The following is a 72089-nucleotide window of genomic DNA, read 5'->3' on the forward strand; positions in this document are numbered from 1 at the left end:
AAATAAGGTTAACATTTAATGTATTATCAATGAAAATTTTTAATTTCACAAATAGGTTGTAAATTCTATCACATGTTTCATTAAAAAAATATTATTTTACTTCACCTTAAAGAGTTATGTGCCAAAACCTTGTATGTTGGCTTGATGATCAAGAGTGTTCGTTGCCCCAAGTGTGACTTAGGTTAGAGTTGTGCCAGTTGCGTTGTTGTTAGAAAAAAAGAGGCATGTGCCATCCATTTAACTCTATCTTGGGATATCATAATCATATCAATTTAATTTTTTAGGGATAAATCTCAAAGTCATACATGGACTTTGATTTGGTATAATTATACACATATAAAATTTTATTTTTGATTCAATCATACACGTTCAAAGAAATTAATACATCAATTTATTTTTGTAGTGGATAAGTATAATTATTTGTTTATGTAATATATAAACATAAAATGATGTTTTATCAATAATTGTGTTAATAATTTGTGAGAATTGAATAAAATTAAAATTCCTTGTATAAAATTACACATTACGGTAAAGTTCATGTATAATTTTAAAATTTAACCCATTTTTCTATTAACTTAGCCATTAGCTTGAGCATTAAATGTTCGCTCAAATATAATAGGGAACATACTTAAAACACATGTGTACCTATTTGTTAAAAAAAGAAAAGAAATAGTCCTCTTAAATTTTATAATGTTGTATTTTTAATATGTTAGAACAAGTTATTAATGTGATGAGTACGCAAGTATATACAATTTAATTCATGTCAGATTTGAATTAAAATTTAAAGCCTAAATTAACATTTAAAAAATGAAATGATTTTTTTAATAAAATACTAAAATTTCATTAAAACATTTTAAAATTTAAATAATAATTTGAAAATGTTGTGGGGGTTGTGTCTCTTTGGGTTTGTTTTCAATATATGTGTGTTGATGATGCAATGAATAAAGAAATCAAAAGTTAACGCAGAAATTTCAATTTTGGATGGCGCTGCAATTATATTATTAAGAGTAGTAGCAATTTATTTATTATTAACATATATTTGTTTACTGTAAGTGGGGTTCATCATTTTTATTTATATATTGCTAACAATCTCATTTAATAATAGTAGCATTTCATGTCTCTTTCAAATATATATTTAGTCGATTGAGTTTTAGCTCAATTGGTATAATTATTATTGTTAATATAGGACGATATGGATTCGAGTACTGAAACGCATTATCCTCCTATTTATGAGTTGGAGAAGGGCTATAGGTAATTTTAGTCATTGTGTAAAAAAAATGATATGATTAGAACCTGTAATAACATTGTTCAATATAGATATACATATATTTATTAGGAAACGGTTGAAGCTTTTTATTTGTTTATTATTAGGGTTAAATATAAAATTTATACATAAACTTCGATTTAATGTACAATTTGATATATGAATTTTGATTTGGTGCAATTATCTACATGCATGAAACGTGAATTGTGGTTCATTTATATACATGAAACTTTGATTTTGATTCAATTATACACATTAAAGAAATGAATACATATATTTATTTTCACATTGGGTTAATAAAATTTTTTGTATATGCAAAATATCAAAGTAAAATGGTGATAATTCAATAATATTGTTAGCAATTTGAAAATTTTGAATTAATGAAATTAAAAATTACACAAAATCGAAGTTCATTTATAATATTGCATTAGCATATAATTGATTAAAATTGCGAATTAAAATTAATGAACATAAAAATTGGAATTTTAATTTTTGTTTTTTAAAAAATTGAACTTATAATTTTATCAATAATTACCTTTAAAAATTATCATTACAAGTATTAAATTAAATAAACAACTTAAAAATTAACTTGTCTCCACACAATTATATATATTTATATTTTTAAATTTTTTTAACTTCTTGAATTTTTGAGGATTTTTGTCCCATTATTTTAAAATTTTAAATTAATTCCCAAAATATATAATGTTTGTGATTATTTTTGAAATATGTGAGTTATTTAGGTCGGATGTTGAGATTATTGTAAAATTTAAAACACAATCATTTTTGAGCTCATTTGAGATTAGGGAGGGAAAAGAAAAGAGATCGATTGACAAATATGACTTCCAACCACAACATCAATGGTGGTGAAGTATGTTTTATTATTTTTTATTTTTAGGGATAAATATTAAAATTATTCATAAACAATGTGTGATTCAATATATGAACTTTGATTTTGTGTAATTTTATAAATGAAATTTTGATTATAGTTTAAATGTATATATGAAATTTTGATTTTAACAAAATTGAATACATTTATAGAAAAAAAGAGATTAATCATCTGTTATATTAAAAAGTATAATTATTTATGCATAAATGAAAACGCAAATGTTGGTATTTTAAAGATGTCACTACCACTGAGTAATAATTAAATAAAAAAGTTACTAATTTTATATTAAATACTTAGTTAAGGGACAGTCTTTCTTTATTAAAATTTCTGCAGTTTCCAATGTTTTTTTTTTCTGGATGATGATGAATAGCAGCACAATGATGCTATGAATAAAGAACAACAAGGTGGGCAGAATTTTCATTTGAATTTATTATATTATATTTAATTACAATTTTTTTATACAAATACTTATAATTATCCATAAAACCTCTCTAATTCTTAAATAGAAAGATAAATATATTTTAATACGCTTAAATCTATATCTTACTGCATAAGCAATAATATAAATATCAATCGAATTAAGACTCAATCGATTTTAATCACAATTTTTTCTCTTTTCATATATAATTTTTTTTCTCAATCGAGTTATTACACTTTTAAGCATTTGCAAAGAATGTTACAATCTACAAGGTGCACCATTCCCCCACAAAAATATTCCTCACCCAAGTACAAAAATATCAATATCTCAAACCGATAACATCATAATTTCAAACCACTAGACCCCCAAAAACCCCCTCTCTTATTCTGCCCTCTAAAAGAAAAAATATGCAAACAACCAACACATAAACCACATATAACCAAGAGTCCTTAAGGCCTAAACAGCAAACCAACTCTTCAGAAGAAACAACACAACATTACTCAAATTAAAATCACCACCATGCCTTAAACATACCAGGCCTTTTTATTCCTACAACCGCTAGAGCATAAGCCATCTCGTTTCCGTGCTTTTCGGCTTTCGAGAAGGAAACATTACCTACTTGAACCATCCTGTTTTCAATTTCCTTGAAGATAGGATGCAGCAACCACAGTCTCAATCCTTTGTTCTCAAACCAACAAAACACCTCATTTGATCCAATCTCAATGATTAGAGAGCTTTTATGATGTCCCTTCCAGTAAACATAAGAAAATACATTCGCTCGAATTAAACATGTTTCCTAGTATCCTACAATGGGTGATGATTTGGGGTTTACTAAACCAGATATAATAAACCCTAAGAACAAACAATTAATGCAATAACCATATAAAATGTCGTTGGTTTGGATACCCCTTTGATGTTATGTCTTCGTTTTGGTGTTTGTTTTGGGGGTTGTGTCTCTTTGGGTTAGTTTTCAATATATGTGTGTTGATGATGCAATGAATATATAAAGAAATCAAAAGTTGTGCAGAAATTTCAATTTTGGATGACGCTGCAATTATATTATTAAGAGTAATAGCATTTTATTTATTATTAACATATATTTGTATTTCAATTTTGGATGACGCTGCAATTATATTATTAAGAGTAATAGCATTTTATTTATTATTAACATATATTTGTTTATTGTATATGTGTGTTGATGATGCAATGAATAAAGAAATCAAAAGTTGTTCAGAATTTTCAATTTTGGATGGCGCTGCAATTATATTATTAAGAGTATAGTAGCATTTTATGTTTCTTTTAGATGTGCATATATTTATTAGGAAAGGGTTGAAGTTTTTTATTTGTTTATTTTTAGGGTTAAATATCAAATTTATACCTTAGTTTTGGTTTAATTGTACAATTTGATACATGAATTTTGATTTTGTGCAATTATCTACATGAAACTTGAATTCTGATTCATATATATATAAAACTTTGATTTTTATACAATTGTACACATTAAAGAAATGAATACATATATTTATTTTCACATTGGATTAATATAATTTTTTGTGTATGAAAAATATCAAAGTAAAATGGTACTAATTCAATAATATTGTTTGTAATTTGAAAAAAATTGAATTAATAAAATTAAAATTTGTACAAAATTAAAATTCATGTATAATATTACATATTGGACCAAAGTTTATGTCATCTCTTATTATCATAGGTGATACATGGATTTAATGGAGCTCATATGCTCATATATAAAATTGCGAATTAAAATTAATGAATATAAAAATTGAGATTTTAATTTTTGTTTTTTTTAAAATTAAACTTATAATTATATCAATAGTTACCATTAAAATTTATTATTAAAAATATCAAATTAAATAAATAACTTAAAATTGAACTTGCCTACACACATTTATATTTTTAAAACTTTTTGAATTTTTGAGGATTTTTGTCTCCGTTATTTTAAAATTTTAAATTAATTCCCAAAATATGTATTATGTATTTATGATTGTCAACTTGAAACATGGATGCGGTTCAAATCGCCTACCCACGACCCGATTGGGCCCTATCAGTGGGATGCATGCATGTCTCGTAGTGGGAATTAGCCAGAAGAGCTTGCAAGGATGGTTCACAGTCCCAGTTCGCATATACCATATAGTTCGCGTGTGGAGGCTATGAAATGCAACGAGCATACCATAATAGTACACATGTCCAACATGTATGGATTTTACTAAGAACCTCAATTCTATTAACATTAACAATATGTATAAATACTCAATTGACTCCTTCAATGAGACACAAGGGAAAGTTCCTCGATAATATGCAATGCTTGTGATTATTTTTGAAATATGTGTCCAATGTTGAGATTAATGTAAAATTTTGAACACAATAATTTCCGTGCCCTTTTCAGATTATGGAGGGAAAAGAAAAGAGATTGACAAATATGACTTCCTACCTCAACACCAATGATGTTGAAGTTTGTTTTATTATTTTTATTTTTTAGGGATAGATGTCAAAATTATTCATGAATATTGATGTAATGTGTAATTTGATACATGAACTTTGATTAAGTGTAATTATATAAATGAAACTTTAATTATTATTCAAATGTATATATAAAACTGTAATTTTAACGCAATCGTACATTTTTATAGAGGAAAATATTCCTTGTATCTTTCATACAAGTTAGACTATGAAATTGAATTTCCTTTGTTGCTCCTACTAATACATTTGTTTATCACCTTTCCTAATATATGACAAATTTTTGCAGTAACCCATCAAGAAAGTATATGCAGAAAAAGAGGAGGTAAAAATTTATCTAATTGTTTTACACTTTTAAATCAATCATAATAATCTCACAATTTTTGCATTGTACTTCGATGAAATCCTCTTGAAATTGCAGCTTATACCAAATACTAAAATAGTTATCCATATCACTCTTTTCTTTTCTTCTATTTTTCTGATAAAAGGAGATTGCATGAAGTATATTATTTATCATCAAAAATATTCCAACAAAACAAAAAAAAAATGGTAATATATGTCGTAAGTTTACTTCTAATTTCCAATTGATCTGATATAAAGGGAAGGGTGTACTTCAAGAGTGATGATATATGTACAAACTGGATAGTAGCTTATACGGTACCTATGCTATTAACAGATTCTTGGAGGCAGAATCGAGCGTGCAATGTCCTCGCCAAGTAAATTCAATAGGGGTTGGAGGCTAAAGGTTGATACATAAAAGAAGGGGAGGGGCGCTTCCAACAAAACCCCAAATTTAGCCTCTTGAGTTGTTTAAAAAAGTAAATTCACCATACTTTTTTGTTAGATTTTGGCTCTCTTCTTCAGCAGAATGTAGCGTACAGTACAAGAAGCAGGGAACATCCTTTCTACCATGAGTATTTTTTTCATGTAACTTAAAGGGTTCTTTTGTCCGTTATTTTTCCCTGTAAATGTTGTAACAGGTGCAGAAGAGGAGGAAATATGATATAAAAAATGTCTTGGAGGGCATTGATCTTATCGAAAAGAAGTTCAAAAACAGAATACGGTGGAAGTAATTACTGATGATGTTAATCATTTTTCAAGAATTTGATGTCTTAATTTGGTTTGTCATTCTGGTTAACCTTTGAAAAATGTGAGACTTATTTGAGGATTAATCAAATTTACTAGGGGTGTTGGTGCTTCAAAGCCAGGAGAAACAGCTGGCGATGTCTCTGTAATACAGGTTCGTGAAAGTAATGTCAATTTTCATTTCATTGACATCCAGCCAACAAATTTTCTTGATATGGTTCATTAGGATGTGTTCTGTTTCTTTATTTTTGGTAATGACATTCAAGAGAATTTTCAATCACTCCTGATTGATTGATTTGTGCTGCTTATTTCTCATGCTCATATTGATTGATTTGTGCTGCTTATTTCTCATACCTATGAGCTTAATTTCTATTCTTTAATGCAGGAGAAAATTGAGAACCTTTCCATGGAAGAGAGGAGAATAGATGATCAAATAAGGTTGTGCATGGCTTATTCTCTTGTTAAAGTAGCAATTGTTACTATCTTGAATCTGTTTAGGAATGCTGATGCTTCTGAAATATTGCAGAGAAATGCAGGAAAGGTTGAGGGATTTGAGTGAGAATGACAACAATCAGAAGTATGATTTTCTTGTCTGCCTTGCACTGTGATCCAATTAATGGAAGTTTAACTACTAATTGTTTGCAAAAAAATTATACGTTTACATATCTTCACACCGTTTCAGGTTGCTTTTTGTGACTGAAGAAGACATCAAGGGTACACCTTGTTTTCAGGTTCGTTTATTTCATGCTTCTAAATTAACACTTCTGCAATGATATTCTGCATTTGATACTGATCTTCAAGACACCTTGGTTTTGGCAGAATGAAACCCTGATAGCAATTAAAGCTCCACATGGAACAACTCTCGAAGTACCTGATCCTGATGAAGTAAGACGGCATAGAGAATTTTAATGAGTTACTACCATTTTCCACTTTCATGATTTAAATGCATTGTTGCATTGCTCCTATATATTACAGGATGTTGATTACCGACAAAGGAGATACGGCGCCATATTCCTTAGAAGCACAATGGGTCCGATTTTTGTTTACCTAGTCAGGTGTTCTTTGGAATAAGTTTAATTGATGATAAGACGATAGGTTGTTTTAATGTCTTTCTTTTCCATTGTTGCTTCCTCAGCCAATTTGAGGAGAAATTTGAAGAGATGAATGGTGTTGAACAACCTCTGAGTGTCCCACTTGCTTCAAGTTCTGGCTCTAATGAAAACCAAGTTCAGTTGGTCAATACAGTGAGCATCCGAAAGGAGATTGAACCACAGGCACAGCAAACTCATCAGATCTGCTCTCATATAAATGCTTCACAATAGTCAGTTGGGAGAATGATGAGAATTGTTCCGTCGGATATGGACGTAAGTGCCATTTTTTTGGACCAGTTATTACACTAGCCAAGCTTTACAAACGTCAAATATATGGACAGTGGTTCATGTCAAAGATTATTTATGAATTTAGGTAATCTGGAATAATTCATTTGAAGCCTTGGTTACCCCTCTTTAGGAGGGTAAGGTCCAAGATTCAAACACCTTCTCCCCCTAGGACTTCATCTTGCACCAAAATTGATAATTTTGTCTATTAACTTTTTTTGCCCTGGTTTTCAGAATGATGAGGATTATTGGCTTTTATCAGATGCCGATGTTAGCATTATGGATATGTGGAAGATGTATCCTTCTATAAATTTTAGCTAATCTATCTGCTTAACCCCCCAAAGGCAGGAAAAAAGCACACAAACTTATTTATACATTTAGAGGTACAACAGGTGAATGTGTAATCCTTAACTCCTAGAATAACAGGTGTTGAAGGGAGCAGAGTAGATATGCTTCATTCAGAATTTGGAATGGCTGAGGTCGTAACTGTACCCCAAGGCCAGAAACCCTACCTTCTACAATGACCGAAGTGACATCTTCTGATTTTAAATCAACTCGATCGGCAAGATTATTTTTCCTGACCAAATTCTGCAGAACAAATGCCAGCTAAGGTTATTCCAATTTTCTTGAGGGTTGAGCGATTTTTCCTATCCCATGGCTTTAGTTATAGTCTGTAATGCCCAATTATTGCCCAGGCCATTTGAATAAATAAAGCCAGATATCAAAAAACCAAATATAGTCCAAATTACAAAAAATTTAAACCCAACATATCAACCCAATTCCAAACCCGATTACAAACCCAAATTCAAGACACACCAAGACCTAATCTAAATCCCTAGCCCAATTATAGAGGCCCAATGCCTAGCCTAACCAAGGCTGAAACCCTAGTAGGCAACTATCTGCCTCAGCCGCTGCACGAAGAAACTGGGCCCTTCCGTGCACGTGTGCCAGCAGTCACCGCCCCTCCACATGAGCCACATGCGTCCTCCCTCCAGGCTGGTCGTACCTGCAATAGAAATCAACCAAGGTAGCAAAATGGACTAAAAAACATGAATAGAAAAATAACAAACTGTTTTTCGATTTTTTTATTTATTATTACATTTTAGGCTATATAAAAGCCAAATAGAAATTTGTAAAGAAAGAAAATGACGACTTGACGAGTATTGAATGAAAAAAAATCAGAAATCAATAGAAATCACAATGTTTTGGAAGGTGATTTGGGTTTTTTCTTCTTTCGTTTTAGTTTCTTTTTTGTTTCTTTGATTCTTGTATTGATGCTTTTTACTGATTGAGACAAGAAACACAAATAAAAGGTGTGGGTTTACCTTTACGGTGACGCGTTGGACTCCTGTTCACTCCGTCGCAATCAGAGCTCGAATGGAGGGACTGAGAATGGCGAACAACCGAGCGACTAGAGGCTTGGTTGATTTGTTTTAAAATAGCTAAAGGGCATGTGTTAGGCGGGGGGTTTAGTTTAATGATGATTATTGAAACGGTGCAGTTTAGACCCTATTTCAATGGTTCTAAAACAGTGCCGTATTGGCACTGACCCGATGACCCGACCCAGACGCAGCCAGATCCACGCGTTTTAGGTCTTGATGGGTTATGTTCACCATTGATCCCTCCGTTTTAATTCACTGTTTCAATTTCGTCATTTTTTCTTTTTAAATTTTCCCCATGTTACTTTTAATTTGTTGCATTTGAGTCCGCACCAAAACGCTGCATTTTAATGGGGCGGGAAATATATCCGTCTTACCCCTCATGTAATTCGCGCGTTACATTCTGGTCCATTACAGAACGGAGTGTTTAGATGGCCTAAGAATATTTGCTCATTTGCCCCCTTATTTGCGCGCGTTTTTTTGATTAAATCCAAATCTTTATTTTTTTTAAATTTGTTTCCTTCAGATTTTAGCCCGAATTCAATCTTGTCCTCATTCTTTTTTTATTTTATGTTTCGTTTTTGTCCTCAAATTTTGTTTAGTTTTCAACATGATCCAATAAAAAATTTATTTATTTATTTATTTTATTTATTATTTTATTACTCTTCAGGTTTTTTAATTTTAAACATTAATAGTATTTTAATTTCATTATTAATATTGTTCAAATTTTTCATATACTTTTATTTTAAGTTTTCCATATATTATCATTTCATTTCCTAATCTATTTATATATTTGTATGTTAATCTAGGATATTTTGTACACATCTTTATGTTTTTATTTTATAACATATTCTTAAAATCTATTTTTTATACTTCTAACTCTAAATATCTGTATAATAATATTCTCATAAATTCATTTCATATATATATAGTTTACATTAAATTATTTTTTATTATATATATACTTTATTATTTTAGTACTCTATTTTACTTTTACTTGCTTCAACTTTTACATATATATATTATTTATATATTATTATTGTGTATATTATTTTGTTTTCTATTTTTAAGTTGTTTCAAATCTTCACATTAATTATTTTTTTAATTTTATATACACGTGTAATTTTGTGTATATACATTAATAATTTCAAATTTCTTGTTTCTCATGCTACTCGTTTTTAGCTATTTTAAATTTGTTATATTTTATTTGTGATAGGCTTTTAGGTCATAACTTTCAAATGTTGGTGTTAATATTTACATGTGATGTGAGATTATTATTGTGTACATTATATTGCTTGTTTGTATTGATTGATTATTTGCATTCATTTGTATGTATTTTGGCTTACGACTTATCATTTCGCGTTACATTATCATTCCATCATTTTTAAAAAGGGGATTACATTTAATTTAAGCATTAAAATCGTTTTATTCATAAGATAACGCAATACTCGACATTTGGGATCTTCAAGAAGATTGAGCCCTAATGTATTGGGTTTCAATTTTCCCCGTTGAATCTAAATAATCGAGAATATTCTTTAATCAAAACAAATAAATAAAAAGCTCATTTTCGGGAATTCGATACGTTGTGTCCTAACGCATTGGATATGACATGTTGTTTTCTCGAGATGAGGATTTTTTTTAAAAAATAATAAAGGCAATATTCAATGTTTGGAATTTTGAAAAATTGTGCCCTAACGTATTGGGCTTCGATTTTTCATCTGACTTAAACAATTGAATATCCTTTTTAAAGTTCACTGCATGAGTTTTAAAAATCAAAAGACAAGCTCATTTTGAGGATGCAAAACATCACATCCTAACTCATTGGATGTGACATTCTATCTCCTAAAATAAGGGGATCTTAGCACACATTTTGATTTATACAAGTTTTTTTTAATAAAAAGATCATATTTTTAATATTTTCGAGTTTTTGATATTCAACATTAAGACACTAATTAATCAATTCGGTACTAATTTTGGGCGTTACGAGGGTGCTAATCCTTCCTCGTACGTAACTGACTCCCGAACCCTTTTTTTCTGAAACTCGTAGACCAAAATCATTTTTAAAGTGATCCGATCACACCTCGATAAAATATCAGTGACGACTCCAATTTTCATTTTTTTAAGTCGACAACTAAATTTTTGTTTTCAAAAAGTGGTTTCGACAGTATCGGCATCAGAATTCTAGTCTATCTAATCTGGTTATATATGCACATTAACAACATCCTTTTCTTTATCTGAGTTGCTTAATTAGTCATTAGTGTTTTACAAATCAAAATTGAAAAAGCAGCCTTACTAAATGTGGATGTGTAGAATTAGTGCATCTTGATGATAATCATTGGATCAATCTTATTGTTTGTACGAAATCGGTCCATTGTATATTTGAGGTTGTGACCAATGGCATCTATAAATAATCATATGACTATAGGAATCCAGTTATTTTTCTACTTCTATTGCTTCCTTCATGTTTTTTCACTTTTTGGTTGAAATTTATCTCCAACTTATTTACAGTTGAGATTTTCATGTTTTGGTTTTGCTAATGTTAGCATAATTTGGTTTAATTATTGGTTCGCCAATCTTGGGCTATTGAGTAAGCCGAATTTAAATACCTTAATATCCAACTTAGAGTGGTTTGCAAGTCTACATTAAGGGTTTTTTCTTTTTTGAACTACTATTGAAAATACTAATTGAAATCCGAACTTAAGACAAATAGATTTTTAGGTTTAGTCAAGGTTGTTTGAATTGGACCAGGATCCTAGTTCGGAGAAGGGCATTGAATCAATTTAGGTTTAGACATAAATGTGTTTTTCCTGAGTTGGTACATATTATGCAACAAGGAAAATAAAGAACACAATTAAGATGTTTATGCAGTTCGGAACTCGTCCTACGTCTGCGGGGCTTTGCCTAAAGATGAATCCACTATGAACTTCATAGTACAAAAGAAATTATTTAAGCTTAACCCCTCAAACACTTGATGCAATCTCACTTTTGTACAATTAAAGTAAATTCTCTCCCAACTCATTTTAGCTATGCAAGTGAAAATACACATTCAACATTCAGATGGTTTTCCTACTATGAGTCAAGCTCTTAATAAGCTCCATGGAAAGTGGAATAATAAATTTTCAAATGCAATATGTCAGGCAATTGTCCTGCTTGAACAACGACTCTTCCAAAAGCATCAATGAACCTGAAAATTATAAATGCCAACATAGAATATGTTACAAATCCCATTATTATCAGCCTTATATTTGCACATATAAGTGTTTAGTATAATGCTGTTGATATATAAATAATGAAACATTTTATCAACTTCAACCTCACCACCAAATATTCTGAAGCATCTTCCTTTTTTTTTTCTGTTTAGACCTTCAATAACAAATTTAGCTGGAATTCCAAACAGCTAAAAGAGTGCCCTGCATCAATGAATATTATGAATTTGAATACCTCCAAAAGCCTGTCAATAGCACATGTACCATCTAAGATAGTAATCAGTTGGCATATATTAAGAGAAAACATAAATATATATAAAGATATGATAGGTAAGTGCTTAAATGAAGAAAGCAGAGCATATAGTACAACCATTTTGAACGCTTCATAGGCCTCTCTCTCCACATCAATGATTTTTTAGAGTTAAATTATTAGAAGCAATTGTCAAGTTATTATTATGATTTAAAAGTAAAAAGCAAATAGATAAATTAGCACCTCTTTTTATGCATATAAAATGATTGAAGTTGACTAATGCCTTTCTTCAATGTCTTACTGCACAAATCAGCAAAAATATTATGAAAGATGATAAGTAAAAAGTAGGATTAAAACAAAGGGATTTTAACAAGGAAATTAACAGTATCCAACCAATGAAAAATGGCAGCAGACCCCTGACTTGGAGATTCAATATACCGCTCTTATTTTTCTTCAAAAAAAGATAAGGTCATCAAAATAAATAAATAACAAAGACAGACCAACCTGTTACAACCAAATGTCGGGGATGTGAGCAATCTTATGCCAATCAGCGCCAATGTCCTTCCGACATCTTTCCTCCAACTGAGGAATTCCTTGTATTTGTAAATACTCCAAACTGGTTAGGCAACGCATCTCGCCCGGAAGAGATGTTAAATTGGGCAAATTAACGAGATAAAGCCGTTGCAGATTTGTTAGATGTTGAAGCCACTCCGGAAGATGCCGACACTTTGGAATATTTTGCAGCCATAGAGAGCGTAGGCTTGTATGATCTTGGAATATTTGGATGCCAGCTGCAGATAACTCCAGCTCCTTGCAGTTGTCTACTAAAAAGTCTTCAAGGAAAGTGAGATGTTGGAATACAGGAAAGAGTGACCTCAATCCATTGCAGTTATAAACTTGTAACGTTTTCAATTGAACAAGATGTTGAAGCCAAATGGGGAGAGACACCAGCTTTGGAATATTATCAATCTCCAAATAAGAGAGATTCTTAAGGGGTTCCCATTGCATGCCCTCTAAATCAACCTCCTTGCAATCTCTTATTTTTAATCGTTTGAGGCTGGTGAGATGTTGCAGGCACTCATCTAGCGTGTGAGTGTCCAACCCCTCAATATTTTGTACATCGAAAGATTTCAATTTGGAGAGTGAAAGAGAAGAGGTTGAAGTTGATGGGGCCTTAGCATTGATGTTCATCTTGATAGTCTGCTTTAACGGCCTTGAACTGGTATTCCTCAACTCTAGCTTATCATCGAGTGATGGATACAGTGGCATTAAAGTCAAAGGGCAATTTCTAATTTCTAAAGAGGAAAGACAAGGAAATGCCATGGTTGATGTTCCCATAACTGTTGTATCGTCCTCGTTGGAATCATCAATGATTGGTTTTGTCGTCCTCCACCAACTCTTCATATTCGGACAGTACCAGAGCGAAAGATGCTCAAGTGATGGGAAGAATGATTGTGGTTCTCCTTGACTTCCTTTTGGGCTATTATCATCCATGTACTCCAGCTCAGTTAAATTAGAAATCACCAGCTCTTTAAGACAAGGAAATTGAGCAAAGGACGGTAAATATTTGAAATTACCACCACTTATTAAAATTGTGACGAGATTTGTGAGCAAAGGAAGCCAACTTGGAAACTCAGCATCACCCCTCCATCCTTGAATCCAGAGCTCCTTGAGATTAGAATGGGGCTGGAGGTATTCAAGTGACTTCTCATCATCATGGTTACCACCACCCCATTGTAAAAGCAACGATCTCAAATGTCGCTTCTCTTTAAAATTAGCAGCCTTAAACTTCTCTTTTGCATTTTTTACGAATCCCAAATTTGTTATTTGTAGATGTCCCCTTAAGTTGTTAAGCAGTCTCAATTCACTTAGATCTGCACCGCCATGGGACCCATCTTTATCCACTACAAACATCCTTAACGTCTCAAGTGAAGTCAGCTTCCCTATTCCACGTGGCATATGAGTTAAATCCAAACAACCTTCACACCCAATATGGGTAAGATTCACCAATTTTTCAATCTTCTTTGGCAATTCTTGAAGCCTGTAACACGCATCAAGTTTCAGCGCTAGCAAATTCTGAATCTTGCAAATACTCTTTGGGAGAATCTTAAGACCGGGATTATAAGAAAGATCAAGGTACCTCAAATGTTTCAACTTACAAATGGAGGGTGAAATCTTTTGAATATGCATAGAATTCAATTTCAATACACGCAAGCATCTACAATTTGCAATTATCAAATCCCAAGTTTCATAGCTGAAATCTTGATAGAAAATGTTGTCTTTAAAAAATAACAAGGTTCGCAACTTCTTTCCCTTAAACAAAGGAATTAATGAAGGTTTAATTGATATGTGGCGACATTTTTCACCAACATCACTTGCAATTTTATTTGAATCTACAATACTACTCTCCATCCCTGCTACTGATTCAGCTAGATCATGCATTAAATCATGCATTTTACATGTTAGCCCTTCCCATGAATCTCTTTCTCCTACTTCTTGGAAGAAACTTCTTACAACTAAATCTTTAAAATACCCAAACCCGATCTCCTCCAGAGATTGACTTTGATTCAATTGCTTTATGAAACCCTGTGCAATCCAAAATTGAACAAGCGCTTGTACTTCAATTTCGTAATCTTTTGGATACAATTGGCAATAAGCAAAGCAATGCTTCAAATGAGACGGGAGATGATCATAACTCAATTTCAGTATAGCTAGAAGTTCTCCTTCAATTTGTGAAATTTTAGCAAGTTCATTTTCTTTGAAAGAATGCCACTCATTTGCAGTTTTCTTCAAAGATAATGTACCAGCTATCGTCCTTATGGCTAAGGGAACGCCACCACACCTTTTCAAAATCTGTTTCCCTACTTCCACAAAGGCTGAATTTGTTGAGTCTGCATATCCTTGCTCAAATGCTATCTTTTTGAACAAAGACCAAGCATCATCATCAGACAAGCCTTTCAATTTCAAAACATGGGATTGACATTTATTAGTTATCTCCGCTACCCTTAGAGATCGAGTCGTTACTATTATCCTACTCCCTTTAGCCCCACCCATCAATAACTTCTTTAGCCTAGAGCACTTTTCTGGGTCCTCATTCCAAATATCATCCAAAACAAGCAAATATTTTTTCCCATCAATTTTATCTCGAAGCTGTTTTTGCAATTGATCCATTTCAAGATTTTGATCAGGTGCTTGATTAGTCACAGATTTGATAATGTTTGCTACAATAACTTTCACATCAAAATCATCTGAAACACACGCAAACATCGTTAAGTCAAAATGATTTTTGACCATTTCATGGTTATAGACAAGTTGGGCCAAAGCAGTCTTCCCTAACCCTCCAAACCCCACAATTGGAATGACATAAACATTCTCTTCACTTTGAAACTCCAACACGAGTTTTAGAAGAGCTGCTTTATCATCATCCCTCCCTATTATGTCATCTTCACGCTCAAAAGAGTGCGTTTGCTGCCTCCTTTTAGTCATGAAAGAGGTTTCCGCGGGGCGATCACGCGGAATGAAGCCAAAAGTGTTGGCCTCACTTTCAATTGAAGCTAACCTCGCCTTAATGGCCCTCATTTTCCGACCCATTTTGAGACCATAAGCAAATTGGTTTGAGGTTGAGAAGAAAAGGCATACCTCTTTCGTCAGCTTGTTCCCACCCGATAGATCTTTCCGCAAAGATTCAGTAGAGAAATCATCGAGCAAGTCGTCGGCATCATAAAGTACATCTTTCAGCTCTTCAAGCCAAACTTTGACGAGATTGTCGGTCACCGATTTCTCTTCTGCGTCAAGAAGCACAGCTTTGATTTGACAGACAGTGCGTTTGAGGTCGTGGATGTCATGTTTGAGATTCCACCACAGCCCAACTTGAGAGAGAGCACGAGAGCTCAACTTAATAATGAGCTCTGCGGCAATGTCGAAAGCAATTGCTTCGGCCATTGTTGGTTCAAACTGAAATCAAGGCAAAAAGTATTTGATTCGTGAAAGAGGAGGACTAAAATGAGAATGATTCCAACAAGATGAAACACAGATGTGGATCCATACACGCGGAGACTGAAGTATATTTATAGATGTTAAAGTCATGTTGATTGGTGGAAAATTGTCCCTCCATGTTTACTGTTTTGACACAAATTTCTGAATGGAGACAGAGTTGGGATGATGACACGTGGGGTGCTCTGCACAATGTGGAGCCGTACAAATAATTGAAATTAATGAAAAAGCTATGAAAGAAAAGATAAAAAGGAGACAAATCCCATGGAATCCAAGGTGTTTTGATTGAAGTCTTTCTAAACCTTCTTCCCACTTCGTGTAATTAATGAGTCTGAATACTTGGCTCCAACTTAAACTCAATATTTTATTTTGAGTTTAACTTCGGTTGAATATATAAAATAAAAATTCAATAAAACTCATTCGCCATTAGAATCAAATATTATTAAATTTAAATCTGATTAAATCAATAATTTAAACATAATTTAATAATTATTGAATCAAATTCAATTAACTTGCAAATGATGATCATGTCCATCTTTCTCACCCACTTACATAGCTTTAATTTTGTTTTTTTAAGGTAACTTGGTGTCTACAATTATATATTACGACAATGGTTACCATCGATTCTTTAGTATACTCTTATTATTAATGTTTTTTATATTAATGGGTGTTAATTATATTTGCTATTAATTTTTTTATATAATATTAAGAGTGGGGATGGAGGTAATATTGTTTGAATTCATGTCAAACAGGTATTAACAAGAGTTTTAACTACCGTTCATTGCAAGTCAAGATATATTTGTTATTAATAGTAGTAGCTTTTTGTTTTTTTTAAATATACATATATTTATTAAGAAACGATCGAAGCTTTTGATTTGTTTATTATTAGGGAAAAATTTAAATTTATACATGAATTTTAGTTCAATGAGTAATTTGATACATAAATTTTGATGTGGTATAATTTCCACATGAAACTTGTATTGTGGGTTATATATATATGCATGAAATTTCAATTCTGATTCAATTGTACACATGTAAAAAAATGCATACATATATATATATTTTATATTGGATTAATATAATTAATTTGTCTACGCAATACATCAAAGTAAAATGTAAGAGGTTGATTTGGCATATCCCAAAACATTTTGTTATAGCTTGGATGGTCATTCTTGACAAGTTGCCTATCACTGGCGAAGCTTAATAAAGACTCCTAAAATGGTAAATTTTTAATTTAATCTTTTTATAATTTATAAAATTTTAAATTAATAATGATAAAATTATAATTTAGTCCTCTAAAAATTATAAAAATTTAATTTAACTCTTAAAAGTTTATAAAGATATACCACTATAAAAATATATAATTTAATTTCGAGTAAAATTGTTTTTATCTCGGCTACTATTGCCTACATGGGAATGTATTTAATTGGAATTGAAGGAAAAATCATTACTTATACCATCATGAAGATTGCTTCCACTGCTCATATCTATTTAATTATTTTAATACACATAAATTTGTTTATTGTGAGTTGGATGATTTTGTTTTGTTTATTTAAGATATTTTATTTTTAAATATATTCTTAATTATTTATTTTACATATACATGTATTTTAACTTAATATATTTAATTGTAACACCCCTTACCTGAGACCGTTGCCGGAGTCGAGCTCGAGGTATTACTTTACTTGTTTTACTAGTTTGAGGCATGAAAATTTGCTTTTGAAATTAATTTCACTATTACAATAAAACTGTCCACTCGCGCAGCAGTCACTAAATCACTTATAACTCAAGCTACGAAACTCGAACAATAAATCCGTAAAATTTTCCTGAAACTATACTCATATGTATTCTTACCATAAATTTTTCAGAATTTTTGGTTCAGCCAATTAGTACATTTTATTAGTTAAATTCTCCCATGTTTCACCACTCAACTGTCCTGACCTCTTGTCACTAAAAATAAGATTTCTCATTGTAGGATTTTCATATGAAATCTATACATATAAACTACAACTCAAAACCATTTTTTTAAAATAGACTCAATAAGAAATCTATACATATAAACTACAACTCAAAACCATTTTTTTTAAAATTTTTAATGATTTTCTAAACTTAGATCAGGGGACTCCAAAAACAGTTCTGACCCTATTGCACTAAAATTTACATATCTTAAAATATAAAATTTATTTTGCCACACCGTTATTTTTCTATGAAAGTACACTCAATAAGCTTTAATTTTATATATCATTCACCCTCTAATTCATTTTATACTATCCTAGGTCATTTTTCAAAGTCATGTCACTATTGCTGTTTGAAATTTGTTTCTTTGCAAATTTTACTCTTTCATGATTTTTATGCATGATTTATCACCTAGACATTTATGACAACAAACACCTTCATACTTAGCCATTTTAACAACCATTCATCATCAAATACTTACATATCATTCTATAACAAAATCATAAATACAAACATTCAAAATAACTAAGTCAATATACATGCCATAATCCAAACATGGTTCATCATAAAATACCGAGTCGTTGTGGTTAATAGTGTGGACGATCTCCGACGTCTTTAGGATCCTCGACTTTGGTTTTTAATGCTATATAAAAAGGAAATAAACAGAGTAAGCATAATGCTTAGTAAGTTTACAAGTAAATAAATAACAACATTAATCATAAATAATAATAACCAAGTAACATAATCTTTAATTTCCTTTTTATTTGATCTCTTACTCATCCACTTACTTGTTTACTTAGACAACTCATAATTAAGACTTAATTTTCTCTTGCTGAAATGTTGATTCTCAATGGGTAACAAAATATACTCTTAACTCTTATAACCCTCTTGAACTTGCCATTTACGCTTTTAATTGATCTTTCATGAATATAAGATATTTACTAGCCCATTGAGCCACATTGGAATAATAAGGATACTTGGGTCTCTTTTGATAATAACATGCCAAAGCCATGTCCTAGACATGGTCTTACATGAGATGTTCTCATATCGGTGCCCATACCATGTCCCAGACATGGTCTTACGGGGGACCTCTCATATCAGTGCCAACGCCATGTCCCAGACATGGTCTTACATGGGACCTCTCATAATCTCAAAGATGCCAATGTCATGTCCCAGATATGGTCTTACATGGGATCTCTTTACCCAAATGTCATTACATTTGTATCCGATACATTCCTAATGTTTCAACGGGACTTTTTAATACTAATTCTCTATCGTCTCTTTCTCGAGTCAACATCAAATAATTTCATAAAATAAATATACAATTTCTTGAAAATAGCAGCATTAATAATAATTATTGAAATATTGTATTTATTTACCATAACTTACCTCGTACCAAATATAGCCAAATTCACCAACTTAGCCTTCAACTTTATTCTTTCCTTTGTCTAACCTCGAGTTTCGTTCTTCTTGATCTAAAATAGAAAATTTAACTCATTTAATACTCACATTTATCAAAACAGCCCTCGACTCTAACTTTGGAAAAATTATGATTTTGCCCCTAAACTATTACATAATTACATTTTTATCCCAAGGCTCGGAAATTAAACTTTATCCCTTATTCTTACGTTTTATGACATGCTGAACATTTTTCCCTTCTATGGCAACATCAAATTCTCACTCTAACATGTACTTATGAACATTAGGTATTTTTACCGATTATGTTAACTTACCCGTTTTCACTTAAAGTTGACTCGCAAAAGTTGTTTAACATAATTTTTAGCTTCATATTCTACCATAAAACATAAAAATAAACACATTTCACCTATGGTTGTTTTTCCAAATATGAACCCTAGGTTAAATTATTGCTAGAATAAGCTAAATTAAGCTACCGAGATTCCAAAAACGTAAAGAACATTAAAAACGGGGCTTGAGATCACTTACTATGGAGCTTGGAAGCTTGAAAACACTAACTATGGCTTCTCCCCTTGCTAAATTCGGCCTAATGAAGAAGATGATCAAAAATTGGCTTTTAATTTTGTTTTTAATTCATTTTAATAACTAAATGACTAAAATGCCCTTAATGAAAACTTTGGAAACATGTCTAACCATGTCCATTTTTGTCCACCAACTTAACCAATGGTCTAATTACCATATAAATACCTCCAATTTAACATTTCACAACAATTGGACACCTCTAACATATAGAACTCAACTTTTACACTTTTTACAATTTAGTCCTTTTGACTAAATTGAGTGCCCAAACGTCAAAATTTTTGAACGAAATTTTCAAGAAATATTTCCGTGAAATTGTAAGCTATAAAAATATAGTAAAAATAAATTTTTCCTCATCGAATTTGTGGTCTCGAAACCACTGTTCCGATAACCTTGAATTTAGGCCATTACATTAATAGTGATTTTTTTATATATAAAAAAAGGACCCAAAGGTCACTACCTTATTTTAAGTTGCATTATAAATTATAATGTTATAGATATCGCTAAGATAATCCATCTCAAAAGACAAATTACAACACTTAGAAAGAGCCCAATTACAAAGAGAATCGACTAATTTGTTACAACCACGTTTCACCCATTTGACCTCGGCGGAAACAAAAGAATCAAGCATCTTATGAGCTCTTTGATGCAGTTACCAAGGATCATTATGTCCTCCTTGTGAAAACTAAAGCAGTTGACAATGCTAGCACAATCTGTTTCAAAAATGACATTATCGGCTTCAAGAAATTGAGCAAGCCGAAAACCATTGATGAGGGCATCTAATTCCGCTTTAATAGTGATTTTTTATTCTCATTTTATCAGTATATTTACATTTGAATTCAAATAACATATTCTACAATTAACTTTAATCTCACTGTTACAATACTTAACCTCACTAAATTACTTGTTTAACATGATTATGGTGAATTTATAGAAAGAACAATCATGAAGCAAATGCAGATGCACTTATGTTTAAAGTGTTATTAATGGAAATTTTATTATTTTGAAAAATAAAAGTATAATAACTTTTTTGGCATTCCAACTTTATAAAAGAATTATTTTAGCTCTCTGTTTATTTTCCTTATCTTTTAGTCTTTGAACTTACATTTTTTTTTGTCAAAGCATCCAAAATGGGTGAAAAAGTTAACGTTTGTTAACTTTGTTGACTTGACATATAGGTGGATTACCACGTGTATGTCATGTTAACAATTAATTATTTTAAAAAAATATTAAAAAATATTTTCTTATAATTTTTTTATTTTAAAATATATTTTTGAATTTTTTAAAATTTTAAAAAATAATTAATTGCTTATGTGGCATATACGTGACAATCCGTGTATATGTCACATCAGTAAAATCAACAGATGTTAATTTTTCACTCATTTGGGGGTGATTTAACAAAAATTACAAGTTTAAGAACTAAAAAAAACGAAAAATTAAATGAAAAGTTGAAATAACTTTTTTCTGTAAAGTTGGAGACCAAAAGAATCATTATGGCAAAAAAAATAGTTGTTTTTCTTCTCTCTCTCTCTCTCTCTTTTTGGCATCTTTTAGTGCTAAAATTCAAGATGGTGTGGAATAGTTTCTAATCTTTTTATTGCTATATATGTTTTCGATTTTATTAGAGCTAATCTCACTATCTATATAAAGAGAGCCTAAATTTAATTTGTTCAGATTCTATTAAACATGTTAGTGCTCCTTTGTATGATCATTTACCTCCCGTGAGTAGGGTTGAGTAAAAAAATAAAATAAAATAATTGAAAATCGATCCAAATCAAGGCGTTTAGACAGTTTATGGAATATAAATTAAAAAATCACAATTATCCGAAACCGAACCAAATTCTATTCTTCATTTAATTTATAAATAATTTTTTATAATATAAAAATAAATCTTTTATATTTAAAAATAGTGAAAATAAATATATTTTTAAAATATTATATAAAAATATTTGATTATTTTTATTTACTTAAAAATTTTAAAAAATATCTATGAAAATAACTTTGAAAATTTGTCAAATGATATTTAAAAACAGTAAAATAAAATTTATTTTATTAAAATAATTATAAAAATTTATAATAAAAAATCGAACTAAACTAAATTATAATGGATGGACAAAAAATACAATCAAATTAAACTAATATCACTTGATTTTATTGCATCAAACTGGACATAAAAGATTTTCCTAAAAAATTTAACCTGCAATGAGACTCTTCTTCTCACTATAACCTTCTAGAGCGTGCAATGTCCTCGCCAAGTAATTTCAATAGAGGTTGGAGGCTAAAGGTTGATACATAAAAGAAGGGGAGGGGCATAGTTCTGCTTCAAACAAAACCCCAAATTTAGCATCTTGAGTTGTTATAATAAGTAAATTCACCATACTTTTTTGTTAGATTTTGGCTCTCTTCTTCAGCAGAATGTAGCGTACAGTACATGAAGCAGGGAACATCCTTTCTACCATGATTTGTTTATCTGCCCACATATTCCAACAAAACGAATATGGTAATAAATGTCATCAATTTCCTTCTAATTTCCAATTGATCTGATATAAATGGTGTAATTCAAGAGTACTTGTATAATATATATGCCCAACTGAGTACTAGATTAGATGGAATCTATGCTGTTGACGGACTCTTGGAGGCATGTTCGAGAGAGCTTAAACACATTTGTATTTTTTGGTGTTCCATACAATATTCTAATGAGTGTCAAATTCATTAAAAATGATGTAAAAAGTAGTAGAGGGAGTAGGGTTGATCCACAGAAATTGAGATATCAGCATTTGTTGTTCGGTTCAACCAAGTTGCACGTCTAGATGCCTATTTTGCCCACGACGTGTGACGGTCTATGCAAAAATAAAAAGGAAAATTCTTTTTAACATGTTAACACAACTTTGTGAGATGTCAGTGTCTATCTCCTAAATCAGAGAAACAACAAATACCGAAATAAAATTTTTTAAGCATAAATTTAGATCTCACAGCTCTCTACTAGATTATTTATTTAGCTACGAATGAAAATATATGAAATAAAATATAAACAAAATTTTAAAAATATGGAAATAGGATTGCGCATGGAACAGAGAAGTAATAAACAAGTATGAATAAAAGAGGGGCAAATTCTCCAATAATAAAGAAATAAAAATCATCACCCTTTAAAAAAGAGTGGGCCAATCTCACTTTTACCCTTTAAAAAAATATATACAATAATGTTGCAATTGATAATTCTGCCCACCTTGTGGTGCTATTCAAGAAAAATACATTGAAAGCTGCAGAAAATTTATAAATAAAGGCCGTCCGATAACTAAGTTTATAATATAAAATTAGTAACTTTTTATATAATTATTACTTAGTGGGTGGGTGGAGACATCTTTAAAATACAATATTGACTCTAAGGGTAATGTATGTATGTATGTATGTATGTATGTATGTATTAACGCTTGTATTTTCATATTGTTCGAATCATTTCACTCTTCCTCCTGCAATAATCAAACACTTTTTGCGTACCATCAATGGCTGAAGCAATTGCTTTCGATATTGCTGGAGAGCTCATTACTAAGTTGATCTCTCGAGTTCCCTCTCAGATTGGAGTATGTTGAATTTCAAAGATGACCTCGATGACTTCAAACGCACCCTCTCTACAATCAAATCTGTGCTTCTTGACGCCGAACAACGATATGTGAAACGCACCCCCCTAAATTTTTTTTTAAGCTCATAAGAGTTCTTTTTATTGAAGAAATATCATGAGAGAGCTTATAATTAAAATTATTTATTGAAGAAATATCATGAGAGAGCTTATAATTAAAATTATGTTATATAATAAATATATATAAGTAAAAGAAAGGAAAGAAATAAAAAATGGAAATTAAATCGAAATTATATATAAATTTTGATTTAATGTGTAATGTTATACCTAAATTTTAATTTTAAACAATTTTATAAATGAAATGTTAATTTGAATCAATTTTCACAAGCAATTAACATAGTTATTTATATACTTTCATTTTTATTACGTATTATATACATAAATAATTATACTTAACCAATATAAAAATAGATTAATGCCGTCATTTCGGTAAATGTATATAATTGAGTCAACATCAAAGCTTCATTTATATATTTAAACCACAATCAAAATTTTATTTGTATTATTACACCGAAAAAAAATTCATGTATCAAATCATACATTACACTAATGTTCATGAATAATTTTGATATTTTTTAAAAAAGTAAAAAAAAAAAAAGACTTCAACACCATTGGTGTCGTGGTTGGAAGTAATATTTGTCAATCTCTTTGCTTTTCCCTCCCTAATCTTTTGGAACTTGCTAAAAAATGACGTCAGCATTATTCCTTGTGTTGGAATATTGTCTAAAATACTAAAAGCCATAAATGTGTTAATATTTTTTGAGTTGGCATGTAATATGCAACAAGTAAAATAAAAAGTACAACTAAGATGATTACATAGTTTGAAATTCGGCTAGATTTGTCTGGCCTTATTCAGGGAGATCAATCCATTATAAATTTTACAATACAAATAAATTATTCAAGCCTAACTTGGTGCAACTTTACCATTGTACAATTATGTAAGCTCTTCCAACTCTCTTTACCAATTGTAAGTGAAAATCAACACTCAATAATAGTTTCTCAATTTTATCTCAAATAGGTTCAAGTCGCTCTAGTCGCGTTACTATTAGGACTTTCGCCTCCTATTATAATTTAAAAAATAATATTAATAATAAGAGTATAGTTAATTGTTACCAAAGTGAAGTTAACTTACCAAAGCTCGATGCATGGGTTCGTGTTTAAACACTTCAATATTACATAGCTCTTGTCTCTATCTAATTTTAACAAAAACGATGAGCCTTTTGAGAAATTTGTGCCAAGTTTTGTGACTTTTGTCTGCCATCTGGTGATTCCATGTGGCCATGTCCGACCAATTAACATTACTTTTATCAAGAATTATATTTTTATGATAAAAAGTTTTATCAAGAATTATTAATGTTTATTAACAAAGTTTTATCATTATTGATTTCTCTTAATAAAATTTAATCTTTGAATTACTAATAATCAATATTAAATTGAAAAGAGTGTGTAAAGTTAATAGTTAATATGTTAATTTTTTTATAATTAGGACTAAATTGATAGAATTTATAAATATTGAAAGACTAAATTTATTATTATGCCAATAAAAAAGATAATGTCAATATACAAAATGATATTTTAATGATTTTCCAAGTGATAGTATTTGATTAACTTATAACACCAACTCTTTCAAGTGTTTGATATAAATAGAAATAGATGCCTTGTAGAAACATAATGCATAAACAAATAGCTTAATGGTTAATTTAGTTCTCAATGATTATATTTTTTTTGTCAATTTAACCCTTATTCCTTTGTTGAACTATGACCTCAACCATTTAAAAAGATTCAAATTACTATTTTTTTAAATGAATATGTTGACTAAAACATAAATTTTTTAACGATGTTGATGTGGCAACCTGCATGGTAGACTATGTGTACTTCATGCTTATATGACATTATTTGTCTTATATATCACATCAACAAATAATTTAAAAGTTATAAAATATTTTTAAAAAATAAAAAAATATAAATAGTTCATGAAATTCTAGAAAATTAGCATGAAATATATGTGCATTGTCACGGGTCACCATAATTAAAAATTTAGCATTTGAAGCAATATTTTTATTAAAAAATAATAATTTGACTATTTTTAAAAGGTTAGAATCCAAATTTTACTTAATAAAGTGGAAGGTTATATCAATGCCAAATTTATCATTGTTCCTAAACAAATAGGAGGCTAACATATAGCATCAAAAAATAGCTACTAAAATTTTGTTTGATAAACTAAAAACTGATGTCACATATGGTTGATAGAAAAAAATATGTTAAATTGATAAATTTTAAAAGTAATTATTGAAGAGTATAATGAATGGACTAAAGCTTTTTAAATTGAAAAAGTTGGGATAGTTGAATTTTTAATTTTTGAAAAGTTTGGGACCACTTCCCACCAATCAACATTATTTGCAAATTACTTGGTCTCGACATGTATGTATTCAAATCTGTGTTTCATCTTGTTCCAATAATTTCAGTTCTCCTCTTGCAGTAATCATACACTATTTTCCCTTGGTTTCAGTTTGAACCATCAATGGCCGATGCAATTGCTTTCGACCTTGCCACAGAGCTCATTACTAAGTTGAGCTCTCGTGCTCTCTCTCAAATTGGACTCTGGTGGAATCTCAAACATGACATCGACGACCTCAAACGCACTGTCTATGCAATCAAAGATGTGCTTCTTGACGCTGGAGAGAAATCGGTAACCTACGAAGGCCTCAGACTTTGGGTTGAACAGGTGACCGATGCACTTTATGATGCTGATGACTTGCTCGATGATTTCTCTACTGAAGCTTTGCGGAAAGATCTGATGAGTGGGAACAAGCTGACAAAAGAGGTACGCCTTTTCTTCTCAAGCTCAAACCAGTTTGCTTACAGCCTCAAAATGGGGCGGAAAATTAAGGCTATTAAGGCCAGATTAGCTTCGATTGGAAGCGAGGTCCAGATGTACGACTTTGCAAGCCGTTGTAGTCGTGTGGAAACTTCTTTCATGACTAAAAAGTGGCAGCAAATGCACTCTTTTGTGTGTGAAGATGAAATAATAGGGAGGGATTATGATGAAGTAGCTCTTCTAAAACTCGTGTTAGGGTTTCAAAGTGAAGAGAATCTTTATATCATTCCAATTGTGGGGATTGGAGGGTTAGGGAAAACTACATTGGCAAGACTTGTTTATAACGATGAAATGGTTAAACGTCATTTTGAATTGATGATGTGGGTGTGTGTTTCAGATGTTTTTGATGTGAAAGCAATTGTAAAAACCATTATTGAATGTGTGACTTACAAACCACTAGATCAAAATCTCGATATGGACCAATTGCAAAAACAACTTCAAGATAAAATTGATGGGAAAAAATATTTGCTTGTTTTAGATGACGTTTGGAATGAGGATGTGCAAAAATGGTTAAGCTTAAAGAATTTACTGATGGGTGGGGCTAAAGGAAGTAAGATAATACTAACTACTCGCTCTATGAAGGTAGCAAAAATTACTAGTAATTGTCTGCCCTATGTTTTGAAAGGTTTGTCTGACGATGATGCTTGGTCTTTGTTCAAAAAGATAGCATTTAAGAAAGGATATGCAGACTCAACAAATTCAGCCTTTGTGGAAATGGGAAAGAAAATGTTGGAAAACTGTGCTGGAGTTCCTTTAGCCATAAAGACAATAGGTGGTATGTTATCTTTTAAGGGAACTCTAATTGAGTGGCAGTCTCTCCTAGACAGACAATTTAGTAGAATATCCCTAAGAGAAAATGAAATTTTAGATCCACTTGGGCTAAGTTACAATCATCTCCCATCCCATTTAAAGCTTTGCTTTGCTTATTGTTGATTGTATCCAAAAGACCATGCGATTGATGTACAAACACTTGTTCAATTTTGGATTGCACAAGGTTTTGTAAAACAATCAAATCCGAGTCAATCTCTTTATGAGATTGGATTTGGGTATTTTCAAGATTTAGTTGAAAGAAGCTTCTTTCAAGAAGTAGGGGAAAGATATTCGGGGGAAGGACTAACATGTAAAATGCATGATTTAATGCACGATCTAGCTATACTTGTAGCAAAAACAAATAGCATTGTTGTAGATTCAAATTTTAGTGCAAAGGAGGTTGGTGGCAAATGTCGTCACATATCTGTTAATCCTTCATTAATTCCTTTGATTAAAGGAAAGAGGTTGCGAACCTTGTTACATTTTCCAAACAAGAGAGAGGAAAGCCAACATATGAGTGATGAAACTTGGGATTCAATCATTTCAAATTGTATACACTTGCGTGTATTAAAATTAGATAATTTAGATATTAATAAAGTTCCACGGTCCATTCATAAATTGAAACATTTGAGATATCTTGATCTTTCTAACAATCCTAAGCTTAAGATCTTGCCTAAGGGTATTTGCAAGATACAAAATTTACAGGCGCTAAAACTTGATTGGTGTAGTCAACTTAAAGAATTGCCAAAGAAGATTGAAAATTTGGTGAATCTTACCCATCTTACGTGTGAACAATGTCATAGCTTAACTCATATGCCACGTGGAATAGGGATGTTGACTTCCCTTCAGACGTTAAGTGGATTTGTAGTGGATAAAGATGGTTCTCATGGCGGTGCAGATCTAAGTGAATTGAGAGGGCTTAACAACCTAAGGGGACAGCTAAGAATTAAGAATTTGGGATTTGTGAAAAATGCAAAAGAGATATTTAGGGCTGCTAATTTGAAAGAGAAGCAACATTTGCGATCATTGGTTTTAGTATGGAGTGGTGATAGTGATGATGACGACAAGTCACTTGAAGACCTACAACCCCATCCAAATCTGGAGTCGTTGCTTGTGTGATAGGGTGGAGAGGAGATGCCAAGTTTCCAAGTTGGATTTCTTTGCTCACAAATCTTGTAAATATTTCCATATGGGGTCCTAGTAAATTCAAACATCTCCCTTCCTTTGCTCAATTGCCTTGTCTTCAACACCTATTCATTTTGGATTTGATTGAGCTCGAGTACATGGACGATAACAACCCCAATGGAAGACAAGGAAACCTGGAATCATTTTTCCCATTGCTCAAGCGTCTTCACATCCAAAATTGTCCAAATATGAAGGGTTGGTGGGGGAAAAGGCCGATTGATGATGATAACGAGGATGACACAACAGTTGCATTTCCTTGTCTTTCCCATTTACATATTGAAGATTGCCCTTTGACTTCAATGCCGTTGTATCCATCACTTGATGAACTAATATTGGTCAATACCAGTTCAAGGCCATTAAAGCAGACCCTTAAGATGAACATCACCAGTATATCACCATCAACTTCAACCCCTTCTCTTCCTCTCTCCAAATTGAGCTCTTTCCATGTACAGAATATCGAGGAACTGGACACGAGCATGCTAGATAAGTGGCTTCAACATCTAACAAATCTGCAACAGCTTTATCTCATTGATTTGCCCAATTTAACATCGCTTCCGGACGAGATGCGTCGCCTAACTAATTTGCAACAGTTAAATATAGATGGAGTTCCTCAGTTGGAGGAAAGGTGTGAGAAGGACATTGGTGCCGATTGGTATAAGATTGCTCACATCCCTGAAGGTTGGACTTTTCCTTAATTTCCTTATTGAAATACTACTCCTACTAGTACTAATTCTTTAATTATCATTTTTCATAATATTTTTGCTAATTTGTGCAGTAACCCAACGGCCTGGATTTTTATTCTGAAAGGCATTTGACAACTTTAAGAATTTAGATGCAGACAAATGGGTGGTAATTACTTAATTGCTTTACATTTTGAAATCATAACAATCTCACAATTTCAAATGATCTAATATAACCCCCTAACTAAGCTTCTTCTTTTTCAGCATGAGTTCAATGAAAGAGCCAAAAAACAGGACATGCATTCTTCATCAGCTGATCTGTCCATGGCATTGTACTCCCATGAAATCGTCATCTGTAAGCACATTTGTTCTTTCTTTCTCTTTTTTTTCTTTGTTGAGGAGTCCCTCTGATGATTTAATCCTATTTTTTGTTAGATTTTGGCTCTCTTCTTATGCAGAGCATAGCATATATTACAAGAAGCAGAGGCCATCCTTTCAACTACGATTTGTTTATCTGCCAAAATATTCCAACAAAACAAAAATGGTAAGACATGTCATCAGGTTCCTTATAAATTTTCCAATTGATTTGATATAAATTATATATATGGAGTATTTCAAGAGTAGTAATATATATGCTAACAGATTACTAGCTTATATGGTACCAATGCTATTGACAGATTGAGTCGTGTTGGAGAGAGCTTAAACACGAAATGTCGTTGTCAAGTAAGTAAATTGAATAGGGGATAGAGGTTAAGGGTTGATGACAATGGAGGGGGAAGAGGGGAACTTAGATACAGTGCACCCCTTTTAGCTGTTTGAATTTTGAAGGTTGAATCAGGAAAGGATCTTGCTTCAGAATATTCGGTGGTGAGGTCGAGGTTGATAAAATGTTTTCATTATTTATAGATGAACAACAATTTATTAAACACACATATTAACACTAACGGGGATGTGAATTTGTTACCATTACAGAAGATGATGATGATGATGCCCAATGTTTGCCCTTTCGTAGAACTTGCACTGGAAAATCATAGAGAATGCCTTTGTGGTTAGCCACCATTCATGCACATAATATAAAGTTCTATTTAGTAACAGTAAGTGTTTCTTCTACATTAGGACACTGCTCAGTCTAAATGACATAAATTTTAACATAATATGTATTGGCATTTATAATTTGCAGGTTCATTGTTGCTATATAGAGAATATTAATGGGCTAGAATCCACCTTGAAGACATTGATATCCTTAGCTCTCAAAGAAACACCCTGCCATTACCTACGTTCTTCCTTTCTTTCTTTCGAGTATTGCAATGTCTCATCGCATTGAGATTCCAGAAGAAATGCTTATGTAAAGCTTGGCTGATCCTGGAGCTTATATTTATAGATGATTTGTTTCGTGGGTGATGTATGGATTTAAAGGAACACTTGGTCAGGAACTATTATTGAGTGCCACCTTCTGAGTGTTACTTTTCCTTTGCATAGCTAAAGTAAGTTGGAAGAGTGTTTACTTAATTGTACAAACGTGAGGTTGCACCAAGTTTGGAGGGTTGGGCATAAATCATTTATTTGTATTGTGAAGTTCATAGTGAATTTATCTTTGGGCAAGACCCCGCAGACGTAGGACGAGTTCCGAACTGCGTAAACATCTTGATTGTGTTTTTTCTTATTCCCCTTTAGTTTTACTTTTGTGTGTCAACTTAAGAGAAAAAAACATTTTTCTTTTTCGGACACATGGAAACACAACTAATTATAAGGCAATTTCGTGTACATTATGTAAGACTATCATTTAATGAAAGCACTTCAGTACCTAATTAACACGGATGAAAATATGGATGCCCTACAACAGTTGCAACCCCTTTTAGCTTGTTACAAAACAACTATACCTAGATCCAATGTCTTCTTTTATCTTCAATTAAATTTTGTATTTTAGGAATTTTACTTTCATTGAAGAAGAAAATTTTGGGTAAAATTAATATTATATGAATAAAGTTAGCTTAGCTCAACAACTCAAGCTTGCAAGGGGAGAAGAGATATCTATATATGTTTGATTTTTGCCTTGTGAGCTATTTTCAATTGAATAAAGGTAAAGTCCACTAACCCCATTGATATTTTTATTGAGAAGAGGAAAAAAAAAATTGACTATATATAGGATTATCAATAAAAGTCAATTTTACTTTTATTTTGGATTGATAGATTCTAGATTGCGTTCTGGTGAAAACGAAGTTGTGAACTATATTTCTTGGTTATGGATAAAATTGCTTTGTAAGATACATGTTAGCATATATTTTGGGTTTAATTTTCAATTAATAGATACATGTCATACCTCGTAAGATCACATTCAAACTTTAATATATAATCATCCCTATTGGAGTAATAAAGTTTTAATAAGTATATTGTTAACCAAAAATAATAGGGAAAAAAGAAAGAAAGAATATAATAAATTTAGTTTAATATAGACCTGTTTATGGATTGGGCTACCCGTCAAGCTTGAATGCCTGTAAAAATTTTTGGAAGGGTTTGGGTAAAATATTAGGCCCGAAAACTGGACTTGGAAAAAAATTAAGCTTGTTTAAAATATGGGTCGAGCTTGGGCTTAAACATTCAAGGCTTAAGCCCGACCCAATGTATTTTTTTAGTTTGTAATATTTTATATTCTATTATTTTTATATACTATGTAACTTATAACAAATAAAAATTAAATTTATAACACTACTATAAAGTAAACATTAAAATATTTTAATATAAATATATTTGTAAAAATATTAAGATGATTAGATATAAAATTTTAATAAAAATATATAAGTAAAATTATTAAATATTAAATTAAAAATAATAATATGGACGAGTTTAAAATAGGCTTGGGTTAGCTATTTATCAAAATGGACAGACTTGGACAATTTCGAGTCAGGCTGAACTTAAGTAAGTATAAAATGAATTAATATCATGTTAAGCCCGATTAAACCTGACCCATGATTACCTTTAATTTAATCTTACAACTCTGCATTTTTAGATAATATTTGAATGAGTTTTATCAACTTGTATAATATTATTAGAGAAACAAAAATTCTTTAGAATGAAAGCTTTGATTGTATAAAAAGTATTATAACATCTGCAATATATAAAATTACTGCTGCTATTTACTGCTGTTTTACTGCTATTTTGTTATTATATTATTATTATTATTATTTTATTATTATTGTTTAGATAGTATATAACTCTTATTTTATTGTTAATTTTGCTACTATTTTAGAGTCATTTGTTTTCTAAATTACAACTATTTTAGTGTTATTTAGGTATAAAGACATATTCAATATGTTGAATATTAACACAAGTTTGTTGAAAAAAATGTTTGTTTGTGTTTATAGGGACGCAGCTTTTGTCTTTAGTTTCTAGGTACTAAGTTTAATCTTATGTATTTTGTTAATAGCATTTAGAAACAAAAGGCAAGAGATTATAAATTCATATAAACCCCATATTCTATATTACTTAGAAAAATAATGATAATGAGACTTTTGGATCATATAAAGACCATGTTTTAAATATTATTTGTATTTTATTTGGTTTTCTTTAAATTTCTCTTTTAAGAGCTGCAGTTAAATTTTAGTTGAATGAAACAGTAGAGATAGGTGTTCTACCATATATATATATATATGTATATGTGGAATCAGATTCTATCAACAGTTCTTGTTCAAGGGTCGATTAAATATCGAACCCAATATTCATCACGTAACCTTATTATTTCACATATATTTTCATTTATCCAATTTATCCGATGAACATTTTAGAATATTAACCGTTACACGGTGGAATCAGCACTTAGCAACCACCTCATGTTCAAAGGATCCCAGTGGAATCAGCACTTAGCAACCACCTCATGTTCAAAGGATCCCAATGGAATCAACACTTAGAAACCACCTTATAATCAATGATACGGGGAATCAGCACATAGCAACCCCTTTCACAATCAAGGATACGGTGGAATCAGCACTTAGCAACCACCTTATAATCAATGATACGGGGAATCAGCACATAGTAACCCCTTTTTGATCAATGATTCGGGGAATCTGCACTTAGCAACCCCTTACATTCAAAGAATTCTGGTCAAATCCGAGTGTTCAATCGGGAATCTTACTTCACAACATTTTACCAACTTTTCCAATTTATTCACATTTTGTAATCTACATCAAATATTTATTCTATATTCAATCATATCTCAACAATATATTAAATAAAATTAAAACAATGAATTATTCACATACAAAATTACCATCATGCTTTCAAAGTCAATTCATCATCTTTCTTGGTTTATAATAACACATTTAACTTATTTAACACTCACATTATTCAATCTAGTCCTAAAATCACACTTTGGAAAAAATTACATTTTTGCCCCTAAAGTTTCACAAAATTATGATTTTACCCCAAAGCTCGTAAATTAAACTTCATCCCTTATTCTTATGTATTATGAAATGCTGAACATTTTCCCCTTCTATGGCAACATCGAATTCACACTTTAACACTTACTTATGAACATTAGGTATTTTTACCGATTATGTCGTTTTACTAGTTTTCACTTAAAATCGCTTAGCAAAAGTTGTTTAACATAATTTCAAGCTTCATATTCTACCATAAAACATCAAAATAAACACATTTCACCTATGGTTACTTTTCCAAATATAAACCATAGATTAAATTATTGCTAGAATAAGCTAAATCAAGTTATCGGGACTCCAAAAACGTAAAGAACATTAAAAACGGCGCTTGGAATCACTTACTATGGAGCTTGGAAGCTTGAAAACCCTAACAATGGCTTCCCCCCTTGTGAAATTTGGCCAAGGCTTGAAGATGATGATTTTTGGCCTATTTTGTCTTTTTAATACATTTTAATTATCGAATTACCAAAATACCCTAACTTAAAAATTTTCTATTTCACTTATCTCATGTCCATTTTTGTCCACAATGTAACCAATGGTCTAATAACCATTTAAGGACTTCCAATATAAAATTTCATAACAATTGGACACTTCTAACATGTAGAACTAAACTTTTGCACTTTTTTACAATTTAGTCCTTTTGGCTAAATTGAGTGCCCAAACGTCGAAATTTTTGAATGAAATTTTCACAAAATGATTCTGTGAAATTGTAGACAATAAAAATATGATAAAAAATAATTTTTTTCTCGTTAGATTTGTGGTCCCGAAACCACTGTTCCGACTAGGCCCAAAATCGGGCTGTTGCACACTAGACTCATCTAGCCAAAGTTTGTCGAGATTCCCCAAAAAGGGTTCATGAGGCTTAGAATCCGTACTTAGCCTTCTTAATGAGTATTCATCATTTCTTCGCACTATGGGACTAACGCTTCCATCCCTGTCCCCTCAAAAGTGATCTTTTCATCTTGTGCAAAGGCGGCCGCTTTGTATGTTTTAAGAAGGTTGCACAGTCGGTTCGTTAGCTTAATGTGTTAGTGGTTGTCGAGCCCAAGAGACAAAATGGTGTGGCATTTTCCATTGAAAAGTGATGATCTAGTGTAAGACAGTCCAACAAAAGTGACAGTCGGCTAGAGTCAGGTTCTTTTATATCGTAAGTTTAAAATCTAAGTGGAGCTAGTGGCTATAGGCGTCGTTTTCCATTATATCTGACTTATTTTTTCATGAGAAGAATCATCTAAAAGCCTAAGATTGAACCCAAGAAGGATCGAGATAACCAGAGGCTGGAATCTCTCAATCCAAGAATCTCTTTTCTCGACTCTGTTAATTTTTACAATTTCTATTTCAATTTACACAATCTCAATTTGTCCATATTTTTAATTCTGTTTTTTTTATTTCTTTCAGGTATGCAGTTTTTCTTGGGCATGACTGTGCCCGAGAAATCGATGAATAAGAAGTTGTGCAAAACCAGTCTTTAAGGATTTTACCCTACTTCCCTTATACTATTATTTTCATTATTTTATAGGGATAGGATACTTTTGGTGCTTTCAATGACACATCAGTCACTGGTTTCTTGGAAATCAAAGGACCAATCTACTGTATCCAAGTCTTCAACAGAAGCAGAGTACAGGAGTATGGCAATCACAGCAACAGAGGTGGTTTGGCTAGATGGTTTGCTGACTGAGATTGGAATCAGGAGAAAGTAATCAGTCAAGCTTTTTTGTGATAGGCTACTTAAAAGATTTAGAATGGTCTTATAAAGACTGAGCATATATCTCCACAGAGCAGTTGGCAAACATCCTTACAAAGATTTTGGGGGTATAGCAACATTAGCATTTAGTATCCAAGTTGGGGGTTAAAGATGTATTTCAACCACCAACTTGAGGGGGAGTGTTGAAACAAATAGTTAGTTTGTTAATTTCAAATTAGTTAGAGTTAGTTAGCATAGGACAATTTTTTTTCTTGGATGATGGTTTGACAACTGTATATATATATATATATATATATATATATTTGTAAATCATTTTGTAAGATAAATGAATGAAAAATCAAATGAATTTTTTAAGTTTCTTGATTTTTTAACAATTGCTCACATCGGTAGAGGTTGGTGGTTTCATTCTAGTCTCATTCAAATTGGATAGTGTTAATTTCCTTATTGAAATATTATTCCTTTTACATCTTCTCTAAATTGAATTCCTACATGTACAAATTCTTTAATTATCATATTTCTTAATATTTTGCTAATTTGTGCAGTAACCCATTGGCTTGAATTTTTCTGAAAGGCATTTGACAACTTTAAGAGTTTACATACAGAAAAAGAGGTGGTAATTATTTAAGTGCTTTACACTTTTAAATCTTAATAATCGCACAATTTCATCTTAACAAATTGGTCCTATTTTTCTCTTAAATTTGTTAAGTTTTTGGCTCTATTCTTCGACAGAGCACAGCATACATTACATGAAGCAGATGCCACATTTTCTACTACGAGTTGTTCATCTGCCAAAATTTCCAACAACAGAAAATGGTAATATATGTCACCAATTTCCTCCTAAGTTCCAATTGATCTGATATAAATGATGTAAATGGAGTATGTCAAGAGTTGTAATACACATGCCAACTGACTAATGTATAAAACACACATATTAACACTAATGGGGATGTGAATTTGTTACCATTACAGATGATGATGATGCCCAATGTTTGTCCCTTCGTTAAGCTTGCACTGAAAAAGCATAGACAATTGGTTTGTGTTTGCCATTGCCAAAGTTCGTCCTTTCTTTCTAGGACTGCAGCATTGTGGCATCGAGATTCCGGTGGAAGAGCCTTATCTTTTGTTTAAATGACGAGGGATTACATGAACAAATTACAAGCTGTGTTATTCGACTTGTGGTTTGATGTGTGCTGACATGAGCAACAACACGTAAGTCATGTATATATAGCCAGGAATTCGGCTGCTTTTGGAAGAGTCCTAAACCAAGCATGATCAGGGGCGTAGCCCTCTCCCTAAAATGGAAAATTTCCATTTAGACCCTTTAAAAATTTTAAAATTTTAAAATAGTAAAGATAAAATTACACTTTGTCCATCCTAAAAATGATAAAAATTTTATTTAATCCTTTAAAAATTATAAAGATATAGACTATTAAAAATTACAATTTAATTTCAGCCCCTTAAAAATTTTTCTGGCTTCACCCCTAAGCATGATAATGGAAGATAAGCTTCAATATATTGTAATTTGGAAATTTATATATATTGTACCAAAAAATGTGCTAATCTAAAAGAAGTTGAGAAAATAAATAAAAGTAGGACTAAAGTTGCACAAATCATTAAGACAGGGACTATCCGTAAAATTCACCTAATTAAAGAAAACAGAGGAAGGGAAAGGATGGTAAACTCCTCTCCCTTTTCATCAAAACTTAAAGGAAATTTTATTATGTATCTTTTAAAAACTTATTTGAATATTTTACTTAGGTATCAACTATGCTTTTAAATTTATATTAACACCTAGGTTTGATTCGCGTTAGTTGGGTTAATTGTTTGGTCTCTATCTTGTTAATGTAATTTACCAAAAAAAATTTATATGAATAAAAAATATTTTCTTTAGTAATAGAACAAATTTTATTAATTTCAATTTTATGCTAATGCTTGAAGGGTGTTTTTATTTTTTGAATTTATGAACAATACTTTTAATTAAGAAATTTACTAAACGCAGATACTTATATGAAAATTAAAATATTTAGTCAAATTTATTTTTAAAATTTATGAATTAATTATAAAATTATTCATCTGATACATGACAATTTCAATTTTATCTTCAAAAAGGGTATAATTGAAAAATAGAATACAATATATTACCTCCTTTTCTTTCTACCATTTAATCAAATGAAAGTTATGATTAATCTCTTCATTTCCTTTTCCTCCCTCATTTTAGATATTCTAATAAAAGAATATAGTTTAATCCAAAAGTAAAATTAAAACCAAACATTATTGGGAGGAGCAGTAGCAAACATTAAAATAATTAATTTTCATGGATAATAAAATAGACATAAAAGCACTCTCCCTCCTCCTTTTTACTTGCGATTTGGTGTTTTTTTTTTCCTGAGGTTGCTGGTAGTGGATTTGGTTATGATGATGTTCGGGTTGACTGGGGTTTTGGGTGTGAGGATGACGGTAGGTGCAAGCTGAAGTAGTGATCTGGACTCTGATTTAGTGAATAGTGATGGTAGGGCTGGAGTAGAGGTTGGAGCAGTTGACGCTGGTGAAGATGGGAGAGGGAGCTGTCCTTGGCAGTGGAGGTTGGCGACTTTGACTCCATCAACAGGCTCAAGGTCATATGGACCAAATTGTAATTTTTTTGTAAAATTTGAGAGGATTTTTTTTTGTAATTAATAAAATATTGTAAAATATATATTCAGAATATATAAATCTAACATTAATGATCAAAGCCAAAAAATATATATATTTAGCATAAAAAATAAAAGGATCATACATTACCCAAATAGTGAAAATGGGTCCAATCAAAGTCCTCTAATTAATTTGTCCAAATCAACATTGATTCAGAATTTATAATTTTCTTTTCATTTGAAAAATTAAACTCAATAATTGGTAGACTTAAATAAAAATCGGTGTCTACACTATTTTTTTTGTTGTTTTATGGTCCTTGAAAATTTATCTTTTTCGGGTGTCTACACTATTCGGTCTCTACACTATAAAATTGAATTTCCTTTGTTGCTCCTACTAATACAATTTCTCTGCTCATCATCTTTCATAATATATGGGAAATTTTGGCAGTAACCCATCATAAAACTTTTTCTTTGAAAGGCATTAGCCAATTTCAAGAAATTATATGCAGAAAAAGAGGAGGTACTAATTTATGTAATTGCTTTACAATTTTAAATAAATCATAATAATCTCACAATGTTTGCATTGTACTGTGATGAAATCCTCTTGAAATTGCAGCTTATACCAAATACTAAAATAGTTGCACCAACATGGAATGACAGCTGATTCATACCACTCTTTTATTTTCGGATAAAGGAGATTGCATTCAAGTTGGAGAATGATGATTTCCTTATCAAAATATTATTCCTTTTATATAGACTATAAAATTGAATTTCCTTTGTTGCTCCTACTAATACAATTTCTTCGTTTATCATCTTTCATAATATATGGCAAATTTTGGCAGTAACCCATCAAGAAATTATATGCAGGAAAAGAGGAGGTAGTAATATTTGCATTGTACTGTGATGAAATCCTCTTGAAATTGCAGCTTATACCAAATGCTAAAATAGTTACACCAACATGGAATGACAGCTTATTCATACCACTCTTTTCTTTTCTTCTATTTTTCTGATAAAAGGAGATTGCATAATTTTCAACAAAACAAAAAATGGTAATATATGTCGTAAGTTTCCTTCTAATTTCCAATTGATCTGATATAAAGGGAAGGGTGTATTTCGAGAGTGATGATATATTTAAAAACTGAGTAGTAGCTTATATGCTATTTAACAGATTGTTGGAGGCAGAATGGAGCGTGCAATGTCATCGCCAAGTAAGTAAATTGAATAGGGGTTGGAAGCTGAAGGGTGATACATAAAAGAAGGGGAGGGGGATATTTCTACTTCAAACAAACGCCATATTCTTTTCTTAATACTTTTCTATTTGATTCAATAAAACAAGATTTAGTTTAGTGTGAAGTATTTTGGTGGTTCATATGTATGAGTGAGTGAACTTTCAATTAAGGGGCATATAATAATAGTTTAGTTCAATTTTGATGCAGGCCATGCCTTTTCCCTGTGAAATAATTGGTCACCTTTTTTATGTTGATTTTGAGAAAAGCCAAAGGGGAAAAGAGTTAGCAGAGACCATACCTTCTGCTGCGATTTGTTAATCTGCCAAATTATTCCAACAAAACAAAAATGGTAATACTATTAAGATAATAATATTTTTATAAATTTCCGTAAATGGTATCATATAAAAGTTTAAAATAGCTTTGTACATATGATGATAAGATAATATTTAATTTACAATAATCTCACCATAACAACTCATAAACACCACTAACATAAAAAAAATAAAGTTTAACTAATAATAAAGAAATGAAAATATAATTATAGTCATAAAATATAGACACGATTTCAATTGTCACCCAAAAGTCAAACTCATAATATTTAATCTCAAGTCAATAAAATTATGGACATTATAATAATTGTTATGTACAAAAGTCAAAGTCAGCAAAGCTCAAGCACATGCTGGGAGTGATTCCAATGCATCGGCTCTTTATTTTAGTAAAACATGGCGTACATCATAATTCCAGCGCAACCAAGCTAATTTGAAAAGTGTGCACAACTTGTGCTTCTTTATTCATTGCATGGTGTGCTATGTCCAATATCAAGTAACAGATATTGAGATTTATATTTATAAATAGCACATTATATAACAGCAAGTGTTTCTACATTTTTACACCACTTGTTCTAAAATAGATAAAACTTAATAGTTGAAGATAGGCACGGTGATATTGCATTTGAAAATTTATTATTTCGTTTTACATCGAGATTAAGTAAAGCTTAGTCCATCCTGGAGCTTATATATAGATGATTTGTTTAGTAAATGATATGTGGATTTAAATGAGTACATATGTTTGAGGAGCTATTATTGAGTTTTATTGTTATACGCCTTTTAAGTGTTGATTTTCAATTGCATAGTTGAAACGAATTGGGAGAGAGTTTACTTCATTGTATAAAGATAAAGTCACATCAAATGTTTGAGGGGTTGGCCATAAATCTTTCTTTTCAATGTAAAGTATATAGTAGATTTGAGTCTGGACAAGACTTCACACACTTAGACCAAATTTCGAGTTGTGTAAATATCTTGATTGTATTCTTTATTTTTACTTATGTATGTGTTCACACAAGAAAAAAACACATTTTTCTCTTTTGCTGCTCCAAATAAGAAAACACAACTAATTATCAAGTAAATTTTTGTACATTATATACACTATATATCATTTAATGAAAAGGCTTCATGAAAGAACCATTGAGCAATTTCAAAGATTGAGTTGTACTAACTAGAAGACAATACAAGATTGAGTAATAAATCCCATAGCTTCATCTCATGATTGGTTTGAATGCTTAGCTTAGCTCAATTCAATTACCAGGTGTTGAGGATATGAAAATATGGAGGCCTTGCAACAAATACAACCCTTTCCAACTTGTTATTGCTTCAATAGAAGCAACTCTTAAAGCTTGAGAAAATTAGTGAGAGCTTACCCTCGTATGTTTATAGAAGAAAATATGACATAAAATATTTAAAAATTTTAATTTTACACCAATTCCAAAGAAAAAGACACCTTTATTTATGCAAATTGATTTCCAAGAATATCAAAATCTAAATATTTTGAAAATGGGGGGAGATTGTTGGAATATTTTCAAATATTTATAGTATCCCAATAACTATAAATGAATGGGTGTAATTAATCAAAAGATAAAACTTTTGGTCATTGGTCAAAAGTTATATCATTTGATTTTTTTTAAAAAAGAATTATAACTATTCAAAAAATATTATTTGAATAGTTACAAAATTAAATGAATAATTATTATTATTTATTTATTCATAAAGACACCTATTGAAAGATGTCTATATGAAGAGACATGAAAATTCCTATAAATAGGAATGGGATTTCATTTGGAAATCATATCAACAAATTCTAATATTATTTCTTCTCTTCCTTCATTTTCTAATATTATTAGATTATTCTATAAAGTATTATTGCAGAAATCTTTTGTAGAAATTGAGTTTTTGTTATACATTACTCAGTGCATGGTGGACTATTCACGTCAGTGCAAAATGCAAATAGTCATTGGCTTCATTGTATCCTCGAGGTTAATTTGCTTGGAACTCATTTGCACACTGAAGATAAGTGGGGGCGAATATAACCTTAAAGATAGTGGCTTGATACACGCCTTGGAGCCTTGTCCTATTTTTTTTTTTCTTTTCGAGTTCCGATCGTGTGTTCGAGATTTTCCTTACCGGAGTTTTGTACTAACAATTTTAAGGTTATATTTCATGATGACTACCACAACACATGAAAGTGGAACACTAAGGGAGTTGACTTCCAACTTTGTTAAACTTGATCGTTTTGATGGTGGCAATTTTCGACGATGGCAGAAAAAGATGCACTTTTTGTTATCAACTTTGAAGATTGCTTATGTTTTGGATACTCCAAGACCTGAAGAGAATGAAAACGAATCTGTTGCTGCAACCCGAGAAAGACAAAAATGGGACAATGCTGATTACATGTGCATGGGCCACATATTGAACGGTTTATCTGATGGTTTGTTCGACACCTACCAAAACGACGTCACCGCTAAAGAATTATGGGACAAATTGGAGGCAAGATACATGACCGAAGATGTTACAAGTAAGAAATTTCTTGTCAGTCGTTTCAATAATTATCAAATGGTTGATGGTCGTTTTGTTATGGAACAATTTCGTGATATTGAAAAGATGCTGAATCAATTTAAGCAATATGATATGAAAATGGATGAAATGATTGTGGTATCCTCCATAATAGACAAACTTCCTCCATCTTGGAAAGACTTTAAAAGAAGTCTAAAACATAAGAAAGAGGAAATATCTCTTGAGGCTTTGGCAAATCATCTTCGTATTGAAGAAGAGTATCGAAAACAAGATCAGAACCTAAATTCTGAAAATGCCAAAGTACATGTTACGGAGGAAGTACAGACTACTAAACCATTCAAGAGAAAGCTCAATCAGACTGATAGAGCACCTAAGTTCAAAAAGAAACAAAAGGGCTCATGCTATCATTGTGGAAAGCCGGGACATTTCAAGAATGAATGTCGATTTTTAAAGAAGAAATCATCTTCTAAGGCTGATAATAACGAAAAGTTCGTTGCAATGATATCTGAAATTAATATGGCACAAGATGATAATACATGGTGGATTGATACCGGAGCAACCAAACATGTGTGCAAAGACAAAAGCATGTTCACAAAGTTCACACAATGTGAAAATGACAATGTCTTGTACATGGGAAATTCTTCCACCGCAACAATTAAAGGCAAAGGGTCTGTTGAACTACAATTCACTTCTGGAAAGGTTTTAACCTTAAATGATGTATATTATGTACCAGAAGTTAGAAAAAATTTAGTGTCTGGAAGTCTGTTGAATAAGTTTGGTTTCAAACTTGTTTTTGAGGCAAATAAGTTTATTTTGTCTAAGGGAGGAATTTTTGTGGGAAAAGGGTATATGTATGAAAGCATGTTAAAACTTAATATTATTAATAAGAATAAAAATACTATTTCTGCTTATATGGTTGAATCATTTTGTTTGTGGCATTATAGATTAGGTCATTTGAATTATAGAAAATTGAATGACATGTATAAATTAGATTTAATTCCTGTTTTTAATAATAATATTGAAAAATACAATACCTGTATGTTGACTAAAATTACAAGAAATCATTTCCCTAAGGTTAAAAGGAAAACAAAATTGCTTGATTTGATACATAGTGATTTATGTGACTTGCATAATACTCCTACATTAGGTGGAAAGAAATATTTTGTTACTTTTATTGATGATTGTTCTAGATATTGTTATGTATATTTATTGCATTCAAAAGATGAAGCGCTTGATAAATTTAAAGTTTATAAATCTGAAGTTGAACTTCAGTGTGAATCATTTATCAAGTGCTTAAGATCGGATAGAGGTGGAGAATACTATAATCCAAGTTATTTTGAACTCACTGGAATTGTCCATCAAGTTTCAGCCCCTTACACACCACAACAAAATGGTGTAGCTGAAAGGAAAAATAGAGTCTTAACTGAAATGGTAAATTCAATGTTATCATATTCAGGCTTGGATAAGGTTTTTGGGGAGAAGCTGTTCTAACAGCTTGTCATATATTGAATAGAGTTCCTAATAAGGAAACTAAAATAACCCCCTATGAACAATGGAAGAAAAGAAAACCAAACCTTAATTATTTGAAGGTTTGGGGTTGTAGAGCTATTGTAAAAGTTCCAACACCTAAACGTAAAAAGTTAGGTGAAAGAGGAATTGAATGCATATTTATAGGTTATGCACATAATAGCAAGGCATATAGGTTCATGGTAATTGAACCAAATGATTCAATTTCAATTAATACTGTTATTGAATCAAGAGATGCTATTTTTGATGAAAATAGATTTAATTCTATATCAAGACAATTACAACCACAACAATTGATTCATTCTTCAAATGAGAATGAGATTCCATTGAAACAAATTGATAATAATGATGAATCTTGTCAAAAATTAAGAAGAAGTAAGAGGATTAAAAAGGTCAAAGATTTTGGACCAGATTTCATTATGTTTCTTGTAGAAGGAAAAGGTGAAAGTATATGCAATAAGATACCTTATTGTTATAATACCGAATCTGATCCTATTACATTTGAAGAGGCAGTGAAATCTCAAGACTCTGCTTTTTGGAAAGAAGCAATAAATGATGAGATGGATTCAATAATGGGAAATCAAACTTGGATCTTAGTTGATCTTCCACCAGGTTCCAAACCAATAGGTTGTAAATGGATCTTCAAAAAGAAAATGAAGGTCGATGGAACCATTGATAAATTTAAAGCAATGTTGGTAGCAAAAGGTTTTACACAAAGACAAGGTATTGATTACTTTGATACCTATGCTCCAGTAGCAAGAATTGTTACAATTAGACTATTAATATCACTTACCTCTATATATAATTTGGTTGTTCACCAAATGGATGTTAAAACTGCATTTTTAAATGGTGAATTGGAAGAGGAAGTGTACATGGAGCAACCGGAAGGATTTGTTGTTCCAGGACAAGAGCATAAGGTATGTAAGCTTGTTAAATCTTTATATGGGCTTAAACAAGCACCAAAACAATGGCACCAAAAGTTTGACAAGGTTGTTTTAGCTAATGACTATAAAATAAATGAATCCGATAAGTGCATATATAGCAAATTTGATAATGGAAAGGGTGTCATAATTTGCTTATATGTAGATGACATGCTCATTTTTGGCACGAATTTGGAACAAATAGAAAACACAAAGAAATTCTTGTCAAACAACTTTGCTATGAAGGATATGGGTGTAGCAGATGTTATTCTTGGGATTAAAATAACCCGAGATGAAAGCATTATAGCTTTATCACAATCACATTACATTGAAAATGTGCTTAAAAAGTTTGATCTCTTCAACTGTATACCAGCATCTACACCCATGGATCCTCAATTAAAATTAGTATCTAATGTTGGTAGGAAAATTGATCAATTGAAATATGCAAGTCTAATTGGTTGTCTTATGTATATAATGACTTGTACAAGACCAGATATTGCATATGCTGTTGGAAAATTGAGTAGGTACACAAGTAATCCAAGTAGTTTGCACTGGCAAGCTTTGAATAGAGTACTTAGGTACTTAAAGAAAACTATTAACTATGGATTGTGTTATAATGGATATCCTCCAGTTTTAGAAGGGTATTCGGATGCTAGTTGGATTACAAGTTTGGAAGATCATGCATCTACTAGTGGATGAATCTTCATTCTTGGTGGAGGAGTCATTTCTTGGGGTTCCAAGAAACAAACATGTATTACTGATTCCACCATGGCAGCAGAATTTATTACATTAGCCGCTGCATCTAAAGAAGCAGAATGGTTAAGAAATTTGCTTTATGATATACCTTTATGGCCTAAGCCAATTTCACCTATTTCTATTCGTTGTGATAGTGAGGCTACTCTAGCAAAGGCATATAGCCAAGTATATAATGGAAAGTCTAGACACATTGGATTAAGACATAGTTATGTCCGACAATTAATCTCTGATGGAGTGATCACTATTAATTATGTGAGGTCAAGTGAAAATTTGGCAGATCCTTTGACAAAAAGTCTTACTAGAGATGCAGTAAAAAGGACCTCAAAAGGGATGGGACTCAAGCCTATTAATTAGAGTCACCCATGATGGAAACTCGACTCAACGCTTGGTATAACGTCAAGTCTTGAGTTCAATGAGACAAAGTACATCATTAGTATGTGACTGTTAGCACTATAAATAAATTCATCCTAAGATTAAAGTGCTAGGTACCCATAATGATAAGGGAAGGATGAGTAATATACTCTTAATGGACCCATAACATAAATATGTTAGAGTGTTATAATTACGGGAACACTTTTGATGGGATCTACCTATGTGAGTGGAAGTGTGGCCACTTCTAGGAGCTTAAGGGCTTGGCTCTGACAGCACTCATGAAAAGAGGACATAGACACATGGCCATAATAGTGTCCCTAGATACTATGCATTGACTGATGTTGAAATCATTGTGTGAGATGTGTTCAGTTAATCAAATGGAATAGTTGGTTCAAAGCTTAGTCTACTATACAATTTCGATTAACTTTAACATGTTTTCACTAAGTGAAGGTTCAATCGTAAGACACCTTTATTTATGCAAATTGATTTCCAAGAATATCAAAATCTAAATATTTTGAAAATGGGGGGAGATTGTTGGAATATTTTCAAATATTTATAGTATCCCAATAACTATAAATGAATGGGTGTAATTAATCAAAAGATAAAACTTTTGGTCATTGGTCAAAAGTTATATCGTTTGATTTTTTTTAAAAAAGAATTATAACTATTCAAAAAATATTATTTGAATAGTTACAAAAGTAAATGAATAATTATTATTATTTATTTATTCATAAAGACACCTATTGAAAGATGTCTCTATGAAGAGACATGAAAATTCCTATAAATAGGAATGAGATTTCATTTGGAAATCATATCAACAAATTCTAATATTATTTCTTCTCTTCCTTCATTTTCTAATATTATTAGATTATTCTATAAAGTATTATTGCAGAAATCCTTTGTAGAAATTGAGTTTTTGTTATACATTACTCAGTGCATAGTGGACTATTCTCGTTAGTGCAAAACGCAAATAGTCATTGGCTTCATTGTATCCTCGAGGTTAATTTGCTTGGAACTCATTTGCACAGTGAAGATAAGTGGGGGCGAATATAACCTTAAAGATAGTGGCTTGATACACGCCTTGGAGCTTTGTCCTATTTCTTTTTTTTTCTTTTCGAGTTCCGATCGTGTGTTCGAGATTTTCCTTACCGGAGTTTTGTACTAACATACATTATATACACTATATATCATTTAATGAAAAGGCTTCATGAAAGAACCATTGAGCAATTTCAAAGATTGAGTTGTACTAACTAGAAGACAATGCAAGATTGAGTAATAAATCCCATAGCTTCATCTCATGATTGGTTTGAATGCTTAGCTTAGCTCAATTCAATTACCAGGTGTTGAGGATATGAAAATATGGAGGCCTTGCAACAAATACAACCCTTTCCAACTTGTTATTGCTTCAATAGAAGCAACTCTTAAAGCTTGAGAAAATTAGTGAGAGCTTACCCTCGTATGTTTATAGAAGAAAATATGACATAAAATATTTAAAAATTTTAATTTTACACCAATTCCAAAGAAAAAGATTAGGGAGAATATTCAAACTCCTTCACTCAGCACCCAATCTCTAGTTGCAGTTACCCATATTAAATCAACAAGAAACTAAATTCACATTTTGATATTGTTTTGGTTAAATTTGTTTGTACGATTAAATCAAATTAAATTAAATTAGGGTTTTTAGATATGAAAGTTTTATATTACAATAATTAAATTTTATAATTATTTATAGAATTTTTATATTATATATTAATTTATTTAAAATGTTTTCAATTTTAACTAATCATAAACACGTGTAATGTATTAGTAGAAATTGTTAACACCGAACTTAATTACCTTTATTTATTCACCTTTGAAGATTACATGGTCTCCCTTAATCTGTTTTCTTTAGAGAGGGATTAATTGTCAAATTGCTAATGGTACCCATGAAATTTGTTTAGATCTATGGGTTTTATTCATTTTTAATTCTGAATTTTCCTTCAGTTTTGGCTATTGTCAAATTGGTTTTTTTAATTTAAAAAACTATATAAAATTTTCTATAAAAGAAATACTTTTATAATTTTCCGCAAATGGTATCGTTTAACTAATAATATAGTTTTAACTAAATTTAATAATTAAAAAAAAACCTTAAAAATATAGTTTAACTAATAATAAACAAATAGTCATAAAATATAGGCACGATTTTAATTGTCACCCAAAGTCAAAGTCATAATATATATTAAGTAATAAAGTATACTTATAGACATGATAATAATTGTTATACAAAAGTCAAAGTCAGCAAAGCTCAAGCACATGATGGGATCTTTTCTTTAGTAAAATATTGTGTAGATTATAGCTCCAGCACCAACCAAGCTAAATTGAAAAGTGTTTGTGTTGGTGCAAGAGGCAGCAACAAAAGAGAGAACAAGAGCACAGAACATGAAGCAAGGTGCAAGAAGCATTTTTACTTGCTCACAAATGTGCAGCAAGGGAGCTAATGGCTGATAGCTCATTCAGCTCATTCATTCAACTAGAAAAAACATACATTTATAGTCAAATACATCACCAAATAGTCAACTAACCCCACTAATCAGCATTGGGACTATTAAAACATTGCTTGTACACATAAACAAGCCACCTAAACTAGTCATTCAACACCTAATGCATCAAGTTGTCATCAACTTGTCCATTTTAAACTAGATTAATTAGAATGAAACTAAAGAGAAACCTTGCTGTTACAGCAAGCATATGTGCTGCAGCATGTCATCAAGCTGCATGCACTTCAACCACAAAATGTAACAGCAGCATGGTTGGCCAATTTCCAATACTCCTCCTTGGACTCCATGCTGCAAATACCAGTCATTCATCAAGTTTTTTTGAACTTGGCAGCTCTTAGATGCTTTGATTCAAGCTGACCAATTGATTTTCTTCTTGCACAAACAGTTCGTGAGTATAGTTGCTTGCCTTCATTCTGCCATTTTGGCTTGCAATTCGACAGGCTCACACTTTGCTTACTGTCTTCAAGAGGCTTGCAACTATACAACACGCATTGAGCTTCCACATGTTGCTGAGCTCACACCTTTGACAGACTCACATCTTTGCATATTGTCTTCAACAGGTGTCTTCATCAGGCTCGCACTTTGCTAAGCTTGCAGCTTTGACATCTTGCTAAGCTTGCATATTTGGAAAGCTCACACCTTTCCTTTAAACTCCTCCTTCAGCTTATTCAAGCTAGTTTGGGGATCTTATAAGTTTGAGCCGATATTATCTTCTCTACAAGCAGTCCTTAATGACTTGCTTGTGCTTTGACAGCTTCTTTCTTTTCAACAAGCAGGGGAAGCAAAATCAATGGTCCCGTAAGACATAGGCTCATGATACCAATTGTTGGTGCAAGAGGCAGCAATAAAGGAGAGAACAAGAGCACAGAACATGAAGCAAGGTGCAAGAAGCATTTTTACTTGCTCACAAATGTGCAGCAAGGGAGCTAATGGCTGATAGCTCATTCAACTCATTCATTCAACTAGAAAAAACATACATTTATAGTCAAATACATCACCAAATAGTCAACTAACCCCACTAATCAGCATTGGGACTATTAAAACATTGCTTGTACACATAAACAAGCCACTTAAACTAGTCATTCAACACCTAATGCATCAAGTTGTCATCAACTTGTCCATTTTAAACTAGATTAATTAGAATGAAACTAAAGAGAAACCTTGCTGTTACAGCAAGCATATGTGCTGCAGCATGTCATCAAGCTGCATGCACTTCAACCACAAAATGTAACAGCAGCATGGTTGGCCAATTTCCAATAGTTTGCAACTTGTGCTTCCTTATTCATTGCATCATGTGATTTATTAATGAGTGGGTGGTGAGACCCTATATGTATGTGTACATTAACACCTGCGTTTCATCTTGTTCCAATCATTTTCATTTTACTTCTTTTGTAGTAATCAAACACTTTTTGCCTTGGTTTCAATTTGAACCAACAATGGCCGAAGCAATTGCTTTCGATATTGCCAAAGAGCTCATTACTAAGTTGAGCTCTCCTGCTCTCTCTCAAATTGGACTGTGGTGGAATCTCAAAGATGACATCGACGGCCTCAAAAGCATCGTCTGCACAATCAAGGCTGGGCTTCTTGACGCAGAAGAGCGATCTGTGACCGACAATCTTGTCAAAGATTGGCTTGAAAAGCTGAAAGATGTACTTTATGATGCCGATGACTTACTCGATGATTTCTCTACTGAAGCTTTGCGGAAAAGTCTGGTGAGTGGGAACAAGCTGACGAAAGAGGTACGTCTTTTCTTCTCAAGCTCAAACCAGTTTGCTTACAGTCTCAAAATGGGTCGGAAAATTAAGGCCATTAAGGCGAGATTAGCTTCAATTCAAAGTGAGGCTAACACTTTTCGCTTCATGGTGCGTGACCGCCCCGCGGAAACCTCTTTCATGACTAAAAGGAGGCAGCAAACACACTCTTTTGAGCGTGAAGATGAAATAATAGGGAGGGATGATGATAAAGCAGCTCTTCTAAAACTCGTGTTAAAGTTTCAAAGTGAAGAGAATGTTTACATCATTCCAATTATGGGGTTAGGAGGGTTAGGGAAGACTGCTTTGGCCCAACTTGTCTATAACGATGAAATGGTCAAAAATCATTTTGAGTTGACGATGTTTGCGTGTGTTTCAGATGTTTTTGATGTGAAAGTTATTGTAGCAAACATTATCAAATCTATAACTAATAAAGCAACTGATCCTGATCAAAATCTTGAAATGGATCAATTGCAAAAGCAACTTCGAGATAAAATTGATGGGAAAAAATATTTGCTTGTTTTGGATGACATTTGGAATGAGGATGAGCAACAATGGTTAAGCTTAAAGAAGTTATTAATGGGTGGGGCTAAAGGGAGTAGGATAATAGTAACTACTCGATCTCTAAGGGTAGCAAAGATTGCTAATAGATGTGACTCCCATGTTATGAAACTAAAAGGCTTGTCTGATGATGATGCTTGGTCTTTGTTCAAAAAGATAGCATTTGAGCAAAGATATGCAGACTCAACAAATTCAGCCTTTGTGGAAGTTGGGAAACAAATTTCAAAAAGGTGTGGTGGGGTTCCCTTAGTCATAAGGGTGATAGCTAGTGCGTTATCTTTTAAAGAAACTGAAAATGAGTGGCTTTCTTTCAAAGATAATGAACTTGCTAAAATATCACAAACTGAAGGAAAAATTCTACCTATACTTAAATTGAGTTATGATCATCTCCCGTCCCATTTGAAGCATTGCTTTTCTTTTTGCCGATTGTATCCAAAAGATTATGAAATTGATGTACAAGAGCTTGTTCAATTTTGGATTGCACAAGGTTTTGTAAAGCAATCAGATTCAAAGCAATCTTTTGAAAAGATTGGGTTTGAGTATTTTAAAGAATTAGCTGAAAAATGTTTCTTTCAGGAAGTAAAAGGAGACTTGACGGAAGAAATTACATGCAAAATGCATGATTCAATGCATGATCTAGCTAAATTAGTAGCTGGAACAGAGAGTAGTATTGTAGATTCAAATTTAAGTACAAGTGAGGATGGTGAAAAATGTCGCCACATATCAATTACAGCCTCATTAATACCTTCGTTTAAGGGAAAGAAGTTGCGAACTTTGTTATATTTTTCAAACATGGGACCTCAAAATTTAAGCGACGAAATTTGGGATCTGATAATTGCAAATTGTAGATGCTTGCGTGTATTGGGATTAGATTATTTAAATCTTAAGACGATTCCACGCTCCATTTACAAGTTGAAACATTTGAGATACCTTGATCTTTCTAGAAATAATTTTAAGATTCTCCCAAAGAGTATTTGTAGACTACAAAATTTGCAATCTTTGAAACTTGACTTATGTCTTGAGCTTGAAGAATTACCGAAGAAGATTGAAAAATTGGTGAATCTTACCCATATTGGATGTGAAGGTTGTATTAGTTTAACTCATATGCCACGTGGAATAGGAAACCTGAGTTCCCTTGAAACGTTAAGCATGTTTGTAGTGGATAAATATGGTTTCCATGGCAGTGCAGATCTAAGTGAATTGAGTACGCTTAACAACTTAAGGGGAGAGCTAACAATAACAAATTTGGGATTCGTAAAAAATTCAAAAGAGATGTTTAGGGCTGCTAATTTGAAAGAGAAGAAACATTTGAGATCGTTGGTTTTAGTATGGAATGATGATGATGATGATGATGATGATGATGATGATGATGATGATGATGATGATGATGATGATGATGACGACGACAAGTTACTTGAAGACCTCCGGCCCCATCCTAATCTCAAGGAGCTCCGTATCGATGGATGGAAGGGTGATGCCAAGTTTCCGAGTTGGCTTTCTTTGCTCACGAATCTCGTTAATATTGAAATATGGGGCCCTAGTAAATTCAAATATCTACCGTCCTTTGCTCAATTACCTTGTCTTCAACAGTTGGATATATTTTATTTAACTGAGCTCGAGTACATGGATGATAATGGCCCCAATGGAAGACAAGGAAACACAGAACCATTCTTCCCGTTGCTTAAGGTTCTCAAAATCTGGCGCTGCCCAAATATGAAGAGTTGGTGGAGGACAACAGAAGCAATTGGTGATGATTCCAACGAGGACGACACAACAGTTATAGGAACATCAACCATGGCATTTCCTTGCCTTTCCTCTTTAGAAATTGAAGATTGCCCTTTGACATCAATGCCGTTGTATCCTTCACTCGATAATGAGCTAAAGCTGGTGAAAACCAGTTCTAGGACGTTAAAGCAAACCCTTAAGATGAACATCACCAGTATAACACCATCAGGTTCAATCTCTTCTCTTCCTCTCTCCAAATTGAAATCTTTCCATGTAGACTACATTGAGGGATTGGACACTCACATGCTAGATAAGTCCTTGCAACATTTCACCGGCCTCAAAAAATTAACAATAGGAGATTGCAAGGAGGTTGATTTCGAGGGCATGCAATGGGAACTCCTTAAGAATCTCTCTCATTTGGAGATTAATAATAATCCGCAGCTGGTGTCTCTCCCCTTTTGGCTTCAACATCTTGTTCAATTGAAAGGATTAACAGTAGGAGATTGCAAGGAGGTTGATTTAGAGGGCATGCAATGGGAAGCCCTTAAGAATCTCTCTCGTTTGGAGATTAAGAATATTCCAAAGCTGGTGTCTCTCCCCATTGGGCTTCAACATCTTGTTCAATTGGAAACATTAGAAATCCGTAATTGCAGTGGATTGAGGTCACTCTTTCCTGTGTTCCAACATCTCACTTCCCTTGAAGAATTACGAGTAAGTCACTGCGAGGAGCTGGAGCTATCAGCAGCAGGCTTCCAAATATTCCAAGATCATACAAGCCTACGCTATCTAAGGCTGGAAAAGATTCCAAAGTGTCGGCATCTTCCGGAGTGGCTTCAACATCTAACAAATCTGCGACGTCTTTATCTCATTGATTTGCCCAATTTAACATCGCTTCCGGACGAGATGCGTTGCCTAACCAAATTGGAAAGGTTAGATATATCTGAAGTTCCTCAGTTGGAGGAAAGACGTCAGAAGGACGTTGGCGCTGATTGGCATAAGATTGCTCACATCCCACGCATTTGTTGGGAATAGGTTGTCATCGGAAGGACCTTATTTGCTCACATCCGGGGATTCGGTTGTAATCAGGTTGGTCCGTTCTTTTCATTTATTTATTTTTATGACATTTTTTGTTGAAGAAAAATTTGAGTGGTATATTTAGTCTCCAACTCTGGGCTCTCATGCCATTTTTCATTCAAGTTGGCTACTGTTAATTTCCTTGTTAAAATATTATTCAATTGACATCGTGTATAAATTGAAATTCCTTTGTTTTAATCCTAAAAGATCTTTAAAGGTACCCAATAGACATTGATGTGGAGAGGCCTATGAAGCTTGCACGCTGCCCTTCAAAATGGTTGTACTATATGCTCTGGTTTGTTCATTTTCCAAATTTCATTCGAATTTCCAATTGATTCGATTAAGCTTTCATAATATTTTGCCAGTTTGTGCAGTAAGCCATTGGAGAGTAGTCTGGGGAAAGATATTTGTCAACTTCAATAATTTATATGCATAAAAAGAGGTGCTAATTTATCTACTTGCTTTATACTTTTAAATCATAATAATTTCACAATTGCAATGATGTAATAGAACCGCATGGTTAGTGCTTCTTTTCTTATCTATCATTTCATAGGATTCAATTTAAGGGCTTCTAATAATTTAATTCTAAAAAATCTTTTAAGGTAGCCAAAGGACATTGATGTGGAGACGCCTAAGAAAAGCTTGCATGCTACCCTTCAACACGGTTTGTTCATTTTGCAAATTTAAGCACTTACCTGTCATATGTATATAGAGTTTTATGTTTCTTTTTCCCTGGAAAAATTTGTCCTGTTTCTGTCTTAATTTTGGTTAGTTTTTGGCTGTATTCTTCTGTAGAGCATAGCATACACTACAAGAAGCAGAGACCATACTTTCTACTACGATTACTTTATCTGTCAAAATATTCCAACAAAACAAAAATGGTACTATATGTCATCAATTTCATTCTAGTTTCCAATTGATCTGATAAAGGTTATATAAATAATGTAAAAGTTGTAATATATATGCCAACTGATTACTATCTTAGATGGTACCTATGCTATTGTACAGAGGCATTAAAATTTATCTAATTGCTTTATACTTTAAAATCATAATAATTTGATAATTGCAATGATGTAATAGGACCGCATGGTTAGTGCTTCTTTCCATCTCTCATTTCATAGACTTCAATTTAAGGGCTTCTAATAATTTAATTCTAAAAAATCATTGATGTGGAGAGAGAGGCCTATGAAACTTGCATGCTACCCTTCAAAATGGTTGTACTATATGCTCTGCTTTCTTCATTTTCCAAATTCAAGCACTCACCTATCATATGTTTATATATATTTATGTTCTCTCTTAATTTTGGTTTTTTACACTGCAAGAAGCAGAGACCACACTTTCTGTTACAATTTGTTAATCTATCCAAATATTCCATCAAAACAAAAATGGTAATATATGTCATAAATTTCATTCGAATTTGCAATAGATCTGATAAAAATTATACAAATAATGTATTTTAAGAGATGTAATATATTTGCCAACTGATTGCTATTGACAGATGATGATGGTGATGCCCTATGTTTTGCCCTTTCGTAAAACTTGCACTGGAAAATCACAATGGCTTTGTGGTTAGCCACCATTCTTGCACATACTATAAAGTTCTATTTAGTAACTGTAAGTGTTTCTTTTACATTTGGTCACTGCTCAGTCTAAATGACATAAATTTTAACATAATTTGTATTGGCATTTATAATTTGCAGGTTCATTGTTGCTATATAGAGAAAATTGATGGGCTAGAAATCTAGAATCCACCTTGGAGACCTTGATATCCTTAGCTCGCTAAGACACCCTGCCATTACCTAAGTTCTTCCTTTCTTTCTTTGGAGGATTGCAATGTCTCATCGCATTGAGATTCCAGAAGAAATGCTTATGTAAATCTTGGTTGATCCTGGAGGTTATATATATAGATGATTTGTTTTGTGGGTGATGTGTGTACTTAAAGGAACACTTAGTGAGGGAATATTATTTGAGCGCCACCTTCTGAATGTTGATTTTCACTTCCATAACTAAAGTAAGTTGAAAGAGTGTTTACTTAATTGTACAAAGGTGAGGTTGCACCAAGTTTGGAGGGCTGTGCATAAATCATTTCTTTGTACTGTGAAGTTTATAGTGAATTCATCTCTGGGCAAGGCCCCGCAGACGTAGGACAAGTTCCGAACTGCGTAAACATCTTGGTTGTGTTCTTATTTTTTCTTTAATTTTACTTTTGTGTGTGTCAACTTAAGGAAAAAAAAACATTTTTCTCTATCGGTGTTTCAAAAGGGTAATCTACAAAAGTAGTCACTTTTGTTTGCCTCAGGTTACATTTTAGTCACTTATGTTTGAAATGTTACGTTTTAGTCACTTATAGTATTATTTTGTTACGAAGTGATCACTCTACCGTTAAGTTCCGTTATCTCTCTAACGGTAATCCTACGTGGCAGTCCAAGTAGATTTTAGGTGCCAACTTGGATTTCTAAATGGGATGAAAATAGATTTTTAATTAAATAAATTTAAATAAATAGATTTTAGCTTGAATGAAATAGGTTCATGAAAACATGTTTCTGGTTACATTTAATGGGATGTCTACCGACGCAAAATAAAATACATGTTCACAAACAATTTCAAAAAGTAGAAGAAAATATCAAGAATTTTAATTTAGGGTTTTCATTAAACAATAAAAATTCTAATATTTCATTTTTCAGTATTGAATAAAAGAGATAAAGGAATGCAAAGAAGACATATTTGGACCCTCCATTGAATCCATCTTTATGAAGCAGACAATTTGATTTTAACTATTTTGATCTTAATAATAGTTTTTCCAGTCAAATGAAAAAAAAAACTAAAAAAAGAAGAGATGAAAGACAAATTAAAAAGAGGAGATGAACAATTTTTTCAGTTAAGGTTTAGGTTTAAAAATTTTAATTAATTAAATTTATTTAATTAAAAATCTATTTTCATCCCATTTAGAAATCCAAGTTGGCACCTAAAATCTAGTTGGACTGCCACGTAGGATTACCGCTAGAGAGAAAACGGAACTTAACGGTAGAGTGATCACTTCGTAACAAAATAATACTATAAGTGACTAAAACGTAACATTTCAAACATAAGTGACTAAAATGTAACTTGAGATAAACAAAAGTGACCATTTTTATAGATTACCCTTCAAATAATGTTTCAACACGTGGAAACACAATTAATTATCAGGCAATTTTGTGTAAGACTATCATTTAATGAAGGCGCTTCAGTACCTAATGACTGATTGAATGCTTAGCTTAGCTCTCTTCAGTTACCAAATGTTGAGGATGAAACTATGGATGCCCTGCATCTGCAACAATTACAACCCTTTTCAGCTTGTTACAAAACAACTATACCTATATCCAATGTCTTCTTTTATCTTCCATTAACTTTTGTGTTTTGGGAATTTTCTTTTCATTTTGCATTAGTTTCTTAGTTGAAGAAGAAAATATTGGGTAAAATTAATATTATATGGATTAAGTTAGCTTAGGTCAACAACTCAAGTTTGCAAGGGGAGAAGAAAAGTCTAAATATGTTTAATTTGTACCTTGTGAGCTATTTTCAATTGATATAAGGTAAAGTCCATTAACCCCGTTGATTATAGAGATTCGAAGCTTCGCTCAGGACCATCAATAAAAGTTAAATTTTCTTTTATTTTGGATTGATAGATCCTAAATTGTGCTCCGATGAAAACGAAGTTGTAGACTATATTCAATGAAGTGAAGAAAGGGAGGTGCTTGGGCAAAAAGAAATTGGCTCATGTTTGAATATTCAAGGCCAGAGCCTGGCCCGATTCATTTTTTAGTTTGTAATTTTTTATATTATATAATTTATAATAAATAAAAAATAAATTTATAACACAACTATGATGTAAACATTAAAAAATGTTAAAATATATATTTTTATAATATACAAACGGTGAGAAAAAATGTTAAAGACGACTATATATAGGTTTTTTTATTGGTCTAATAACAAATTCACCCCTCCAATAAATATTAGATTTTTATATCAACTTTCTGTCACTCATCTAACGGCAAGTAACAGGAAAGTGATAAAAATATTTAATTTCGAAAACTTTAGTGATTAAATCGAAAAAATAATCGTTGAATGATCAAAATAAAAGAAAATTTATAATTTAGTGACATTTTTGTACTTTACCTTTTTTTTTTTTAAGGAAAACGAAAGTATTGTTCATAAAAGGTACCAGCAAAAAGGTCTAAGGACATAAACATCACCATGAGAAAACGAATCATACACAAAAAGAAAAAAAAAATCAAAAGACAGCACCTACAAGTACATCACTATGAGAAAACTGCAGCAATTGAAAGGAGATTATGTTCTGATACAAATGGAACAATGTTGTTTCATTTTAATATCAAGTTTACTCCAGGGATTCAACTATTTCGTTAATTTACTCCAGGGATTCAACTATTTCGTTAATCTATTAATAGATTATTAACGTGGCACATTAGCCTATTGAGTGACTAACACGTGATATTTTTTAATTTTTGACTAAAATTTAAACACCTATCTATAATTAGTCCAACACATTTTTTTCTCCCTTCTCTTTCTCAGCACTTCATTCCCGAAAAGTCCTGAATAGGGTTTTAAATTTTATACTTCTACAAATAAAACAAACAGCTCCTTTCTTGCAATAACTTCTCAATCATTTACTTTACACTTCTCTCCATCTCTAAAAAATGTAAATGTTCTGGAAATAAACAATCTTTGTTCTAATTCACTAAGCATGGTTGGTGGCAGATCTTTTGCACCAAAAGTAGTCTTCACCATCGGAGGCTTTATGTTCTCCATTTTCAATTTCTTCTAAGCAGCATTTTAGGAAAAGGAAATAAACTTTTTTTTTCCTTATTTTTACATTTATCAAATATCTGGTGTGCTGACATTTACATTTATCAAACTAAACCCATTTGTAGAGCATTTATAGTTTTGAGAGATAGAGAGAAGCCTGAGGTGAATGATTGAGAAGTCATTGCAAGAAAGGAAATGTTTATTTTAATTGTAGAAGTATAAAATTTAATACCCTCTTTGAGGATTTTTTTCAGGGAAGGAAGTGATGAGAAAGAGAAGAGAGGAAAAATGTTTTGCACTAATTATAGAGAGGTACTTATGCTTTAGTCCAAAGTAATTTTAAAAAAAACAAATGTCAGTCACTCAATGAGCTTATGTGCTACATCAACAATCTGTTAGTGGATTAACGAAATTTTTAATAGCAGTGACTAATTTGAGCAATTATCTTAATTAGAGTGATTAACAGTATAACTTGTTTATGTCGCAATTTATGTTTATGTGGTGTGTATGTGTGATCTAGCTTAAATAAACCTCACTGAGGTGAGCTTGTTGGCTACAATTAGATCTCTCATGTTTTTAATGCTGCCAATAAGTTAAATCTTGGGCACTGTGTTATAGGTTTATTTATCGGTTTAGAAAGTAATTTCAAATGAATTGTCTTTTGGTTACCGACTAGGTAAGGAGAGATTGGTTGTCTGGCGCTGAGTTAGCAATTAGAACTACTTCACTAGAGGCGTTGAAGTTATCTTTGCATCGATGGTCGAATTCATAAATCAAACGGAGATTTTATCCTTGGCTAGAGCTTTTTCCAATTGATTTTTCCAAAGCTTTTAATTATCGCCTTCTTTGTTTTAAGGGTTCAATTTAAATTAGTTTTTAATTTAATTCTAGTTTTCGATTTCATAAAAAAATTATTCCAATTTACTTTTTCTTATTTTTTATTGAAGAAATAAATTTATTATTGATATCTTTGGATACAATTCTACTTGCGCTTCTACTAATTAATATTTTTTAAGTAGATTTTATTTTGGTAAGTTGACAGCCTAAATAATTATTTAATGTACTCATTCTTTGAACTAGGCTTCGTAGAGGCGAAATAATTATCTAAACTTGGTAAATAATTTTGGTTTGCATATTACCTTTTTGTTATTGCAAACTGTTTCAAAGTTTTGTTCAATCAAGTGTTGCAATACTTCTTTGAACCTTGGGGCATGGTTATGGGATGAAAGATGATTTTTTTAATTAGAGAGGTTGTGTTTTGTTATTATTTTATCTTTGACATGAGCTTTATAGAGTTGTCATTTATTGTGTTTAGATGAGATCTAGTTTATGGTAACCTCGTTAGAGGTTTCATTTTTAATAAACTCAACTTTCGCTGAGACAAGAAAATGCTTCTTCTAATAATAAAAGTGCAACACCTGCAAACAATGCAATTTCAATTTGCTAAACAATTAGCAACAAGATAATGGATTACGGTTTAACTTCTAACAAGACGTTCAAGTTCTCGCTATCATCTACTAAGATTAATATAACCCATGATCATCACCAATTACAGGATCCTTCTTTATGCTTACTGTAAAGGGTCATAATTGTTGACAATTGGTCTGCAATGCAACAAACCACCAGCATCGTGAGGAGCAGCAGTAATGCTTACATGTCTGTTTGAAGATTGAACCAGAAGTAACTTTCTTTTGTTTAAATTTTGTATTTTTGTGATCTAAAGCTAGTACTTTTAGATTTGAAATGGATGGATGTAACAGCTGAATTTTTCAGCTTTTCTTTTGTATTATTTTAGTTGGCAACTTGCCAAATTTGGTAGGAGCAGTTACATGTTTAGGTAACTGACTTGTTATTATTATTTTTTTGTAACTCCTTTATATTTTGAAATGAAGATGAAAGCAGATGACTCTCTCATTTCGGCTACTTGTTTTTGTTCTTGGTTTTTCATTTTTTGCTTGCTGTTTTGTGCTTATGTTCATAGTTGCTGCTGCCTTTTTCTAACAAATGGTAATCAGAGCCTCTTGTCTTTGAGGACCTCTGTTGTTTAAGTTTTTTTTTTGTTTCAAAATAAACTCAAAAATCGTGTTTGTCAAACCAGTTTCAGCAACATGAGCTTTGCACCTCCTCCACCACCAGTTTTTGCTGGAGAAAACTACCACATTTGGGTAGTTAAAATGAAAACTTACCTCCAAGCACTTGATCTGTGGAGTGTAGTTGAAAATGATGTCGAGCCACCACCATTGAGAGCAAATCCAACCATTGCTCAGATCAGGCAACATGGTGAGGAGCGAGCCAAGAAGCATAAAGCCATGGCCTACCTACAGAATGGAGTGTCTGATGTGATTTTTACTCGCATCATGGCCTGTGACTCACCCAAACAAGCTTGGGACAAGCTGAAAGAGGAGTTCATGGGATCAAACAAGACTAGGCAGCAACAAGTCATCAACCTTAGAAGGGAATTTGAAAATTTGAAGATGAAGGAGTCAGAAACTATCAAGCAATATTCTGATAAGATTATGGCTACTGTCAATAATACTAGACTCCTTGGAGAAGATTTCAGTGACAGCAGGGTTGTTGAGAAGGTTATTACCACCTTACCTGAAAGGTTTGAGTCAAAAATCTCCTCATTGGAGGACTCGAGGGATCTCACAACCATTTCTTTGTCTGAGTTGGTTAACTCACTCTATGCACTTGAGCAGAGAAGAGCAAGTAGGCAGGAGGAGAGTCCTGAAGGTGCTTTTCAAGCAAAGGTCAGAGAAGGCTCTAGCTCAAGTCAGAAAGCTAAGAAGCCTTGGTTTGAAAAGAGGGAAAGATCAAAGAAAGATGCTGGTAGAAGGAGGTTTCCACCATGCATTCACTGCAAGAAGACTAATCATTTGGAGAATTATTGCTGGAATAGACCAGACATCAAATGCAAGAGTTGCAAGCAGTATGGTCACCATGAGAAGATTTGTAGAAATCAAGAAAAGGCATAAGCTCAGCATAATCAAGCTAAGACTGCTGATGATCTACAGGCTCAGGAGGAGCATGTCTTCACTGCCTCATATTCTGCAACCACAAGCAAATCCAAATGCAGTTGGCTTGTAGATAGTGGTTGCTCACATCACATGGCATCAGATGAGAGCTTGTTCAAGGACCTTGACAGGAGTTTTGCTTCAAAGGTCAGAATAGGCAATGGGAATCTGATTGAAGCTAAAGGCAGAGGTGATGTTGTGATCAACACTGGTTCAGGTAACAAGGTTATTTTAGATGTGCTCTATGTACCTGAAATAGATCAAAATCTACTTAGTGTAGGTCAGCTGGTTAAGAAAGGCTACTCTCTAGTTTTCAAGAATAATTCTTGTGTTATTAATGATATTCTTGGTAGAGAAGTTGTTTCAGCACCCATGGCAGATAGGTGTTTCATGCTAGATGTGAGTCAACTTGAGAGAAGAGCCTATACAAGTTCAGTTGACAATACTGATTTGTGGCATAGAAGATTTGGCCATGTCAATTTTAGGTCACTCAATTTGCTGCACAAGATGAGTTTGACAGAGGGCATGATTAAGGTTGATGCAAATGAGTCTATTTGTGAAGTGTGCCAGCTTGGTAAGCAGGCCAGGTTGCCTTTTCCAGTAAACCAAGCATGGAGGGCTCTAGAAAGACTTGAGTTGGTGCACTCAAATGTCTGTGGACCAATGAAGACCTCTTCACTGAATGGTAGTAAGTATTTTATACTGTTTATTGATGATCTGACCAGATTTTGCTGGGTTTATTTCATGAAACAGAAGTCAGAAGTGTTTGAAGTTTTTGGAAAGTTTAAGGCATTGGCAGAAAATCAAACAGGCTACAGGATTAAGGCCTTGAGGACAGACAATGGTTCTGAATACTTGTCTGAAAGATTTCAGAAGCTATGTGAGCAGGCTGGGATTCATCATCAATTGACCACAGTTTATACTCCTCAGCAAAATGGAGTATGTGAAAGGAAGAACAGAACAGTGATGAACATGACCAGGTGTTTGTTGTTTCAAAGCAAGCTTCCAAATATTTTTTGGGCTGAAGGTGTCAACACCTCAGTGTACCTACTCAATAGGCTGCCAACACATGTTGTGAAGGATAAAACTCCTTTTAAAGTATGGTATGGTCTTAAACCAACTGTTTCCCATTTAAAAGTGTTTGGTTGCATGTGTTTTGTACTTGTCCCTGCAGAAAGAAGAACCAAGCTCGAGAAGAGGTTTTGTTGGCTACAGTAGCTGCAAGAAGGGCTACAGAGTATTTGATCCCTCAACCAAGAAGATTTTGGTAAGAAAGGATGTCAAATTCGATGAAGGAAGGTTTTAGAGTCTAGATGGCTCTAACACAAGTCAGTTTGAATAAGAGCAGATTGACAGCAATCTAGAATTGGCAGAAAATGAAATCAGTAATGCCAATGTAGATTATGCTCCTGTGAGAGGGACCAGGTCTATTGCTGATATCTACCAAAGATGCAATGTGGCCATTGTTGAGCTTTCAAGCTATGAAGAAGCTGCAAGAAGCAAGAGCTGAAAGAAGGCTATGGAGGTTAAAATTGACATGATCCACAAAAATGACACTTGGGATCTGGTAGATAGACCTGATCAGAAGAAGGTCATAGGTGTCAAGTGGGTTTTCAGGGCCAAATTCAATGCTGATGGCTCTTTGAACAAACACAAAGCAAGGCTTGTGGTGAAAGGGTACAATCAACAGTTTGGCATTGATTTTAAGGAGACATTTTCTCCAGTGGCAAGGCTGGATACGATAAAGCTTCTGTTTGCCTTCGCAGCACAGAAGCAGTAGAGGGTCCATCAACTTGATGTCAAGTCAGCTTTCCTGAATGGTTTTCTTAAAGAAGAAATTTATGTTGAACAGTCTGATGGATTTAAAGTCCAAGGAAAGGAAGACAAGGTTTACAAGTTGAAGAAGGCACTCCATGGACTAAAACAGGCTCCTCGAGCCTGGTATGACAGGACAGATGCTTACCTGTCTAGGCTCAATTTCGAGAAAAGTTTGAGTGAGCCAACTTTGTTTATAAAGAAGTCCAAAGATGAGACTTTGCTGATTGTCTCAATACATGTGGATGATCTATTAGTGACTGGAAGCAGGGTCGATTTGATTCAAGAGTTTAAGAAGAATATGGAAGACATGTTTGACATGACAGACTTGGGAATCATGACTTACTTCCTTAGTATGGAAGTAGACCAGTCCAATCAAGGCATTTTTATCAGCCAACATGCATTTGCCTTGAAATTTCTCACTATGTTTCATATGGAAAACAGCAAACTAGTGAGCACACCATTAGCTGTGGGAGAGAAACTAAGCAGCATTAGAAATGAAGAAAAGGTAGATGAAAAGGAGTATAGAAGCCTGATTGGTTGTTTACTTTACTTGACAGCAACTAGACCTGACCTTATGCATTCAGTTAGTCTACTGTCTAGATTCATGCACAGCTGCAATGTAACTCATTTGAAAGCAACAAAGAGAATACTCAGGTATGTCAAAGGTACTTTGAAGTTTGGTGTAATGTTCAAGAAAGGAAGTGAGCTGAAATTAACTGGCTACTCAGATAGAGACTGGGGTGGATCAGTTGATGATATGAGAAGTACTTCAAGCTACTTCTTTACACTTGGTTCAGGAGTTTTCAGTTGGAGCTCAAAGAAGCAACAAACTATTGCTCAGTCTACTGCTGAAGCTGAATACATAGCAGCAGCTGCAGCAGTGAATCAAGCCATTTGGCTTAGGAAGTTGCTATGTGCTTTGAATGAAAAACAGCTTGAGCCTACTGAAATTATGGTGGATAACCAGTCAGCAGTTGCCATCTCTAAAAATCCCGTTTTTCATGGTAAAACCAAACATTTTAAGCTCAAGTTTTACTTTGTTCGAGAGGTTGTTCAATCCAAAGAAGTGTGTCTTATACATTGCAACTCACAAGACCAATTGGATGACATTTTGACAAAGCCTCTTGGCACAATCAGGCTTGAATTCTTAAGAGATTCGATTGGTGTTTGTTGCCTACAGTCCAAGGAGGAGTGTTGACAATTGGTCTGCAATGCAACAAACCATCAGCATCGTGAGGAGCAGCAGTAATGCTTACATGTCTGTTTGAAGATTGAACCAGAAGCAACTTTCTTTTGTTTAAATTTTGTATTTTTGTGATCTAAAGCTAGTACTTTTAGATTTGAAATGGATGGATGTAACAGCTGAATTTTTCAGCTTTTCTTTTGTATTATTTTAGTTGGCAACTTGCCAAATTTGGTAGGAGCAGTTACATGTTTAGGTAACTGACTTGTTATTATTATTTTTTTGTAACTCCTTTATATTTTGAAATGAAGATGAAAACAGATGACTCTCTCATTTCGGCTACTTGTTTTTGTTCTTGGTTTTTCATTTTTTGCTTGCTGTTTTGTGCTTATGTTCATAGTTGCTGCTGCCTTTTTCTAACAATAATTAATGAAGGCACAATTATTTTACTCCCACTTATTACGATGGAGTCTAGGTATAGAGCTCATGTAGACAGTCGCGGAGCCTAGTGAAGAACTAAGGGGTCATATCTTTAAAATGGTAAATTTTTAATTTAGGTTTTTTATAATTTATAAAATTTTAAATTAATAATGGTAAAATTCTACTTTGGTCCCTAAAAATGATAAAAATTTTATTTAATCCTCTTAAAATTATAAAGACATAGACTATTAAAATGATGAATTTGCATTTTTACTATCGTAAAGATATATAATTTAATTCCGACCCAAAAAAAAATTTCAGACTCCACTGCTTGCAGGCAATGTATGAGGAATAACTCATAAACCTTTTATTTTCTACTTGGTACGTAAGAAAAACATTTATTTTCTTCTTAAAACCTAAAATAAAAAATCCTATCATCACCATCACTGCTACTACCATTGTCATCATAGCTTTGTCCATCTTCACCCTCCTCATGGTACCCACCATTGCCCCTCCTATTGGGCTTGGAAGTTTCAAACCTGTCCCTTCTCGGAGCAAGTTCCACTATTGACTCCGCTACCATCATGGCTTTGGTAAGTTCCCGAACTCCTCGACGTTGCAATTCTTGCTTTGCCCATGGTTTCAACCCATCTGTAAAGGAGAAAAATGCTTCTTTCTCGCTCAAATCAGAGATCTGGAGCATGAGTTCACTGAACTCCCGCACATACTCCCTAACCGTGCCTCGTTGCGTTAGTCGACGCAACTTCGCTCGAGCTTCATCCTCGGCATACTCGGGGTAAAACTGTGCTTTAAATTCATCTTGGAACTCCTTCCAAGTCCCAATCTCAGTACCACCACGTCTCACATCAGTGGACCTACGTCTCCACCATAACAAAGCAACGTCAGTGAAATACATAGCAACAGTGTTTACCTTTGTAACATCATCCTCGATGTTCATCGCACGGAAGTATTGCTCCATGGCCCAAAGAAAGTTGTCCACCTCACTTGCAGACCTTGCCCCTTTAAACGCCTTCGGCTTGGGCACATCCATCACTTGTGGCTTCGGCTTTGAAGCCAACATTCCATTCCCTATGGCAGCCTTGAAAATCTTGAGCTCCCCCTTAAGCTCGTTGATTTCCTCCTTCAAAGCTGTCACCATAGCCTCGAGAGCATCGTTCTTTTCAGCAAGCTTATTCTCCGAGGAACCGATAGTATCCCACACAAATTCCCTAAGCTGTCACAATATAAACTTATGTGACTTTGAACAACTCCTAAGTCTTTCAACAATTCATTAAGCCAAATAGCCTCCTTAACAGCTTCTGTAACTGCCATATATTCTGCCTCTGTAGTAGACACAGCTACTGTAGACTGTAAGGTAGACTTCCAACTCACTGGGGCTTTCGCAAGAGTAAACAGATACCCCGTAGTTGAACGACGTTTATCTAAATCACCAGCAAAGTCGGAATCAACATATCCAACTACAAACTGACCAAGTGCTTCATCCTGTTCAAAATTAAACCAACATCTACGGTTTTTCGAAGATACCGTAGAATCCATTTCACAGCTTGCCAATGTCCTTTTCCAGGATCATGCATATACCTGCTCACAACTCCAACAGCTTGTGAAATGTCAGGCCTCGTACACACCATCGCATACATCAAACTCCCAACTGCATTAGCATATGGGACTTTTGCCATATATTCTCTTTCTTCTTCAGTTTTCGGAGATAATTGAGCACTAAGTTTCAAATGAGAAGCAAGTGGGGTACTTACATGTTTTGTGTTTTCATTTACACCAAAACATTGTAATACCTTTTTCAGATATTGCTTCTGATTCAAACAAAGCCTGCCTCTCTGTCTATCTCTACTTATCTCCATGCCGAGAATCTTCTTGGCCTCACCTAGATCTTTCATCTCGAATTCTTGATTCAACTGAGCCTTCAGCTTATCTATCTCATTTTGGCTCTTCGAAGCATTAACATATCATCAACATACAAGAGTAGATAAATGAAAGATCCGTCATGCAGCTTCTGCAAATATACACAATTGTCATATTTGCTTCTTGTGTACTTCTGCCTTCTCATAAAGCTATCAAATCGCTTGTACCACTGCCTCGGGGATTGCTTCAATCCATATAGCGATTTGTTAAGCTTACAAACCTAATTTCTACCACCAGCATCTGTGTATCCTTCTGGCTGAGTCATATAGATCTCCTCTTCTAACTCACCATGCAAGAAAGCCGTCTTAACATCAAGTTGAGCTAGCTCCAAATTCAACTGTGCTACCAAGGCCAACAAAATTCTAATGGAGGAATGCTTCACAACAGGGGAAAATACATCATTGTAGTCAATTCCCTCCTTCTGAGCGTAGCCTTTAGCTACCAATCTTGCCTTGTAGCGAATATCCTTCTTGCTAGAAGATCCATCTTTCTTTGCGAATACCCACTTGCATCCGATTGCCCTTTTACCTTTCGGTAATTGCGCCAACTCACAAGTATTGTTCTTCCGGAGAGACTGCATTTCTTCATCCATGGCGCTTTTCCATTTATCACTTTCTAAGCTTTGCATTGCTTCTTGATAAGTGATAGGAATATCATCAACAACGGGAAGGGCATAGGCCACCATATCAGTAAATCGAGCAGGTTTACGAATTTCTCTCCGTGGCCTTGCAACTGCAACTGGTTCTGGTGTACTTAGTGGTTCTTGGGTCAGAACCTCTTCAACCTCTAATTCCTCCATTGTGGCTGGAGAATTAGACTTATTAACTGGGCAAATCCCCATCTGCTCAAACTCCACCTGTTTTGGAGTACACTCTACCTGCTGTGGAGTATTGCTCGTCTGAATATCTTTATCTGCTACCTTTTTCAATGTGGCAGATTCATCAAAGATAACATCTCTGCTACAGATCATTTTCTTTGTGCTTAAGCACCAAAGACGAAATCCCTTCACTCTAGAAGTGATTCCCATAAAGAGAGCTTTCTTTGCCCTCGGATCTAACTTTGACTCATTCACATGGTAATATGCAGTGGATCCAAAAACATGTAAGGAATCATAATCTGTAGCCGGTTTTCCAGACCATACCTCCATAGGAGTTTTTCTTTCTAATGCAGATGATGGCAAACGATTAATAAGATGGCCAGCGTATGTCACAGCCTCAGCCCAAAATTGCTTGCCCAACCCAGCATTGGACAACATACATCGAACTTTCTCCAGCAATGTTCGATTCATACGCTCTGCCACTCCATTCTGCTGTGGTGTATCCCTAACTGTGAAGTGTCGAACAATACCATACTCTTGGCACACATCGAAGAACGGATCACTTTTATATTCCCCTCCATTGTCCGTCCTAAGCCGCTTGATTTTCTTGCCAGTCTGGTTTTCGATCATAGTTTTCCATTTAAGAAAAACTCTAAGCACTTCATCCTTAGTTCTCATGGTATACACCCAAACTCTTCTAGAAAAGTCATCAACAAAAGTAACAAAGTAGTGTTTTCCTCCCAATGAAGGTGTCTTGGAAGGCCCCCACACATCTGAGTGAACATATTCCAAAATACCTTTTGTATTATGGATAGCAGTACCAAATTTCACTCTCTTTTGCTTTCCCAGAACACAATGCTCGCAAAATTTTAATTTGCAAGCCTTTGCACCTTTCAACAATCCTTGCTTTGCCAGAATTTGCAAGGATTTTTCGCTGGCATGTCCCAACTTCATATGCCACAACTGCATTGAGTCCAATTCTTTGTTACCGGAAACTGTAGCGACTGCTCCAATAACTGTACTACCTTGGTAGTAATACAAGTTATTTTTCCTGATGCCCTTCAATATCACAAGTGCGCCAGATGTCACTTTCAAAATCCCATCTCTCATAGTAACAACTGAACCATTGGATTCCAAGGCTCCCAATGAGATGAGATTTTTCTTCAAATTGGGCACATACCGAACATCAGTCAGAACTCTGGTTGATCCATCTTGATTCTTTAATTGGATTGAACCTATCCCAACAGTTTTACAGGCATTGTCATTGCCCATATAAACAACTCCTCCATTTAGTTCTACTAAATCAGAGAACCACTCCCGGTTAGGGGACATATGATAGGTACAACCCGAATCCAATATCCACTCATCTGAATGGAACGACGATGATGATGCAACCAGTGATAGTTCAGAGTCACTAGTATCATGCTTAGCAACACAAGCATCTACAGCAGCTTTTCCCTTATTCTTCAGCTTTGGACAATTTTTCTTCCAGTGGCCTTTATCATGACAAAAGCACATTCATCTTTCCCGAGTCTGGACTTTGACTTTGATCTCCCCTTTTGAGTTTTCTTCCGAGTGTATGAACGACCTCGAACTACTAAAGCTTCTGTATCTCTGATTGAGTTTTCTGTTTGTCCTTCTTTCTCTGTTCATAACTGTATAAGGCCGCACAGACTTCACTCAGAGATATATCACTCCTGCCATGAAGTAGAGTAGTTTCTAGGAACTCAAACTCCTCAGGAAGTGACCCCAACAGCATCAAAGCCAAATCTTCATCTTTGAATATCTCATCCATATTCAGCAAATCAGTGACTAACTGATTAAATTTGGTGATGTGATCATTCATTGTGGTACTTGGACGTATGTGAAGCGAAACAGTCTTTTCTTCAAGTGGAGCTTATTTTGACTGTTTTTCTTCAAAAATTTTTCTTCAAGTGCCACCCACAACTTATTTGCAGAAGTCTCCTTTGAAAAAGCATACCTCTGCTCTCGAGAAAGGCATGATCGAATTGTGCCACATGCCAACCGATTGATCGCCTTCCAATCTTTCTCCTGTACATCATCTGGTTTCTCTTCATCAATGGCAATGTCTAGACCCTGCTGAAAAAGGGCATCTAGAACCTCACTTTGCCACATACCAAAATGGCCCGTGCCATCAAAGATCTTCACGGCCAATCTTGCATTTGCAATTGTCGGTCTTGTCCATATGGACGATGTTGAAGCTCCTACACCGACCGTTTTCTCCATAATCTTTCAATATACCTAAGGAAATCTTTTCTGATGTGGAAGATCAGTTTAAACTGCAACCACAGAGCATACTACGATTAACCTTCGGCTCTGATACCACTTGTTGTTCCAATAGGGTCGGAAGCGTGTAAATTATTGTACTAAAAAATCACACAAAGTTCAATTCTCAGGGAAGAGAGGTGGATCACATGGATCTCTTAAATACCAAGTCTTTCCTTAGACAGTGTTGATACCATTTTTTTGGATGAAAACGGGGTCGACTTGGATTTTGAAAATGAAACGAAATTGGAAGTCGCCACCAATCTTTTTTGATGAGGTGTGATCGGGTCACCTAGAAATTTGGGTTGTTTTAATAGAACATTTTGGTTTATTAAAACAATGATTTTGGTCTAGGAAAATATGAGAAAATAGGCTCGGGAGTCTGTTACGTATGAGGAAGGATTAGCACCCTCATTACGCCCAAAATTGGTACCAAATTGATTAAATACTGTCCTTTTGTCTAAAATTAAAAATGTTTTTGAAATGTGGTTCTTGTTAATAACATTTGAATAACCCGAGTCCATTGCCAAAAATCTTCTTGTTTCGACGTTCAAAAATTTGTAATTCAAAAATAACAAAAGGATGCCCAACTATTTGGTCTAACGAAAAATCGATACCCAGCACAGTAGGGCACGATTCCTCGAATTTCCAAACATTGACCATTGCCTCACCTTGGAAGATACGAGTGAAATTCCGGAGAGATATTCGATTATTTTGAGCAAATAGGAAATTGTAACCCAGCACGATAGGGTACTATTCCCCGAACTGCTAAATACCGAACATTTCCTTTATAAGTTTTTTTTAGAAAACATGAATGAAATTCTAAAGAGACATTTGATTATTTTGAGCAAACGAGAAATTGCACCCAACACGTTAGGGCACGATTCCATGAATTGCTAAATATCGAACATTTCTTTCATTTTAATAAAAATTTTTAAAAGACATGAGTGGAACACCGAAGGAATATTCGATTGTTTCGAACAAATAGGAAATTGCAACCCAGCACGATAGGGTACGATTTCCCGAATTGCCAAACATCTAATATTGCCTTTACTTACGAAAAATCTTATTTCGAGGTAACAAAATGTCATATCCAGTGAGTTAGGACACAACTATTTCTCGAATTTCCAAACACGAAACATTGTCTTGATTTGTGAAGTTTCAAATACAATTGCAAAAAAATGAGTCAATATACTTGTTTGATTATTTAGAGATAAAAACAATTGACGTTGAGAAAGAAGTTGGAATTAAAAAACATGATGCAATAAAGAGCATGCAAGCTTAGTATTGAGCCAGAAATAAAAATTTGGGACAATAACATTACATGAATAATCCAGAATGATACAAAAACATGAAGGAACAAATATATAAATACAAATGTTAATAATTATAAGCTAATGAATTAAAAGCCAACTTAAAAGAAGTTCTAAGCAAATTACTCAAATAAAATATCAAGTTTTAAAATAAAATGAACAATAAGGAAGAAAGGAAATTTTAAAAGAACACTACTATAAAAGTAATACAAAGACTTTAAAACAAATAATGAATATAAAACTTTTAAAATAAATAGAAAAATATAAATAAGTAATAAATTAAATAATATCATACGAATGAATTTTAAAATAAATGCTATAAAATAATTTACATGGAAATTTGAGATGCATCAAATATATATGTAATACATAAATGAAGTTTCAAAAAGATTTAGCAATATGCAAAGTGATATATGTACAACATTTAAGTAAATAATATATAAAATTAATAAACCTAATATAATATATATATATATAAAAGAGATAATGATAATATACGAAAGTATTTGAAAAAGGAAAAGAAAAAATATGCACATAAAAAACAAGGAAATCATCAAAACAATACAAGATTATATGCTAAAATAATATGCTCTTATTTCTTAAGGAAAAAACTTCATTGTAAGCATAACAAAACCAAAGGGATAATTTATAAACAAAATTGTGGGCCGAAATAAAACGCGCACAAATGCTCGGGGATCAAAATTGAAAATGACCCAAATCACCAAAAACACTGCTTAGGCACGGACCAAACTGAAACAGCGTGCAAACTTTTGGAGAAAAATGAAAGAAACATAATAGGGACAAATAAAGCTAACGCAAAATAGGAAGGACTGGCCGCGCAAATTACCCATTTAAGGGGAACATGCGCAGAACCAATTGTCCATGCGCAGGCCACCTTTCTCCTTTCCCCCAAAACAATTAAAATTAAAGAACAGTGGCCCCCTTTAAAAAAAA

At 32.9% G+C, this 72089-nt stretch overlaps 3 protein-coding genes and 1 pseudogene across 8 annotated transcripts; 3 read left to right on the forward strand and 1 right to left on the reverse strand.

Annotated features, from left to right (window-relative positions):
* Positions 1 to 5675: 5675 nt before the first annotated feature.
* On the forward strand, positions 5676 to 8719 carry LOC107934572 (transcription factor E2FA-like; annotated as a pseudogene).
* A 3113-nt stretch (positions 8720 to 11832) lies between these two features.
* LOC107934603 (putative disease resistance protein RGA3) lies at positions 11833 to 16405 on the reverse strand. Of its 4 annotated transcripts, none has more exons than XM_041105186.1 (4): positions 12848 to 16404; positions 12587 to 12643; positions 12206 to 12297; positions 11833 to 12071 (listed from the first exon to the last, which is right to left on the reverse strand). In XM_041105186.1, the coding sequence occupies exon 1, from the start codon at positions 16283 to 16285 to the stop codon at positions 12851 to 12853; it is 3435 nt and encodes a 1144-aa protein (XP_040961120.1). In that variant the 5' UTR covers positions 16286 to 16404; the 3' UTR covers positions 11833 to 12071; positions 12206 to 12297; positions 12587 to 12643; positions 12848 to 12850. The 4 variants fall into 4 exon arrangements, with proteins under 4 accessions (XP_040961120.1, XP_040961121.1, XP_040961122.1 ...); XM_041105187.1 differs by having other exon boundaries at positions 12201 to 12297; XM_041105188.1 differs by having other exon boundaries at positions 12206 to 12338.
* A 9925-nt stretch (positions 16406 to 26330) lies between these two features.
* LOC107934562 (putative disease resistance protein RGA3) lies at positions 26331 to 31079 on the forward strand. 3 transcript variants are annotated; one of them, XM_041105191.1, is made up of 7 exons: positions 26331 to 29475; positions 29573 to 29646; positions 29742 to 29832; positions 29913 to 30021; positions 30155 to 30355; positions 30450 to 30571; positions 30658 to 31079. In XM_041105191.1, the coding sequence occupies exon 1, from the start codon at positions 26446 to 26448 to the stop codon at positions 27733 to 27735; it is 1290 nt and encodes a 429-aa protein (XP_040961125.1). In that variant the 5' UTR covers positions 26331 to 26445; the 3' UTR covers positions 27736 to 29475; positions 29573 to 29646; positions 29742 to 29832; positions 29913 to 30021; positions 30155 to 30355; positions 30450 to 30571; positions 30658 to 31079. The 3 variants fall into 3 exon arrangements, with proteins under 3 accessions (XP_040961125.1, XP_040961126.1, XP_040961124.1); XM_041105192.1 differs by having other exon boundaries at positions 30155 to 30349; XM_041105190.1 differs by having other exon boundaries at positions 30155 to 30344.
* Positions 31080 to 49865: 18786 nt separating this feature from the next.
* Positions 49866 to 53498, forward strand: LOC107934575 (putative disease resistance protein RGA3). The gene is made up of 2 exons (XM_016867035.2): positions 49866 to 52061; positions 52152 to 53498. Exons 1-2 carry the CDS (start codon positions 49866 to 49868, stop codon positions 53496 to 53498), a joined length of 3543 nt encoding a protein of 1180 aa, XP_016722524.2.
* Positions 53499 to 72089: the final 18591 nt, after the last annotated feature.

Source organism: Gossypium hirsutum, chromosome D11 (assembly GCF_007990345.1).
Source record: "Gossypium hirsutum isolate 1008001.06 chromosome D11, Gossypium_hirsutum_v2.1, whole genome shotgun sequence".
In the NCBI taxonomy this organism is placed as follows: Eukaryota; Viridiplantae; Streptophyta; class Magnoliopsida; order Malvales; family Malvaceae; genus Gossypium; species Gossypium hirsutum.

What these genes read in the sequence shown, in the direction of transcription:
- LOC107934603 (XM_041105189.1), bottom strand. Translation starts at nt 16,285, where the DNA reads ATGGCCGAAGCAATTGCTTTCGACATTGCCGCAGAGCTCATTATTAAG.
- LOC107934562 (XM_041105191.1), top strand. Translation starts at nt 26,446, where the DNA reads ATGGCCGATGCAATTGCTTTCGACCTTGCCACAGAGCTCATTACTAAG.
- LOC107934575 (XM_016867035.2), top strand. Translation starts at nt 49,866, where the DNA reads ATGGCCGAAGCAATTGCTTTCGATATTGCCAAAGAGCTCATTACTAAG. An exon ending in AGAAACATTTGAGATCGTTG is followed by an intron (nt 52,062 to 52,151) that starts GTTTTAGTATGG and finishes GACGACGACAAG; the next exon opens with TTACTTGAAGACCTCCGGCC.